Consider the following 71776-nt stretch of genomic DNA (forward strand, 5'->3'; position numbering starts at 1 on the left):
GACACCAGCAGTATGATCTCAGAACAGCTCCCCTCCTAAAGGACACCAGCAGTATGATCTCAGAACAGCTCCCCTCCTAAAGGACACCAGCAGTATGGTCTCAGAACAGCTCCCCTCCTTTGTAAAGGACACCAGCAGTATGGTCTCAGAACAGCTCCCCTCCTAAAGGACACCAGCAGTATGATCTCAGAACAGCTCCCCTCCTTTGTAAAGGACACCAGCAGTATGGTCTCAGAACAGCTCCCCTCCTAAAGGACACCAGCAGTATGGTCTCAGAACAGCTCCCCTCCTAAAGGACACCAGCAGTATGATCTCAGAACAGCTACCCTCCTAAAGGACACCAGCAGTATGATCTCAGAACAGCTCCCCTCCTAAAGGACACCAGCAGTATGGTCTCAGAACAGCTCCCCTCCTAAAGGACACCAGCAGTATGGTCTCAGAACAGCTCCCCTCCTAAAGGACACCAGCAGTATGGTCTCAGAACAGCTCCCCTCCTAAAGGACACCAGCAGTATGATCTCAGAACAGCTCCCCTCCTAAAGGACACCAGCAGTATGGTCTCAGAACAGCTCCCCTCCTAAAGGACACCAGCAGTATGATCTCAGAACAGCTCCCCTCCTTTGTAAAGGACACCAGCAGTATGATCTCAGAACAGCTCCCCTCCTTTGTAAAGGACACCAGCAGTATGATCTCAGAACAGCTCCCCTCCTAAAGGACACCAGCAGTATGATCTCAGAACAGCTCCCCTCCTAAAGGACACCAGCAGTATGATCTCAGAACAGCTCCCCTCCTTTGTAAAGGACACCAGCAGTATGGTCTCAGAACAGCTCCCCTCCTTTGTAAAGGACACCAGCAGTATGGTCTCAGAACAGCTCCCCTCCTAAAGGACACCAGCAGTATGGTCTCAGAACAGCTCCCCTCCTAAAGGACACCAGCAGTATGATCTCAGAACAGCTCCCCTCCTAAAGGACACCAGCAGTATGATCTCAGAACAGCTCCCCTCCTAAAGGACACCAGCAGTATGATCTCAGAACAGCTCCCCTCCTAAAGGACACCAGCAGTATGATCTCAGAACAGCTCCCCTCCTAAAGGACACCAGCAGTATGGTCTCAGAACAGCTCCCCTCCTTTGTAAAGGACACCAGCAGTATGATCTCAGAACAGCTCCTTTCCTAAAGGACACCAGCAGTATGATCTCAGAACAGCTCCCCTCCTAAAGGACACCAGCAGTATGATCTCAGAACAGCTCCCCTCCTAAAGGACACCAGCAGTATGATCTCAGAACAGCTCCCCTCCTTTGTAAAGGACACCAGCAGTATGATCTCAGAACAGCTCCCCTCCTAAAGGACACCAGCAGTATGATCTCAGAACAGCTCCCCTCCTAAAGGACACCAGCATCATTCTGTTAGAATGATATAGCCCTTGCCCCGCTCCTATCCCAATTGTCCTTTGTATATTATTTATATATACTTGTGTTCCCCGATGTACTTCCTGTATGTCACGTTCTGACCTTTATTTCCTTTGTCTTGTCTTTATTTAGTATGGTCAGGGCGTGAGTTGGGGTGGGCAGTCTATGTTTGTATTTCTATGTTTTCCTATTTCTGTGTTTGGCCTGATATGGTTCTCAATCAGAGGCAGTTGTTTTGTGTTGTCTCTGATTGGGAACCATATTTAGGTAGCCTGTTTTGTGTTGGGTTTTGTGGGTGGTTGTCTTCAGTCTTTGTGTGTCTGCACCAGATAGAACTGTTTCGGTTTTCACGTTTGTTTGTTTTGTATTTTGGAAGTGTTCAGTTTATTGTCTTTGATTAAACATGATGAACACTAATCACGCTGCGCTTTGGTCCTCTCCTTCTTCCACAGAAGAAAACTGTTACACTGTATTGTTTTGTTGTTAATAAAATAAATACAAAAATAACTAGGATTTTTAAAATGTGTTTCTTTTCTTGTCTCGGTGCCTCTCATTTTAAAGCGGCAATCAGCAGTTAAACAATAACAAAGCGCCCTCCCCGTGCCTCTTTCTGTAAAAACATGAGGGATGGGGCTGAAGAAATGTAACCACTCTCAAAATCATAGACAACGCTATGGATGCAAGGACAGACCATCCATGATATACACATTTTAGTTTTAACCATGTTTTGAGATAGTGTTTAAGTTTACTTTGTTTAGAAACATTGGAGTAAAACAAGCTTCTATTTTGGGTTCTGACAGTTGAACTCAGCTCATGAGGCATTTAGAAATCCAGAAATGGATGTAGGAACTGCATATTGCTCCTTTAAACAATTAAAGTTCACTCAAGTACATTTCCATTATAAAGTATTTCCATTGTAAAACCTGTGATAGATCATGTGAGTGGTTCGATCTAGCTTCTGTAGATGCTGCTAATGCTGAACACTTGAAAGAGGGCGTTCTACCGAAGATTCACACAAATCTATCTGTGGTTCTACTGCACGCATGTGATTATTCCTGGGTAGTGTAATAATTTCCTTCTACAGCAGTGATCATCAACTAGATTCAGCCACGGGCCGATTTTTTTTTCTTGAGCCGATGGTCGTGTGCCCGACTAAAACATAATTATTTCAAACCTTGCTGAAATTTGTATATGATCATGTCTCTCTCTCTCTATTATGCGTGGGAATACTTGGGGACAGATTTCTAAAATTAAAATCACTTGGAGATGATTTCCTGGTGTTTTTACAGTCAGTCTTATGTCCAACAATGAAAATTCCACCCCAAAATGTGAATTATTTTTTTATCCGAAAATAAAACCACCCGGTGGGCCACATTCGGCATGCGGGCCGCCAGTTGGGAAACCCTGTTCTACAGTATTTCATTTTGACGGTGTTTATGTTGCCATTCTCCTTCTATGGATAAGAGAGAGACCAGAGATGGTCAGGGCAATCCAGTAAGAAACTCAAACAGTTCTTGACTTTACTAGAGAGGAAACTATACTGAATACAAAAAGAAACGCAACATGCAACAATTAAAGATTTTACTGAGGTAAGGTTCAAATAAGGAAATCAGTCAATTAAAAGAAATTCATTAGGCCCTAATTTATGGATTTCACGTGACTGGGAATACAGATATGCAGCTGTTGGTCACAGATACCTTAAATAAAAAAAGCTGGGGCATGGATCAGAAATCCAGTCAGTATCTGGTGTGACCACCGTTTGCCTCGATCATAGCAGCACATCTCCTTCCCATAGAATGAAATCAAATTGTATTTGTCAGATACGTGGAATATTTTATTTATTAGTATTTTATTTAACTAGGCAATACAACAGGTGTAGACAGTGAAATGCTTAGTTACAAGCCCTTAACCAACAATGCAGTTCAAGAAATGGAGTTAAGAAAATATTTACTAAATAAACTAAAGTAAAGAAAAAATGTATATATATTATAACAAATAAAATATACAAAAATACAAAATGACACAATATAGTAATAACGGGGATATATACAGGGGGTAAAGTGACATAGATAATAAACAGCGAGTGGGGGGGACAATGTAAATAGTCCGGGTGGCCATTTGATCAGTCTGTCGATTGTTTCCTGTGGAATGTTGAATATTTGCGGGAACTAGAACACATTGTCGTACACGTCGATCCAGAGCATCCCAAACGGGCTCAATGGGTGACATGTCTGGTCAGTATGCAGGCCATGGAAGAACTGGGACATTTTCAGCTTCCAGGAATTGTGTACAGATCCTTGTGACATGGGGCTGTGCATTGTCATGCTGAAACATGAGGTGATGGTGGTGGATGAATGGCATGACAATGGGCCTCAGGATCTCATCACGGTATCTCTGTGCATTCAAAATGCCATCGACAAAATTTAATTATGTTTGTTGTCCATAGCTTATGACTGCCCATACCCCTCCGCCACCATGGGGCACTCTGTTCACAACGTTGACAGAGGAAAACCACTAGCCCACACGACGCCATACACGTGGTCTGCAGTTGTAAGGCGGGTTGGATGTACTGCCAAATTCTCTGAAACAACGTTGGAGGAGGCTTATGGTAGAGATATTAACATTCAATTCTCTAGCAACAACTCTGGTGGACATTCCTGCAGTCAGCATGCCAAATGCACACTCCTTCAAAATTTGAGACATCTGTGTTGTGACAAAATTTTAGAGTGGCCATTTGTTGGCCCCAGCACAAGGTGCACCTGTGTAATGATCATGCTGTTTAATCATATTCTTGATATGCCACACCTGTCAGGTGGATGGATTATATTGGCAACGGAGAATGGGGAATAGAGAGGAGTATGATTACTTGTTTAAGGTTAAACAAATTTGTGCACAACATTTGAGGGAAATAAGCCTTTTGTGCATATGTAAAATGTCTGGGATCTTTCTGCTGATGAAACATGTTGCCATTATATTGTTGTTCAATATATTTAATCTACAACTGCTTTGACTCGCAGCTAAGAACTTCAAAAGTTCAGGTCCTACCGAGATTTGAACTCGGATCGCAGGATTCAGAGTCCTGAGTGCTAACCATTACACCATAGAACCATACAATGCTAGCGCATACGTACGACACTAGTCTCATGTAACTCTGATTCTTTCGCCCATTCGTCTTCATTGCTAGCTGTTGACACAATGTGTGAATGAATCCAGTAAATAAATGTAATGTAGATACATTAAATAAATAATATGAGAAGTTTTATCAATGCAGATGGTTGATCCGGAAGTGGGCATTATATATAGCGGTTGGATGCTGAACTAGCTAGCTGGATTTCCTGCTGCTAAGGTTAAATGACAAGGCTCGAACTGCAGTGCATTGCGGTGACGGGCAGGAGAAGACCACTAAGGTATAATAACCGATAGGACCGGGGAAGAAAGGAAAGGTGCCACTTGGATTCAAAGACATCGAACCTCGCCTTCATTTGGATTCAGAATGGGGAATAGAGACGACGAGTATGATTACTTGTTTAAAGGTAAATGTATGCTAAATGTGACCTAAATGTACCTGTCCATAAAAAGTGATGTCATCATGGTTTTATTTACTCCCGGGCTAGCTAGGAGTGGTCGCCTCTTTGGCACTACAAGCTAAGCTAGTTAGCTAACAGCTAACGCTACGCATTTGAAGCCTGCTAACTTTAGCCTGATATCCTGCGAATTTAAAGGAGGTCGTTTGGATATAAATATAGCTATTGTTTTGTCTTGATATTCTCAATAATGCTAACTAACAGCAGTTGATCATTTGTCTTTAGCTTGTTGGCTAGATAGCGCAGGTCTCTGATGGACCGGTGCGGCAACGTTACCGTCAGGAAATATACAACTAACGTTAGTTAGGTTAACACCAGTAACAGCCAGTTAGTTAACCAGCTACTTTGTCAAAATGACCACATAGCTAACGTTAACTTAGTTAGCCACCTACTGAAACCACGGGTAGTTGCTCCAGCGACATAAAGTACGTTATAGCTAGCTAGCTAACGTTATGTGATGTCATTCATTTAAACACATTTCTTAGAGATTATTACAAATAATGTCTATATGTACCATATCCTGTTCGTGAAACGTAGTGGTTTCAGCAAAATGCTCAGCATCATGCCATCTGATGAGATGGGTTATTCCGAGGGGCTTTTAGCAACGCGGGTGTATTTAAATACACTAGCGTTGCTTTCAATTGTATTGGGTTGCACAACATCTGTCAGTGGAAGGCCAGAAATGAAATATAATTCCATTTCAATATGCTGTGCCGGTGGGCAGGACGGTTGATCATTATAAACAGGGGGGATTTTTGGACAAAATAACTAAACGATGGTATTATTAAAGCCGTTCCAAACGAGGCTCAGACCCACTTGCTCTCTGCTCAGGGTAGCAGGAAGCCTTGAGGTTTAAAGCTTTGGGACAGTGATGGAATAGCAGCGCTGACAAGGTGAAACATCTGTTGCTCCCGGATGCTGCACAATGGTAACCCCACTTTCTGCTGGTGTCTCGGGAGTTGAGATATCAAGAAAAAAACATTTTCATTACACACTTGTAATATAAGCACCCCCCATATGATTTGTATTACCTCGTATTTAACCTTAATTTAACTAGGCAAGTCATTTAACAACTAATTCGTATTTACAATCACGGCCTACCCCGGCCAAACCCTCCCTTAACCCGGGCGACGCTGGGCCAATTGTGCGCCGCCCTGTGGCAGAGGAAGTGGGTCTACAACAGACCCATTGATTGGTAATACGCTTCTTTTTGAGATATTTTGTCTCAACCCCCGCACCCATCGACAGCTTCCTATTCTACATCATAATGAATGGGCTCCTGCTTGTTAGCTGTTAGCATGTGATGGTAATCCGGTCAAAGCACATTTCACATTCAGATAGACTCTTTCTTTATTGTACAATAAGGGGGTGTATTGTATTGATGTATATGATGTCTATTGTTTTATATTCCTACTGTAATATCTACAGGGTGTGTATATTCCTACTGTAATATCTACAGGGTGTGTATATTCCTACTGTAATATCTACAGGGTGTGTATATTCCTACTGTAATATCTACGGGGTGTGTATATTCCTACTGTAATATCTACAGGATGTGTATATTCCTACTGTAATATCTACAGGATGTTGTAAATTTGACTGCCTTCTTCAATGTGAGGGGAATCAGGAGCTGCATGAAGTTGTTTTGAATTGACTCTGACCTGTCTCTTTCTCTCTCTGGCCCGGTGGTGTTGATAGGAGACACTAACCTGTCTCTTTCTCTCTGGCCCAGTAGTGATGATAGGAGACTCTCTAACCTGTCTCTTTCTCTCTCTGGCCCGGTGGTGTTGATAGGAGACACTAACCTGTCTCTCTCTCTCTCTCTGGCCCGGTGGTGTTGATAGGAGACACTAACCTGTCTCTCTCTCTCTGGCCCAGTGGTGTTGATAGGAGACACTAACCTGTCTCTTTCTCTCTCTGGCCCAGCGGTGTTGATAGGAGACTCTAACCTGTCTCTTTCTCTCTGGCCCAGTGGTGTTGATAAGAGACTCTCTAACCTGTCTCTTTCTCTCTGGCCCAGTGGTGTTGATAGGAGACTCTCTAACCTGTCTCTCTCTCTCTGGCCCAGTGGTGTTGATAGGAGACTCTCTAACCTGTCTCTTTCTCTCTGGCCCAGTGGTGTTGATAGGAGACTCTCTAACCTGTCTCTTTCTCTCTGGCCCAGCGGTGTTGATAGGAGACTCTCTAACCTGTCTCTTTCTCTCTGGCCCAGTGGTGTTGATAGGAGACTCTCTAACCTGTCTCTTTCTCTCTGGCCCAGTGGTGTTGATAGGAGACTCTCTAACCTGTCTCTTTCTCTCTGGCCCAGCAGTGTTGATAGGAGACTCTCTAACCTGTCTCTTTCTCTCTGGCCCAGTGGTGTTGATAGGAGACTCTCTAACCTGTCTCTTTCTCTCTGGCCCAGTGGTGTTGATAGGAGACTCTCTAACCTGTCTCTCTCTCTCTGGCCCAGTGGTGTTGATAGCAGACTCTCTAACCTGTCTCTCTCTCTCTGGCCCAGTGGTGTTGATAGGACTCTAACCTGTCTCTCTCTCTGGCCCAGTGGTGTTGATAGGAGACACTAACCTGTCTCTCTCTCTCTGGCCCAGGGGTGATGATAGGAGACTCTCTAACCTGTCTCTTTCTCTCTCTGGCCCGGTGGTGTTGATAGGAGACACTAACCTGTCTCTCTCTCTCTCTCTGGCCCGGTGGTGTTGATAGGAGACACTAACCTGTCTCTCTCTCTCTGGCCCAGTGGTGTTGATAGGAGACACTAACCTGTCTCTTTCTCTCTCTGGCCCAGTGGTGTTGATAGGAGACTCTCTAACCTGTCTCTTTCTCTCTGGCCCAGTGGTGTTGATAGGAGACTCTCTAACCTGTCTCTTTCTCTCTCTGGCCCAGTGGTGTTGATAGGAGACTCTAACCTGTCTCTTTCTCTCTGGCCCAGCAGTGTTGATAGGAGACTCTAACCTGTCTCTCTCTCTCTGGCCCAGTGGTGTTGATAGGAGACTCTAACCTGTCTCTCTCTCTCTGGCCCAGTGGTGTTGATAGGAGACTCTAACCTGTCTCTTTCTCTCTTGCCCAGTGGTGTTGATAAGAGACTCTCTAACCTGTCTCTTTCTCTCTGGCCCAGTGGTGTTGATAGGAGACTCTAACCTGTCTCTCTCTCTCTCTGGCCCAGTGGTGTTGATAGGAGACTCTAACCTGTCTCTTTCTCTCTGGCCCAGTGGTGTTGATAGGAGACTCTAACCTGTCTCTTTCTCTCTGGCCCAGTGGTGTTGATAGGAGACTCTCTAACCTGTCTCTCTCTCTCTGGCCCAGTGGTGTTGATAGGAGACTCTAACCTGTCTCTTTCTCTCTGGCCCAGTGGTGTTGACAGGAGACTCTAACCTGTCTCTCTCTCTCTGGCCCAGTGGTGTTGATAGGAGACTCTGGTGTGGGGAAGAGTAACCTGTTGTCTCGTTTCACCCGGAATGAGTTTAACCTGGAGAGTAAGAGTACCATCGGGGTGGAGTTTGCCACCCGCAGTATCCAGGTGGATGGGAAGACCGTGAAGGCTCAGATCTGGGACACCGCTGGCCAGGAGAGATACCGGGCTATTACATCAGCGTGAGTACAAACACACACACACTGTTTAGGAAACACTTCTGACACGACTGGACAGGAGCGATTACGAGCCATCACCTCAGCATGAGCACTCGGGATTGCGGACATTTTGAAAACACTTTGAAACACCATCTTTTTCATGGAAATACTGCCTTCTGAAATGTTGCTTATTAAATGTATGTATCAAATATCATATGAAAGTGTCATGTGTAGACCTAATGCATTTAGTTGGGGAGTCAGTTCAACACAGACCTAATGCATTTAGATGGGGAGTCAGTTCAACACATAGACCTAATGCATTTAGATGGGGAGTCAGTTCAACACATAGACCTAATGCATTTAGATGGGGAGTCAGTTCAACACATAGACCTAATGCATTTAGTTGGGGAGTCAGTTCAACACATAGACCTAATGCATTTAGTTGGGGAGTCAGTTCAACACATAGACCTAATGCATTTAGATGGGGAGTCAGTTCAACACATAGACCTAATGCATTTAGATGGGGAGTCAGTTCAACACATAGACCTAATGCATTTAGTTGGGGAGTCAGTTCAACACATAGACCTAATGCATTTAGTTGGGGAGTCAGTTCAACACATAGACCTAATGCATTTAGATGGGGAGTCAGTTCAACACATACACCTAATGCATTTAGTTGGGGAGTCAGTTCAACACATAGACCTAATGCATTTAGTTGGGGAGTCAGTTCAACACATAGACCTAATGCATTTAGATGGGGAGTCAGTTCAACACATAGACCTAATGCATTTAGATGGGGAGTCAGTTCAACACATAGACCTAATGCATTTAGATGGGGAGTCAGTTCAACACAGACTTAATGCATTTAGATGGGGAGTCAGTTCAACACAGACCTAATGCATTTAGATGGGGAGTCAGTTCAACACAGACCTAATGCATTTAGATGGGGAGTCAGTTCAACACATAGACCTAATACATTTAGATGGGGAGTCAGTTCAACACATAGACCTAATGCATTTAGTTGGGGAGTCAGTTCAACACAGACCTAATGCATTTAGATGGGGAGTCAGTTCAACACATAGACCTAATGCATTTAGATGGGGAGTCAGTTCAACACATAGACCTAATGCATTTAGATGGGGAGTCAGTTCAACACATAGACCTAATGCATTTAGATGGGGAGTCAGTCCAAAGCATGGACCAATGTATTTAGCTGGGGAGTCAGTCCAAAGCATGGACCAATGTATTTAGATGGGGAGTCAGTCCAAAGCATGGACCAATGTATTTAGATGGGGAGTCAGTCCAAAGCATGGACCAATGTATTTAGATGGGGAGTCAGTCCAAAGCATGGACCAATGTATTTAGATGGGGAGTCAGTCCAAAGCATGGACCAATGTATTTAGATGGGGAGTCAGTCCAAAGCATGGACCAATGTATTTAGATGGGGAGTCAGTCCAAAGCATGGACCAATGTATTTAGATGGGGAGTCAGTCCAAAGCATGGACCAATGTATTTAGGCAATTTCAAAGCCTGTTACAAGGTTTACTTTGAAGTTTCTAACACCACTATAAAGACCGTCTCTGTTTGTCACCTGGTCCACAGGTATTTAAGTTTCTAACACCACTATAAAGACCGTCTCTGTTTGTCACCTGGTCCACAGGTATTTAAGTTTCTAACGCCACTATAAAGGCCGTCTCTGTCACCTGGTCCACAGGTATTTAAGTTTCTAACACCACTATAAAGACCGTCTCTGTCACCTGGTCCACAGGTATTTAAGTTTCTAACACCACTATAAAGACCGTCTCTGTCACCTGGTCCACAGGTATTTAAGTTTCTAACGCCACTATAAAGACCGTCTCTGTTTGTCACCTGGTCCACAGGTATTTAAGTTTCTAACACCACTATAAAGACCGTCTCTGTTTGTCACCTGGTCCACAGGTATTTAAGTTTCTAACACCACTATAAAGACCGTCTCTGTCACCTGGTCCACAGGTATTTAAGTTTCTAACACCACTATAAAGACCGTCTCTGTCACCTGGTCCACAGGTATTTAAGTTTCTAACGCCACTATAAAGACCGTCTCTGTTTGTCACCTGGTCCACAGGTATTTAAGTTTCTAACACCACTATAAAGACCGTCTCTGTTTGTCACCTGGTCCACAGGTATTTAAGTTTCTAACACCACTATAAAGACCGTCTCTGTCACCTGGTCCACAGGTATTTAAGTTTCTAACACCACTATAAAGACCGTCTCTGTCACCTGGTCCACAGGTATTTAAGTTTCTAACACCACTATAAAGGCCGTCTCTGTCACCTGGTCCACAGGTATTTAAGTTTCTAACACCACTATAAAGACCGTCTCTGTCACCTGGTCCACAGGTATTTAAGTTTCTAACACCACTATAAAGACCGTCTCTGTTTGTCACCTGGTCCACAGGTATTTAAGTTTCTAACACCACTATAAAGACCGTCTCTGTCACCTGGTCCACAGGTATTTAAGTTTCTAACACCACTATAAAGACCGTCTCTGTCACCTGGTCCACAGGTATTTAAGTTTCTAACACCACTATAAAGACCGTCTCTGTCACCTGGTCCACAGGTATTTAAGTTTCTAACACCACTATAAAGACCGTCTCTGTCACCTGGTCCACAGGTATTTAAGTTTCTAACACCACTATAAAGACCGTCTCTGTTTGTCACCTGGTCCACAGGTATTTAAGTTTCTAACACCACTATAAAGACCGTCTCTGTTTGTCACCTGGTCCACAGGTAGTTCAGTTTCTAACACCACTATAAAGACCGTCTCTGTTTGTCACCTGGTCCACAGGTATTTAAGTTTCTAACACCACTATAAAGACCGTCTCTGTTTGTCACCTGGTCCACAGGTATTTAAGTTTCTAACACCACTATAAAGACCGTCTCTGTTTGTCACCTGGTCCACAGGTATTACCGTGGTGCCGTGGGGGCCTTGCTGGTCTATGACATCGCCAAGCACCTGACCTATGAAAACGTTGAGCGTTGGCTGAAGGAGCTGAGAGACCATGCAGACAGCAACATCGTCATCATGCTGGTCGGCAACAAGAGTGACCTGCGTCACCTCCGGGCTGTGCCCACCGACGAGGCACGGACATTCGCAGGTCAGTGTGTGTTTTTTACGTTCATTTTATGTCACCTTTATTTAACCAGGTGGGTCAGTTGAGAACAACTTCTCATTCACAACTGTGACCTGGTCAAGATAAAGCAAAGCAGTGCAACACAAACAACAACACAGAGTTACACAGGGAATAAACAAACGTACAGTCAATAATACAATAGAAAAATCCATATACAGTGTGTGGCATGGGGCAGGCGATACGAGTGCTCTACGCCCGCTCAGGGCTGTTCCCCCCGACGACGCAGGTCAGTGTGTGGCATGGGGCAGGCGATACGAGTGCTCTACGCCCGCTCAGGGCTGTTCCCACCGACGACGCAGGTCAGTGTGTGGCATGGGGCAGGCGATACGAGTGCTCTACGCCCGCTCAGGGCTGTTCCCACCGACGACGCAGGTCAGTGTGTGGCATGGGGCAGGCGATACGAGTGCTCTACGCCCGCTCAGGGCTGTTCCCACCGACGACGCAGGTCAGTGTGGCATGGGGCAGGCGATACGAGTGCTCTACGCCCGCTCAGGGCTGTTCCCACCGACGACGCAGGTCAGTGTGGCATGGGGCAGGCGATACGAGTGCTCTACGCCCGCTCAGGGCTGTTCCCACCGACGACGCAGGACAGTGTGGCATGGGGCAGGCGATACGAGTGCTCTACGCCCGCTCAGGGCTGTTCCCCCCGACGACGCAGGTCAGTGTGTGGCATGGGGCAGGCGATACGAGTGCTCTACGCCCGCTCAGGGCTGTTCCCACCGACGACGCAGGTCAGTGTGTGGCATGGGGCAGGCGATACGAGTGCTCTACGCCCGCTCAGGGCTGTTCCCACCGACGACGCAGGTCAGTGTGTGGCATGGGGCAGGCGATACGAGTGCTCTACGCCCGCTCAGGGCTGTTCCCACCGACGACGCAGGTCAGTGTGTGGCATGGGGCAGGCGATACGAGTGCTCTACGCCCGCTCAGGGCTGTTCCCACCGACGACGCAGGTCAGTGTGTGGCATGGGGCAGGCGATACGAGTGCTCTACGCCCGCTCAGGGCTGTTCCCACCGACGACGCAGGTCAGTGTGTGGCATGGGGCAGGCGATACGAGTGCTCTACGCCCGCTCAGGGCTGTTCCCACCGACGACGCAGGTCAGTGTGGCATGGGGCAGGCGATACGAGTGCTCTACGCCCGCTCAGGGCTGTTCCCACCGACGACGCAGGTCAGTGTGGCATGGGGCAGGCGATACGAGTGCTCTACGCCCGCTCAGGGCTGTTCCCACCGACGACGCAGGACAGTGTGGCATGGGGCAGGCGATACGAGTGCTCTACGCCCGCTCAGGGCTGTTCCCCCCGACGACGCAGGTCAGTGTGTGGCATGGGGCAGGCGATACGAGTGCTCTACGCCCGCTCAGGGCTGTTCCCACCGACGACGCAGGTCAGTGTGTGGCATGGGGCAGACGATACGAGTGCTCTATGCCCGCTCAGGGCTGTTCCCACCGACGACGCAGGTCAGTGTGTGGCATGGGGCAGGCGATACGAGTGCTCTACGCCCGCTCAGGGCTGTTCCCACCGACGACGCAGGTCAGTGTGTGGCATGGGGCAGGCGATACGAGTGCTCTACGCCCGCTCAGGGCTGTTCCCACCGACGACGCAGGTCAGTGTGGCATGGGGCAGGCGATACGAGTGCTCTACGCCCGCTCAGGGCTGTTCCCACCGACGACGCAGGTCAGTGTGGCATGGGGCAGGCGATACGAGTGCTCTACGCCCGCTCAGGGCTGTTCCCACCGACGACGCAGGACAGTGTGGCATGGGGCAGGCGATACGAGTGCTCTACGCCCGCTCAGGGCTGTTCCCCCCGACGACGCAGGTCAGTGTGTGGCATGGGGCAGGCGATACGAGTGCTCTACGCCCGCTCAGGGCTGTTCCCACCGACGACGCAGGTCAGTGTGTGGCATGGGGCAGGCGATACGAGTGCTCTACGCCCGCTCAGGGCTGTTCCCACCGACGACGCAGGTCAGTGTGTGGCATGGGGCAGGCGATACGAGTGCTCTACGCCCGCTCAGGGCTGTTCCCACCGACGACGCAGGTCAGTGTGTGGCATGGGGCAGGCGATACGAGTGCTCTACGCCCGCTCAGGGCTGTTCCCCCCGACGACGCAGGTCAGTGTGTGGCATGGGGCAGGCGATACGAGTGCTCTACGCCCGCTCAGGGCTGTTCCCACCGACGACGCAGGTCAGTGTGTGGCATGGGGCAGGCGATACGCCCGCTCAGGGCTGTTCCCACCGACGCCGCAGGTCAGTGTGTGGCATGGGGCAGGCGATACGAGTGCTCTACGCCCGCTCAGGGCTCCTCCCCCTGACGACGCAGGTCAGTGTGTGGCATGGGGCAGGCGATACGAGTGCTCTACGCCCGCTCAGGGCTGTTCCCCCCGACGACGCAGGTCAGTGTGTGGCATGGGGCAGGCGATACGAGTGCTCTACGCCCGCTCAGGGCTGTTCCCACCGACGACGCAGGACAGTGTGTGGCATGGGGCAGTCGATACGAGTGCTCTACGCCCGCTCAGGGCTGTTCCCCCCGACGACGCAGGTCAGTGTGTGGCATGGGGCAGGCGATACGAGTGCTCTACGCCCGCTCAGGGCTGTTCCCACCGACGACGCAGGTCAGTGTGTGGCATGGGGCAGGCGATACGAGTGCTCTACGCCCGCTCAGGGCTGTTCCCACCGACGACGCAGGACAGTGTGTGGCATGGGGCAGGCGATACGAGTGCTCTACGCCCGCTCAGGGCTGTTCCCACCGACGACGCAGGTCAGTGTGTGGCATGGGGCAGGCGATACGAGTGCTCTACGCCCGCTCAGGGCTGTTCCCACTGACGACGCAGGTCAGTGTGTGGCATGGGGCAGGCGATACGAGTGCTCTACGCCCGCTCAGGGCTGTTCCCACCGACGACGCAGGACAGTGCCGTACCAACTCACACAGGAAGAGGTCTAGGAGTAGTGGGGTGAACCGTTTCATTATTTTCCTTACCCATGAGTGGCTGTTAGTTTTCAGGGTTTTACTTATTGAAATAGGAAGACGTCTCTGTACTGTCATAGAGATTTACATAATGGTAGAGACCTTAACACAGTAGTGATTGACATGGTTAACTGTTTCCCTCTGTTCCTCAGAGAAGAACGGCTTGTCTTTCCTGGAGACTTCAGCCCTGGATTCTACTAACGTGGAGACATCCTTCCAGACCATTCTGACTGGTGAGTGGCTGTCTACAGCATTGATCTGTATCTGAAGAGAACTCAGACTGACTTGTATGTATCGTAGACTGGAACGTTTGATACGGTGTCATGATATAGACGTGTGTGTGTGTGTGTGTGTGTGTGTGTGTGTGTGTGTGTGTGTGTGTGTGTGTGTGTGCACACACGAGACGAGACCAGTGATTGTGTGTTGGAGTGATCAAATCCACTGGGCCGAGAGCCAGATCTGCCTGAAGACCTAATCACAGCTGAGACATGACTAGCCTTGATGAGGACTAATGTGTGGATTCTCCTCAAGTCCAGTTCTTCTAACAGGATATGACCACCATAATGCTTTGCAGCTGTGTCCTAATTCTGCTCTAGCCTGGTCCCAGATCTGTTTATAATGCTGGGTGTAGTCATTATGCACCAAACTGAAGAAGACAACTGACAAACAGGAAGGGACTAGGCTACCTGAACTTGACCAATAACAAATGCTTGTTTTCCATTGTGTGCCCTAATGAATATGACCCTGATGCTCTGTCCTGCTGTCTACCAGCTCCTTCCTCTGACCCTGTCCTGCTGTCTACCAGCCCCTACTCTGGCCCTGTCCTGCTGTCTACCAGCCCCTACTCTGGCCCTGTCCTGCTGTCTACCAGCTCCTTCCTCTGACCCTGTCCTGCTGTCTACCAGCTCCTTCCTCTGACCCTGTCCTGCTGTCTACCAGCCCCTACTCTGGCCCTGTCCTGCTGTCTACCAGCCCCTACTCTGGCCCTGTCCTGCTGTCTACCAGCTCCTTCCTCTGACCCTGTCCTGCTGTCTACCAGCTCCTTCCTCTGACCCTGTCCTGCTGTCTACCAGCTCCTTCCTCTGACCCTGTCCTGCTGTCTACCAGCTCCTTCCTCTGGCCCTGTCCTGCTGTCTACCAGCTCCTTCCTCTGGCCCTGTCCTGTTGTCTACCAGCTCCTTCCTCTGACCCTGTCCTGCTGTCTACCAGCTCCTTCCTCTGGCCCTGTCCTGCTGTCTACCAGCTCCTTCTCTGACCCTGTCCTGTTGTCTACCAGCTCCTTCCTCTGACCCTGTCCTGCTGTCTACCAGCTCCTTCCTCTGACCCTGTCCTGCTGTCTACCAGCTCCTTCCTCTGGCCCTGTCCTGCTGTCTACCAGCTCCTTCCTCTGGCCCTGTCCTGCTGTCTACCAGCTCCTTCCTCTGGCCCTGTCCTGCTGTCTACCAGCTCCTTCCTCTGACCCTGTCCTGCTGTCTACCAGCTCCTTCCTCTGACCCTGTCCTGCTGTCTACCAGCTCCTTCCTCTGACCCTGTCCTGCTGTCTACCAGCTCCTTCCTCTGACCCTGTCCTGCTGTCTACCAGCTCCTTCCTCTGACCCTGTCCTGCTGTCTACCAGCTCCTTCCTCTGACCCTGTCCTGCTGTCTACCAGCTCCTTCCTCTGACCCTGTCCTGCTGTCTACCAGCTCCTTCCTCTGGCCCTGTCCTGCTGTCTACCAGCTCCTTCCTCTGGCCCTGTCCTGCTGTCTACCAGCTCCTTCCTCTGACCCTGTCCTGCTGTCTACCAGCTCCTTCCTCTGACCCTGTCCTGCTGTCTACCAGCTCCTTCCTCTGACCCTGTCCTGCTGTCTACCAGCTCCTTCCTCTGACCCTGTCCTGCTGTCTACCAGCTCCTTCCTCTGACCCTGTCCTGCTGTCTACCAGCTCCTTCCTCTGGCCCTGTCCTGCTGTCTACCAGCTCCTTCCTCTGACCCTGTCCTGCTGTCTACCAGCTCCTTCCTCTGACCCTGTCCTGCTGTCTACCAGCTCCTTCCTCTGACCCTGTCCTGCTGTCTACCAGCTCCTTCCTCTGGCCCTGTCCTGTCCTGCCCTGTTCTGCACTAACACGCACACAATGTAGTCAAACCAACGTTTTAAAGGGAGTGCTATGTGGTGATTGTGTTAGATAGCTTCCTGTTTAAGCTGTGAGTAAAGTCCTGCAGCAACATGCTACTTAAAGACCATTAGAAACTGGGTGGTTCCAGCCCTGAATGCTGATTGGCTGACAGCCGTGGTATATCAGACCGTATACCACAGGTATGACAGAACATGTCATTTTACTGCTCCAGTTTAAAATAGCAATAAGGCACCTCAGGGGTTTGTGATATATGGCCAATATACTCGGATGTGTCGTGACTAAGAACAGCCCTTAGCCGTGGTATATTGGCCATATACCATACCTCCTTGGTCCTTATTGATAAAGCCTAACACTCACCTACACAGAGGGTACTTAACACGAGCTGTGAACTACTTTAGGTACTAGGCTTGTCCTCAACTATATATCCCCATCTCCTCACCACCTCCTCAAAAGGCAGAGGGGAGTGATCTCCTCCAGTGGGTTGTGGGAAAGCGGTGTGGAGATGGGACGGGAGGAATTGAGACAGAGCTCTAGTGTTCTGTCTTTCTGTGTGAGTGATGTTAATGCCCTGTCTCTCTCTTCTCTTCCCCACCTCCCCTCCCTATCCCCCCCTGCAGAAATCTATCGCATCGTGTCTCAGAAACAGATGTCGGACCGGCGAGACAACGACATGTCGCCTAGCAACAACGTGGTCAACATCCAGGTGCAGCCGACGGAGAATAAACCAAAGATGCAGTGTTGTCAGAGCATCTAACAGCATCACCAGTACCACCTGCTACCCCCTGACCCCCGACCCCAAACCCCCTTCTAAAAGACTGCTTTGGTCCTGTTTGTCTGAGACACAGCTGCGTGGCCAGGCTCTAGACTGAGACACAGCTGCGTGGCCAGGCTCTAGACTGAGACACAGCTGCGTGGCCAGGCTCTAGACTGAGACACAGCTGCGTGGCCAGGCTCTAGTCTGAGACACAGCTGCGTGGCCAGGCTCTAGACTGAGACACAGCTGCGTGGCCAGGCTCTAGTCTGAGACACAGCTGCGTGGCCAGGCTCTAGACTGAGACACAGCTGCGTGGCCAGGCTCTAGTCTGAGACACAGCTGCGTGGCCAGGCTCTAGACTGAGACACAGCTGCGTGGCCAGGCTCTAGACTGAGACACAGCTGCGTGGCCAGGCTCTAGACTGAGACACAGCTGCGTGGCCAGGCTCTAGACTGAGACACAGCTGCGTGGCCAGGCTCTAGACTGAGACACAGCTGCGTGGCCAGGCTCTAGACTGAGACACAGCTGCGTGGCCAGGCTCTAGTCTGAGACACAGCTGCGTGGCCAGGCTCTAGACTGAGACACAGCTGCGTGGCCAGGCTCTAGACTGAGACACAGCTGCGTGGCCAGGCTCTAGTCTGAGACACAGCTGCGTGGCCAGGCTCTAGACTGAGACACAGCTGCGTGGCCAGGCTCTAGACTGAGACACAGCTGCGTGGCCAGGCTCTAGACTGAGACACAGCTGCGTGGCCAGGCTCTAGACTGAGACACAGCTGCGTGGCCAGGCTCTAGACTGAGACACAGCTGCGTGGCCAGGCTCTAGACTGAGACACAGCTGCGTGGCCAGGCTCTAGACTCTATGCTCCCATGTTGAGGCTGTGTCCAGATTCTCCACCCTTCCTACCAAAGTGTGGCACACTCCATGTCATGGATTTAAAGGCATTGGATTGTAATCATTGGCTGAAGGGAGTTTCTTTACACCATTGTTAAATCCATGATGGGAAGTGTGCAAGTGAACACTTTGATAAAAGGGTGTATAATTAGGGTGCAGCTGTGTCTGAGCCCGTTGGTTCCTTAAGGATCCCAGTCAGGACTATACAGCTGTGTCTGAGCTCGGTGGTTCCTTAAGGATCCCCAGTCAGGACTATACAGCTGTGTCTGAGCCCGTTGGTTCCTTAAGGATCCCCAGCTTTTTATTTTTGCCATCTTTTATATTACTATATAGCTATGTTTTAATAACCAGACAAACTCTGGAAGAATCTGCACAGAAATGTATTCTTGGATGTACTAGTTTTGTTAGTAATAATGCAGACCTGCCAACATGCATTGTACCATAGGCTTCTAGGCTTCTATTTGGCACATTGTGGTTTTTGACTCAACCGTCTGAAGTTGGAGCTGAGCCAATCAGAGGACTTGGCCGACGAGAAACCATCTCCAGCTCTCCGCCCCCCCCCCCCCCCCCCCCCCCTGTAGTCATGGTAATGTTCTCCTCACTGCAGCTCTCTGTTCATACCACTGATGTGTGAGGGGGAAATGGAGAACCAACTCTTTGGCAAATACATTTTCCATAATTCTATGTGTTAGTCAAGCACATAACCACTATTTAGCAGTTAGCTCCTTAGCTAAGGCGTCATTACGACTAAGGTAGTTAGCTACAGCGTTTAGTCAACTAAGCGAGAACAAATTTCTTGCCCGCACATTTTTTTGATCTCTGCAATGGTAGTAGGCACGAGCACATTGACCAGCAACATGTGCTGTGGTAGTTCAGTGCTCCTCACTGTGGATGGAAACAGACATGGCAGAGAGCTGTTCTGCTAATACCATCCTTCACTGAAAGTTATGTTAAACTGTTAAAGATTAGCAGGCCTATGTTAATGAATCATTTGTGTATCTGTCCTCTTCAAATACCTGGTGGATGAGGTCAGGGCGCTGGTGGATGAGGTCAGGGCGCTGGTGGATGAGGTCAGGGCGCTGGTGGATGAGGTCAGGGCGCTGGTGGATGAGGTCAGGGCGCTGGTGGATGAGGTCAGGGCGCTGGTGGATGAGGTCAGGGCGCTGGTGGATGAGGTCAGGGCGCTGGTGGATGAGGTCAGGGCTGGTGGATGAGTGGATGAGGTCAGGGATAGAGATCTGGAACCAGCTCCTATAGGCCTAGCTCAATTGTTTCATATTCCATCTATCCTACAGTAAACTAGGATTCATATTCCATCTATCCTACAGTAAACTAGGATTCATATTCCATCTATCCTACAGTAAACTAGGATTCATATTCCATCTATCCTACAGTAAACTAGGATTCATATTCCATCTATCCTACAGTAAACTAGGATTCATATTCCATCTATCCTACAGTAAACTAGGATTCATATTCCATCTATCCTACAGTAAACTAGGATTCATATTCCATCTATCCTACAGTAAACTAGGATTCATATTCCATCTATCCTACAGTAAACTAGGATTCATATTCCATCTATCCTACAGTAAACTAGGATTCATATTCCATCTATCCTACAGTAAACTAGGATTCATATTCCATCTATCCTACAGTAAACTAGGATTCATATTCCATCTATCCTACAGTAAACTAGGATTCATATTCCATCTATCCTACAGTAAACTAGGATTCATATTCCATCTATCCTACAGTAAACTAGGATTCATATTCCATCTATCCTACAGTAAACTAGACTACTACATTGCATCCATTAATTGAATTATTTAGAAATTTCTCCTCAAACAAATTTAAGAAGAAGCCCGTTTGCATTTTCACTAGACTATCCACCTCAACTATTGATTTAATCATTACCCCTCAATTTAACCTCGGAAAAAAACAGCTCAATTTCATTTAGCATCAAACACAATACTTCTGTGTTTACTACAATGTTGGATTTAATTTATAGCTCTAGGTTTAAGGAAATGTCTGTCAAATGCACCAATTTCCTGAGGGGAAAGTTGGCTGACCCAATCTGGGCCTTCCCCTACCAAACCTTAGTCCTACATCAGTACCACCTTGGCTGAAAACCAAGTACCCATAGCAGTCTATAGTTAGCTACTGAAGACCAGCCAATTACCGAGTACCCATAGCAGTCTATAGTTAGCTACTGAAGACCAGCCAATTACCGAGTACCCATAGCAGTCTATAGTTAGCTACTGAAGACCAGCCAATTCCCGAGTACCCATAGCAGTCTATAGTTAGCTACTGAAGACCAGCCAATTCCCGAGTACCCATAGCAGTCTATAGTTAGCTACTGAAGACCAGCCAATTACCGAGTACCCATAGCAGTCTATAGTTAGCTACTGAAGACCAGCCAATTACCGAGTACCCATAGCAGTCTATAGTTAGCTACTGAAGACCAGCCAATTACCGAGTACCCATAGCAGTCTATAGTTAGCTACTGAAGACCAGCCAATTACCGAGTACCCATAGCAGTCTATAGTTAGCTACTGAAGACCAGCCAATTACCGAGTACCCATAGCACTCTATAGGCTACCATGGCTACTGAGGCAGTCTTCTACCAACATCATTAGACTAAAAAAGGTGCCTATGACTTGAGCAGTGTGGGTGTCGTTGAGCTGAATTGGTGATGATAGGCCAGGGCACAGTGGTAGTAATGCTAATGATGATGATGATAGGCCAGGGCACAGTGGTAGTAATGCTAATGATGATGATGATAGGCCAGGGCACAGTGGTAGTAATGCTAATGATGATGATGATAGGCCAGGGCACAGTGGTAGTAATGCTAATGATGATGATGATAGGCCAGGGCACAGTGGTAGTAATGCTAATGATGATGATGATAGGCCAGGGCACAGTGGTAGTAATGCTAATGATGATGATGATAGGCCAGGGCACAGTGGTAGTAATGCTAATGATGGTGATGATAGGCCAGGGCACAGTAGTAGTAATGCTAATGATGATGATGATAGGCCAGGGATCAGTGGTAGTAATGCTAATGATGATGATGATAGGCTAGGGATCAGTGGTAGTAATGCTAATGGTGATGATGATAGGCCAGGGCACAGTGGTAGTAATGCTAATGATGATGATGATAGGCCAGGGCACAGTGGTAGTAATGATGATGATGATAGGCTAGGGATCAGTGGTAGTAATGCTAATGGTGATGGTGATAGGCCAGGGATCAGTGGTAGTAATGCTAATGGTGATGATGATAGGCCAGGGATCAGTGGTAGTAATGCTAATGGTGATGATGATAGGCTAGGGATCAGTGGTAGTAATGCTAATGGTGATGATGATAGGCCAGGGATCAGTGGTAGTAATGCTAATGATGATGATGATAGGCCAGGGATCAGTGGTAGTAATGCTAATGATGATGATGATAGGCTAGGGATCAGTGGTAGTAATGCTAATGATGATGATGATAGGCCCGGGATCAGTGGTAGTAATGCTAATGATGATGATGATAGGCCAGGGATCAGTGGTAGTAATGCTAATGATGATGATGATAGGCCAGGGATCAGTGGTAGTAATGATGATGATGATGATGATAGGCCAGGGATCAGTGGTAGTAATGATGATGATGATGATGATGATGATAGGCCAGGGATCAGTGGTAGTAATGCTAATGATGATGATGATAGGCCAGGGATCAGTGGTAGTAATGCTAATGGTGATGATGATAGGCTAGGGATCAGTGGTAGTAATGCTAATGATGATAGGCCAGGGATCAGTGGTAGTAATGCTAATGATGATGATGATAGGCCAGGGATCAGTGGTAGTAATGCTAATGGTGATGATGATAGGCCAGGGATCAGTGGTAGTAATGCTAATGATGATGATGATAGGCCAGGGATCAGTGGTAGTAATGCTAATGATGATGATGATAGGCTAGGGATCAGTGGTAGTAATGCTAATGATGATGATGATAGGCCCGGGATCAGTGGTAGTAATGCTAATGATGATGATGATAGGCCAGGGATCAGTGGTAGTAATGCTAATGATGATGATGATAGGCCAGTGATCAGTGGTAGTAATGCTAATGATGATGATGATAGGCTAGGGATCAGTGGTAGTAATGATGATGATGATAGGCCAGGGATCAGTGGTAGTAATGATGATGATGATAGGCTAGGGATCAGTGGTAGTAATGGTAATGATGATAGGCTAGGGATCAGTGGTAGTAATGCTAATGATGATAGGCTAGGGATCAGTGGTAGTAATGCTAATGGTGATAGGTTAGGGATCAGTGGTAGTAATGCTAATAGTGATAGGCTAGGGATCAGTGGTAGTAATGATGATGATGATAGGCTAGGGATCAGTGGTAGTAATGCTGATGATGATGATAGGCTAGGGATCAGTGGTAGTAATGCTAATGATGATGATGATAGGCTAGGGATCAGTGGTAGTAATGCTAATGATGATAGGCTAGGGATCAGTGGTAGTAATGCTAATGGTGATAGGCCAGGGATCAGTGGTAGTAATGCTGATGATAATAGGCCAGGGATCAGTGGTAGTAATGATGATGATGATGATGATAGGCCAGGGATCAGTGGTAGTAATGCTAATGATGATAGGCTAGGGATTAGTGGTAGTAATGATGATGATGATAGGCTAGGGATCAGTGGTAGTAATGATGATGATGATAGGCCAGGGATCAGTGGTAGTAATGATGATGATGATGATAGGCCAGGGATCAGTGGTAGTAATGCTAATGGTGATAGGCTAGGGATCAGTTGTAGTAATGCTAATGGTGATAGGCCAGGGATCAGTGGTAGTAATGCTGATAATAATAGGCTAGGGATCAGTGGTAGTAATGCTAATGATGATAGGCTAGGGATCAGTGGTAGTAATGCTAATGGTGATAGGCTAGGGATCAGTGGTAGTAATGCTAATGGTGATAGGCTAGGGATCAGTGGTAGTAATGATGATGATGATAGGCCAGGGATCAGTGGTAGTAATGATGATGATGATGATAGGCTAGGGATCAGTGGTAGTAATGCTAATGGTGATAGGCTAGGGATCAGTGGTAGTAATGCTAATGGTGATAGGCTAGGGATCAGTGGTAGTAATGCTAATGGTGATAGGCTAGGGATCAGTGGTAGTAATGCTAATGGTGATAGGCTAGGGATCAGTTGTAGTAATGCTAATGGTGATAGGCCAGGGATCAGTGGTAGTAATGCTGATGATAATAGGCTAGGGATCAGTGGTAGTAATGCTAATGATGATAGGCTAGGGATCAGTGGTAGTAATGCTAATGGTGATAGGCTAGGGATCAGTGGTAGTAATGCTAATGATGATAGGCCAGGGATCAGTGGTAGTAATGGTGATAGGCTAGGGATCAGTGGTAGTAATGCTAATGGTGATAGGCCAGGGATCAGTGGTAGTAATGCTAATGATGATAGGCTAGGGATCAGTGGTAGTAATGCTAATGATGATAGGCTAGGGATCAGTGGTAGTAATGATGATGATGATGATAGGCTAGGGATCAGTGGTAGTAATGCTAATGGTGATAGGCCAGGGATCAGTGGTAGTAATGCTAATGCTAATGGTGATAGGCCAGGGATCAGTGGTAGTAATGCTAATGGTGATAGGCCAGGGATCAGTGGTAGTAATGCTAATGGTGATAGGCTAGGGATCAGTGGTAGTAATGCTAATGCTAATGGTGATAGGCCAGTGATCAGTGGTAGTAATGCTAATGGTGATAGGCTAGGGATCAGTGCTCCTTCTGAGCTTCCTGCCTCCAAGTAGTCTATTTATTCACAATTGAACGGGTTGCAAAATGTCCCTACATTTTCCAGGTTTTTCAGAAATCCCTGTTTAAGGATTTATCCAGCAGGGAGCCAGGTGGAGCTTGTTGTCATGGTGAAGGATGGTAGCATAAAGTCTAGTGATGCCACTGCTCAGGAGTCCCAGCTCTGTTTGTGAGGTCTTGCCAACTCTGTCATTATCAAAGACGTATTACCCTACGAGGTCCGGACTACTGCTGCTTTTCTGTTCTACCTGTTTGGCAGAATGAATGTACCCTTGGTGTCCCAGGTCTAAATGAGTCCCTAATTAGAGGGGAAGAATGATACAAAGCAGTTCAACTGGCTTTGAGGTCCAGATTTGAATTTGAGGGACATAGGCAAGACGGCACAAACAGATCTGGGATTCAGGCTAACCATGGTTTACCTTGGTGTCAATGGGTACAAGTCAAGTAATGGCACATACATAACCACCATCTGGAGAGACCAGCCTACAGCTAGACCGCCTTAGAAGACTGATTCATTCATACTTTTGTTTTGTTTTTCAACACGCTCTATGCCAGGATTGGGATCAATTACAGGCAATTCAGGAAGTACACGGAAATTCCAATTATCTTCAATGAGGAACATTTGGAATTGGAAATGGAATTTGGTTTACTTAGTGAATTTACTGGAATGGAAATGGCCCAACGCTGATGGTAACCCTGAGACATGGCTGTAGGGTCCTTTATGTTGTGAGTGTTTCAGTGCCTTTATGGTCCAATGTCATGTTGGTTGTGAGTTTTCAGACCTTCTCTTCAAGCCTGGCCGGCTCACCAAGCTCTCTGGATTAGTGGACCCAAGGAGCTAAACAGGATCCTTGGGACGTCCAACTCTGCCACCCCTTTGAAGGTGACATTTTAAACAGTTACGGGTAGGATAACGGTTAACTGTTAGGGTAGGGACGTGCCAAGGATCGGATAGCACTAACTGTTAGGGTAGGGACGTGCCAAGGATCGGATAGCACTAACTGTTAGTGGACAGGACTGGTTCTTGGCCTTAGAAGTTGATCAGGCTGGTTGGCAGGTTCCCTCCAAGTGACTCGTCAAGGAGATCACTCCCACAACACACCACGGTCTGTAGACTTGGATCAGCTACAGGTGTGGATAAGTGGGAGCCACTGTCTGAAGTTAGCCTAAATATACTTAATAAGCCTAGTAGTCCACTTCACATAAAGTGTGTCTCATTGAACTTAAAACATGCCCCCTATCAAACTGAGAGCACTACAAATAAGTCTCTCTGCTACTTCCATGTATTAAAAGGAATTGTTCTGGATGTTGGAAACGAGGCCCTTTATCTACTGACCCAGAGTCAGATGAGGCCCTTTATCTACTGACCCAGAGTCAGATGAGGCCCTTTATCTACTGACCCAGAGTCAGATGAGGCCCTTTATCTACTGACCCAGAGTCAGATGAGGCCCTTTATCTACTGACCCAGAGTCAGGTGAAGCCCTTTATCTACTGACCCAGAGTCAGGTGAAGCCCTTTATCTACTGACCCAGAGTCAGGTGAAGCCCTTTATCTACTGACCCAGAGTCAGATGAGGCCCTTTATCTACTGACCCAGAGATGAACTTGTGGATAAACATTTTATGTCTCTGCGTCCAGCATGACGGAAGTTAGCCAATGCGAAGTCGTGCAATGACTGGAAGTCCACAGGAACAACTAGCATGCTAGCCCTACTGAACACAGCCCTGCCTTAGGCTGTAGTCCCTGGGTACATCCCAACTGGCACCCCATTCCTTATTTGGAGCACTACTTTGGACCTGGGCCCGTAGGGGGATAGAGTGACCCTGGGCCCGTAGGGGGATAGAGTGACCCTGGGCCCGTAGGGGGATAGAGTGACCCTGGGCCCGTAGGGGGATAGAGTGACCCTGGGCCCGTAGGGGGATAGAGTGACCCTGGGCCCGTAGGGGGATAGAGTGACCCTGGGCCCGTAGGGGGATAGAGTGACCCTGGGCCCGTAGGGGGATAGAGTGACCCTGGGCCCGTAGGGGGGTAGAGTGACCCTGGGCCCGTAGGGGGGTAGAGTGACCCTGGGCCCGTAGGGGGGTAGAGTGACCCTGGGCCCGTAGGGGGGTAGAGTGACCCTGGGCCCGTAGGGGGGTAGAGTGACCCTGGGCCCGTAGGGGGGTAGAGTGACCCTGGGCCCGTAGGGGGGTAGAGTGACCCTGGGCCCGTAGGGGGGTAGAGTGACCCTGGGCCCGTAGGGGGGTAGAGTGACCCTGGGCCCGTAGGGGGGTAGAGTGACCCTGGGCCCGTAGGGGGGTAGAGTGACCCTGGGCCCGTAGGGGGGTAGAGTGACCCTGGGCCCGTAGGGGGGTAGAGTGACCCTGGGCCCGTAGGGGGGTAGAGTGACCCTGGGCCCGTAGGGGGGTAGAGTGACCCTGGGCCCGTAGGGGGGTAGAGTGACCCTGGGCCCGTAGGGGGGTAGAGTGACCCTGGGCCCGTAGGGGGGTAGAGTGACCCTGGGCCCGTAGGGGGGTAGAGTGACCCTGGGCCCGTAGGGGGGTAGAGTGACCCTGGGCCCGTAGGGGGGTAGAGTGACCCTGGGCCCGTAGGGGGGTAGAGTGACCCTGGGCCCGTAGGGGGGTAGAGTGACCCTGGGCCCGTAGGGGGGTAGTGTGACCCTGGGCCCGTAGGGGGATAGAGTGACCCTGGGCCCGTAGGGGGATAGAGTGACCCTGGGCCCGTAGGGGGATAGAGTGACCCTGGGCCCGTAGGGGGATAGAGTGACCCTGGGCCCGTAGGGGGATAGAGTGACCCTGGGCACGTAGTAGTGCACTATATAGAGAAAGGCTGCCATTTGGTATGCAGACCCAGTCTGTGTCAAGCTGGCAGTGCCAATGATGAGGTTACAGAAGTCATGTCCAATTAGCCGTGCTCTGCTCTGTCTGTATCCCCTTACTATTACTGTTATGTAATTATGTCAACCATCTTTTACTTTATGCCTCGGCTCCACTGTTTTATTTTTCATTCGCGCTGTACTGTGATTTTTATTTTTTTATAATTAAACTGTTATCTCTGTCCACTAATTACAATTGAAAAGTGCAAATAAATACAATTAACTATTACAACTGAGGTAATGTGTGTATGTGGGGGGGAGAACTCTGTCTAAGCATGTCTTGTATGGTTTCAGGAACTCTGTCCTCCCTCTCTGAAACATAGCTGTAAACTACTGATGTGAGAAGAGTGATTCAGAAGATGGAGAGAGAGATTTTTAACTAGAGAAGAATGGATTAACTTTTTCAAGGCTAGTTAGGGATACTATTATCACATTTCACATTTGATTTATTCCTGCTGATCAATACACCGGCTGGAGACAATGATATACTGTCCATAATGTAGTCCTATTTAATATACAGTATCCCATAGTGCACTAGGATGTAGTCCTATATTATATACAGTATCCCATAGTGCACTAGGATGTAGTCCTATATTATATACAGTATCCCATAGTGCACTAGGATGTAGTCCTATATAATATACAGTATCCCATAGTGCACTAGGATGTAGTCCTATATTATATACAGTATTCCATAGTGCACTAGGATGTAGTCCTATATAATATACAGTATCCCATAGTGCACTAGGATGTAGTCCTACATAATATACAGTATCCCATAGTGCACTAGGATGTAGTCCTATATAATATACAGTATCCCATAGTTCACTAGGATGTAGTCCTATATAATATACAGTATCCCATAGTGCACTAGGATGTAGTCCTATATAATATACAGTATCCCATAGTGCACTAGGATGTAGTCCTATATTATATACAGTATCCCATAGTGCACTAGGATGTAGTCCTATATAATATACAGTATCCCATAGTGCACTAGGATGTAGTCCTATATAATATACAGTATCCCATAGTGCACTAGGATGTAGTCCTATATTATATACAGTATCCCATAGTGCACTAGGATGTAGTCCTATATAATATACAGTATCCCATAGTGCACTAGGATGTAGTCCTATATTATATACAGTATCCCATAGTGCACTAGGATGTAGTCCTATATAATATACAGTATTCCATAGTGCACTAGGATGTAGTCCTATATAATATACAGTATCCCATAGTGCACTAAGATGTAGTCCTATATTATATACAGTATCCCATAGTGCACTAGGATGTAGTCCTATTTAATATACAGTATCCCATAGTGCACTAGGATGTAGTCCTATATTATATACAGTATCCCATAGTGCACTAGGATGTAGTCCTATATAATATACAGTATTCCATAGTGCACTAGGATGTAGTCCTATATAATATACAGTATCCCATAGTGCACTAAGATGTAGTCCTATATTATATACAGTATCCCATAGTGCACTAGGATGTAGTCCTATATTATATACAGTATCCCATAGTGCACTAGGATGTAGTCCTACATAATATACAGTATCCCATAGTGCACTAAGATGTAGTCCTATATAATATACAGTATCCCATACAGTATCCCATAGTGCACTAAGATGTAGTCCTATATTATATACAGTATTCCATAGTGCACTAGGATGTAGTCCTATATAATATACAGTATCCCATAGTGCACTAAGATGTAGTCCTATATTATATACAGTATTCCATAGTGCACTAGGATGTAGTCCTATATAATATACAGTATCCCATAGTGCACTAGGATGTAGTCCTATATAATATACAGTATCCCATAGTGCACTAGGATGTAGTCCTATATAATATACAGTATCCCATAGTGCACTAGGATGTAGTCCTATATAATATACAGTATCCCATAGTGCACTAGGATGTAGTCCTATATAATATACAGTATCCCATAGTGCACTAGGATGAAGCCCTATATAATATACAGTATCCCATAGTGCACTAGGATGTAGTCCTATATAATATACAGTATCCCATAGTGCACTAGGATGTAGTCCTATATAATATACAGTATCCCATAGTGCACTAGGGTGAAGCCCTATGGGCCCTTGTCAAGATTGTGCACCACCAGGTCGTCTGGATTCCACTGGATGAAAAGCAGAGATGTAGAATCTAGATTTTATTTATATGAGTGTACCCATGATTTTACCAGTCAGATTGACAGGGTTAGATTTTCTAAACCCCTTCTATAGATTAAAATGTCTGGGGACATAATTTCCTCCTCCAGTTGCTCCTTAGCTCGTCCACGTACAGGATCTCTGGGCTCACATCCACAAAGCCTCTCTGAGTAGGAGCTGATCTGGGATCATCAGTGGTGTAAAGTACTTCAGTAAAAATACTTTAAAGTAGAACTTAAATAATTATTTGGGGTATCTTTACTCTACTATTTATACTTACTATTTATAACTTTCACTTCACTACATTCCTAAAGAAAATAATGTACTTTTTCCTGACACCCAAAAGTACTCGTTACATTTTGAATGCTTAACAGGACAGGAAAATGGTCCAATTCACTCCCTTATCAAGAGAACATCCCTGGTCATCTCTACTGCCTCTGATCTGGAGGACTCACTAAACAGAGAACATCCCTACTGCCTCTAATCTGGAGGACTCACTAAACAGAGAACATCCCTGGTCATCCCTACTGCCTCTGATCTGGAGGTCTCACTAAACAGAGAACATCCCTGGTCATCCCTACTGCCTCTGATCTGGAGGACTCACTAAACAGAGAACATCCCTGGTCATCCCTACTGACTTTGATCTGGCGGACTCACTAAACAGAGAACATCCCTGGTCATCTCTACTACCTCTAATCTGGAGGACTCACTAAACAGAGAACATCCCTGGTCATCCCTACTGCCTCTGATCTGGAGGACTCACTAAACAGAGAACATCCCTGGTCATCCCTTACTGCCTCTGATCTGGAGGACTCACTAAACAGAGAACATCCCTGGTCATCTCTACTGCCTCTGATCTGGAGGACTCACTAAACACAAATGCTTCGTTTGTAAATTATGTCTGAGTGTTGGAGTGTGCCCCTGGCTATCCGTAAATTTAAAAAACTATAATATGGAGCCATCTGGTTTTGCTTAAAATAAGCTATTTGTTATTTTACTTTTACAATTACAGTGAACAAAAACATAAACGCAACAGGTAAAGGTTGGTCCCATCAGCTGAAATTAAAGATTTGCATAAAAAACGTATTTCTCTCAAATTTTGTGCACAAATTTGTTTACATCCCTGTTAGTAATCATTTCTCCTTGACAAGATAATCCATCCACCTGACAGGTGTGGCATATCAAGGAGCTGATTAAACAGCATGGTCATTACACAGGTGCACCTTGTGCTGGGGACAATAAAAGGTCACTAAAATGTGCCGTTTTGTCACAACACAATGCCACTAATGTCTCAAGTTGAGGGTGCGTGCAATTGGAATGTTGACTTCCGGAATGTCCACCAAATCAAAGTTTATTTGTCACGTGCGCCGAATACAACAGGTGTAGACCTTACAGTGAAATGCTTACTTACAGGCCCAATTCCATCTAGAGACCGTTGCCCTAGAGCGCACAAAAAAACGATACATACCTCGGCCTAAACATCAGCGCCACAGGTAACTTCCACAAAGCTGTGAACGATCTGAGAGACAAGGCAAGAAGGGCCTTCTATGCCATCAAAAGGAACATAAAATTCGACATCCCAATTAGGATCTGGCAACAAAATACTTTAATCAGTTATGGAACCATTGCCCTTTATGGTCGCGTAAAACACCAAATAATGCAGAGCAGAATTAGGCCGATATCCGCTAAGTATCAAGATCTGTAAAAGAGACGTTCAATTCTACAACCACCTAAAAGGAAGCGATTCCCAAACCTTCCATAACAAAGTCATCAACTACAGAGAGATGAACCTGGAGAAGAGTCCCCTAAGCCAGCTGCTCCTGGGGCTCTGTTCACAAACACAAACACACCCCACAGAGCCCCAGGACAACAACAACAATTAGACCCAACCAAGTCCTGAGAAAACAAAAAGATAATTACTTGACACATTGGAAAGAATCAACAAAAAAACAGCGAACTAGAAGGCTATTTTTGCCTCAATAGAACAGAATAGGGGACTGAGTCACTGGCTTACTGGTGCTCTTCCATGCCGTCCCTAGGAGGGGTGCGTCACTTGAGTGGGTTGAGTCACTGACGTGATCTTCCTGTCTGGGTTGGCGCCCCCCCTTGGGTTGTGCCGTGGCAGAGATCTTTGTGGGCTATACTCAGCCTTGTCTCAGGATGGTAAATTGTTGGTTGAAGATATCCCTCTAGTGGTGTGGGGGCTGTGCTTTGGCAAAGTGGGTGGGGTTATATCCTGCCTGTTTGGCCCTGTCTGGGGGGATCATCGTATGGGGCCACAGTGTCTCCTGACCCCTCCTGTCTCAGCCTCCATGAATTACGCTGCAATAGTTTGTGTCAGGGGGCTAGGGTCAGTCTGTTATATCTGGAGTATTTATCCTGTCTTATCCAGTGTCCTGTGTGAATTTAAGTATGCTCTCTAATTCTCTCTCTTCTCCATTTTCTCGGAGGACCTGAGCCCTAGGATCATGCCTCAGGACTACCTGGCCTGATGACTCCTTGCTGTCCCCAGTCCACCTGGTTATTCTGCTGCTCCAGTTTCAACTGTTCTGCCTGCGGCTATGGAACCCTGACCTGTTCACCTGTCCCAGACCTGCTGTTTTCAACTCTCTAGAGACAGCAGGAATGTAGTCCTACATAATATACAGTATCCCATAGTGCACAGAATTAGAACAGAAGTGTGAATAGAATTAGAACAGAAGTGTGAATAGAATTAGAACAGAAGTGTAAATAGAATTAGAACAGAAGTGTGAATAGAAGTGTGAATAGAATTAGAACAGAAGTGTAAATATAATTAGAACAGAAGTGTAAATATAATTAGATGGTCATAGAATGCCTCTTCAGATGCTATATTGTTAACCGTGTCAAGTTGACCAATTAAACCGTAATATGATAGGTTTGACAGAGAAGACCGATATAGTGTTTGGAGACCTGCGTGGTTGTTCTCAAAGTGGTTGTTCTTCCTTCATTAGATACTGTACATAAATATCACATATCAGCCGTATGGTTCAACGACTACATAGATAAGATGTCGCCTACACACATACTATACGTTCACATCTAACGATCAACTAAGAATAAATGTTTCAAGAATGGAAGTAAAGAAACGCCAAATGCTTCAACTTATATTTCTGACCCATTGTGTGTCTGTGTGAAAGAGATGCCATATTGCTGAGTGTACCACTGGAACCATGGCACAGGAGGCACTGGTGAACACCTGTATCACTGTCTGTGGTGTCATGGACAACAGTACACTGTTCAGTACACTGCAGATTACGCTGAACAACCACAATCTACAGAAGTCCTATGTAGGATTCCAACCAACAACCCCTTCGGCCCACAGTGCAGTGTCTTGACCACTGGTCCATCGAGCCACATTAGTGAGCCACATTAGTGAGCCATCTTAGTGAGCCACATTAGTGAGCCATCTTAGTGAGCCACATTAGTGAGCCATCTTAGTGAGCCATCTTAGTGAGCCACATTAGTGAGCCATCTTAGTGAGCCACATTAGTGAGCCATCTTAGTGAGCCACATTAGTGAGCCATCTTAGTGAGCCACATTAGTGAGCCATCTTAGTGAGCCACATTCGTGAGCCATCTTAGTTAACATTTCAAAGAAACACCTATTCCAGCAAGAAACAAACAGAAAAAAATAAATGCCTCCTACTATCAAGGATAAAGTCATTGCATGTCAAGGAGAGCTACAAGATCATAGGCTACTGGCTTAAAACAAGTCTGATTTGTTTTTAACCAATGAGCTCAGGATTTTCAACGAAAGGAAGACAGGCGTGGTGAAACAGAGGTTATTGGTTTGAATTGGCCTAATCGTCATGTACTGTATAACCTCAAAGTGACGGTAGAGTGAGTTTCTGTCATTGATGTGTATAATCCTATGTCTACTGGTCTCTGTATCCAACTCAACTCATAACGCACATTAGGGCAGTACCACTATAATCCACTAGGTGTCAGGCTTCTCCACACTAGACCATGCTGTCCCGGAAGACCGGTGTAAATAAATATTGCCGTAAGCGCCATCAACAAGAGGAACAGAAGAAAACATAATGTATTTCACTGTCCTCTAGTCTATACAGCGTTCATATATCTGATTAACTTGCGAAGTCAGAGCATATCGGTATGAATTAGCCTGTATTCAAACTGATTCAGCGTTGATTATTTAGTTAAATTGAGCTGGATTGAATTGTTCTTGACAGACAGAAAAGTAAACAGCGTTAGGAAACACCCTAGTTAATTAGGTTAACTAGGCAAGTAAGTTAAGAACAAATTGTTATTTACACTGATGGCCTACTGGGGAACAGTGGGTTAACTGCCTTGTTCAGGGGCAGAACGACAGATTTTTACCTTGTCAACTAAGGGATTCAATCCAGCAACCTTTTGGTGACTGGTCCAACACTACCTGCCGTCTCAGGTAGCCTAGTGGATTGATTAAACAAGTGGAAGACTGACCGACAGGACGCAGAACAGAAGGAAGCCCAAACTAATTGAACTCAACCCGGTCCCCGATGGAAACACGGTCAACAGTACCTTTGCCACAGAGTATCTAGAAACTTACCCAGCAGAATCATGGTTACATTGACAACATGGAGATCAGAAAATGTACCTTACCCAGCAGAATCATGGTTACATTGACAACATGGAGATCAGAAAATGTACCTCAATGCAGGGATGGGGTATGCTACTGTACTCCACATTTCTGCAGTATTTCAATCTTCTTGATATATCCGTGTGGATAAAGGTCAAGAGTACCTATCACATCCCTGCATCGAAGTACGTTTTCCGAACAATTTGTTGGGCCAGGATCCGAAAACTCTGTCATTCTGCCCGAGCAAGGCTGTTAACCCATTGTTCCCCGGGCGCTGAAGACGTGGATGTCATTAAGGCAGCCCTCCGCACCTCTCTGATTCAGGTTGGGTTAAATGAAGACACATTTCAGTGGACTATACAACTGACTTGCTATCCCCCTTTCCCAATACTTTGCTCCGGCTCCATGGTGTCTTAATGTAACCATGGTTGTGTTCAGACTCCAGTGCAGCTGAGCGTAAAGAAGTGTAATGGTGGGGTTAGAATCTGCTGGCTACTACAAACTAATCTACAGGTTTCTATGGATGTAGGAAATGTAAATACTGTTGGGATTGGCTAAACTTTGAACATTGAGATATTAAATGAATGATAGGAAATGAAAGAGACTGGGTTTTATGTCAGAAGTTAATGGTTCTCAGAAGAGACTGGGTTTTATGTTAGAAGTTACCGGTTCTCAGAAGAAAGACAAGGCTTTGGAATGTGTTTTCATGGAGAGGAGAGTGATGTGTTGATACAGGGGAGACAGATGGACATCTGGGTATTAGATGAAAGAGGGGTTGAGGTCAGGACAGATTCTCTTAAGAGAGTAATAAATGTTTGGTATCCTGTTATCCTCTTTATTAGCTTCCTGTAGAGCCATAAAATGGAAGGATTGGAGAGAGGAGTGTCTTAAGTAGAATGTATATAAACTGTGAAGTCTGAAATCTTTAGCCATCTGATTTCAGCTGTACAGAACCTTTGGGGACAATTAAACTTGGTTAAAGTTTCTCTAGTGTCCGTGAGTTATTTACTCTGAAAAATAAGAACCTAAGGAACCCTGAACTACAATATAAACAACAAGTGAAGTGTTGGTCCCACGTTCATGAGCTGAAATAAAAGATCCCAGACATGCTCCTTAAGGACAAATAGCTTATTTCTCTAAAATGTTGAGTCAAATTCATTTACATTGCTTTTATTGAGCATTTCTTCTTTGCCAAGATAATCCATCCACCTAGACTATTTAGGCTAAAAACAACCTGAGGATTGAATATAAACATTGTTTGACATGTTTCTATGAACTTTACAGATACAATTTGGATTTTTTGTCTGTCTGGTTTGAGCCTGTGGATTACTGAAGAAAACAAACAAAACTGAGGTTTTTGGGTATAAAGAGACTTTATCGAACAAAAGGAACATTTATTGAGTAAATGAATGTCTGCTGAGTGCAACCATATGAAGATCATCAAAGGTAAGGGATTAATTGTATCTATTTCTGACTTGTGTAACTGTTCTACTTGGCTGGTTACTGTTTGTAATGATTTGTCTGCTGGGCTATGTTCTCAAATAATCAAAAGGTATGTTTTCACCGTGGTCGAAGCATTTTTTTTATTTTATTTTTTAAACCTGACACCGTGGTTGGATTCACAAGACATTAATCTTTAAACCTATGTAAAATATGTTTTGTTTTCTGAATTTTTATAATGAGTATTTCTGTATTTGAATTTGGCGCCCAGCAGTTTCACTGGCTGTTGAAGAGGGGTTTTAAAGACTGCAGAAAGACCAGGAAAGAAATAAAAGGCCAAATGGATTAATGTTTTTCTATATATTTTATTTGAAACCATCCCTGAACCCCACAGTCTGTTAGAGACACGCTGCTTTATGCCTTGGCCGGGGCCGCCTTGGTTAGGGCCTTTTTTGACAGCTTCTTCTTAGGCTTCAGCATCTTGGCCTTGATCTGGGAAGAGAGGGGGAGAAAGAGTAATGTTCATATTTAGATTGTTGATTATCTACTTCACTTGCTTTGGCAACGTTAACATGTTTCCCCATGCCAATAAAGATCTTAAAATGGTGTCTAATACTTGTATGTTTGAGAAATTTGAATCATGAGATTTGTTGATTGAATTTGGCACCCTGCAATTTCATTGGCTGTTGGCGAGGGGTTCCTAGACAGGTTAAATTGAATTGAGAGTACGGGGGCCGCGGGAGAGAAACCTGTCATTAGGACAAGATAGGATATTCATGTGGGGGTGATAGAAGTGTATTTATTTAACGAGGGATTTCTGATACGGAAGGTTCTACTAGTACGTCACGTTGTTTAGGTGCAGTGGGGAGGGAGTCACAGGCTTTAAATCACAACTTCTGCTAGAAATCAGGATTCACAAACACAGACAAAAGTGGAAGCTCCGTGTAGAATTAAACAGCTCAATCTGTTATTCACCACTCCCTCACTACAAAACATTGATCATTTGGGGTAAAGCCCAGACAGATTAAGCCCAGCACCGGTTAACCAGTTTCCCTATTATACAGGCCTTCATATGCAACTGAGAGCCCTAGTCGGCCATTTTGGCTGTCTACTCACCGCCGGGTCATGCAGCAGGATGGCCTGACGTCTGGCTGTCTTGGCGTAGGGGTTCAGCTTCATCATTATTCTCAGGTTCTTCAGAGGGTTCTTCTTCAGGACTCTGCGCCTGATCTTCTTGCTGTGAGGAGACCAGACAGGTTCAGGAGGGGGGTCAAATCTAGCAGCATCGTGTGAACCTTCACGTTGTTGATGGTAGCATCCCAAATGGAACACGTCGCTACATAGTGCACTACTTTAGACCTGAGCACAATTGGCCCTGATCAACAGTAGTGCATTATGGGGACTAGGGCCATTCGGGATGCAGCCTATTGGAATGGCTCAGGACTTCCATTCTAATCAGGATTCAGAAACACGGACCTGAAGTGGAACCTCATCATGGCTTCATGTTACAGTGGAGGACAATGCAGCACGTCATACTACAGTACCCACAATGCTCTGTACAATACAAAGTGAGCAGGGCTTACTTTGGTGCACGAAGTGCTTTCTGGATCTCCTCACTCTTCAGAATCCTGCTCAGATCTGTGTTGGTCATCTTGTGCATGGGCAGACTGGAGGAGGGAGACAGGTCAGACAGGACAGAGGTCAGACAGGACCTCTAAGGTTGTTAGGGGGCAGCATGTGGTTTAGCAACAGACCATTAGAGCATTTCATTCAAACTCAGAACTTCTGGTAGATATCAGGAATCAGAAACACGGACCGAAGTGGAAGCTCATCACGGTAGAAATTAAATAGCTCTCAATCTGTTACTAACCAACACACTAAAAGCCCATCCTTGAGAACCAAGACAAGCACACCTGATTCAGCTGGTCAAGTAACCAACCCCTCAGAGTTGAATCAGGCCAGTTTGTTCAGGGCTACAACAAAAGTGCTTGGTTGGGGGTTCTGGAGGACTGAGTTGGGTTAACACTACAACATGACACCCAACTGGTTAACATCACTAACTAGTTGAAATGACAAACTTCAATTTCAACCAGTTTTAACCAACTGGTAAGATAAGGCCCAATATTAAGTACACTCTATACACTGGTGGAGATCTGAGGACACGTCCCAAGTGAGAACCGCCCATGTGCCAACTTCTGTAGCCCACACCGTTCGGAAGCTACCAAATAGGACCCCACTGAGGAAAGGGGATGTTCTACGAACCCCACGAGACTCGTCTGAAGGTAACCGGTACTGGATTTAAAAAAACTAAAGTATGAAGGTAGTTTACCTTCCCCAAAAAAGCATTGTGCAAAAAAACAAGAACAGTCATTCCACTATCCCAACAAACAGTATTATATTACTTGGGAGAGTATTCTTTTGAGAAAGTACGGTAGGCCTATTTTAACAAAGACAATTACATTCAACGTTTTTATAAAAACTGTTTTCTGAGTGAGTCTCATTAAAAGACACCCATAGTCTACACACGTACAGCAGCTGGTTATTGTCAGTCAAAGCTGCGTTAGTCAGAGGCTCCATGTGTATCAGGGTCAAAGCTGCGTTAGTCAGAGGCTCCATGTGTATCAGGGTCAAAGCTGCGTTAGTCAGAGGCTCCATGTGTATCAGGGTCAAAGCTGCGTTAGTCAGAGGCTCCATGTGTATCAGGGTCAAAGCTGCGTTAGTCAGAGGCTCCATGTGTATCAGGGTCAAAGCTGCGTTAGTCAGAGGCTCCATGTGTATCAGGGTCAAAGCTGCGTTAGTCAGAGGCTCCATGTGTATCAGGGTCAAAGCTGCGTTAGTCAGAGGCTCCATGTGTATCAGGGTCAAAGCTGCGTTAGTCAGAGGCTCCATGTGTATCAGGGTCAAAGCTGCGTTAGTCAGAGGCTCCATGTGTATCAGGGTCAAAGCTGCGTTAGTCAGAGGCTCCATGTGTATCAGGGTCAAAGCTGCGTTAGTCAGAGGCTCCATGTGTATCAGGGTCAAAGCTGCGTTAGTCAGAGGCTCCATGTGTATCAGGTGAAGTGGGAGATTTCTAACAAACACAAAATGTAATTAAAATGCCTGAATTAGGTTGGCTAAATGAGGAGTAGGCTAAATGAGGAGTAGGCTACAATGAGGAGTAGGCTACAATGAGGAGTAGGCTACAATGAGGAGTAGGCTACATGAGGAGTAGGCTAAATGAGGAGTAGGCTAAATGAGGAGTAGGCTACAATGAGGAGTAGGCTACAATGAGGAGTAGGCTACATGAGGAGTAGGCTAAATGAGGAGTAGGCTAAATGAGGAGTAGGCTAAATGAGGAGTAGGCTAAATGAGGAGTAGGCTAAATGAGGAGTAGGCTAAATGAGGAGTAGGCTAAATGAGGAGTAGGCTAAATGAGGAGTAGGCTAAATGAGGAGTAGGCTAAATGAGGAGTAGGCTACAATGATACAACCAACAGGTAGGCTGCTGTTTCACATGTAGTTGTTGTAGACGGAGTGTCCAGTAAAATAGCCTCAACTAGCCTTGACACTGTAGCTAGTTTTAGAACGATTTGATGCAGTCAAGACAGCCACACCCCCCTACCTAAACAGAGCGCCGGCCAGCCACACCCCCCTACCTAAACAGAGCGCCGGCCAGCCACACCCCCCTACCTAAACAGAGCGCCGGCCAGCCACACCCCCCTACCTAAACAGAGCGCCGGCCAGCCACACCCCCCTACCTAAACAGAGCGCCGGCCAGCCACACCCCCCTACCTAAACAGAGCGCCGGCCAGCCACACCCCCCTACCTAAACAGAGCGCCGGCCAGCCACACCCCCCTACCTAAACAGAGCGCCGGCCAGCCACACCCCCCTACCTAAACAGAGCGCCGGCCAGCCACACCCCCCTACCTAAACAGAGCGCCGGCCAGCCACACCCCCCTACCTAAACAGAGCGCCGGCCAGCCACACCCCCCTACCTAAACAGAGCGCCGGCCAGCCACACCCCCCTACCTAAACAGAGCGCCGGCCAGCCACACCCCCCTACCTAAACAGAGCGCCGGCCAGCCACACCCCCCTACCTAAACAGAGCGCCGGCCAGCCACACCCCCTACCTAAACAGAGCGCCGGCCAGCCACACCCCCCTACCTAAACAGAGCGCCGGCCAGCCACACCCCCCTACCTAAACAGAGCGCCGGCCAGCCACACCCCCCTACCTAAACAGAGCGCCGGCCAGCCACACCCCCCTACCTAAACAGAGCGCCGGCCAGCCACACCCCCTACCTAAACAGAGCGCCGGCCAGCCACACCCCCCTACCTAAACAGAGCGCCGGCCAGCCACACCCCCCTACCTAAACAGAGCGCCGGCCAGCCACACCCCCCTACCTAAACAGAGCGCCGGCCAGCCACACCCCCCTACCTAAACAGAGCGCCGGCCAGCCACACCCCCTACCTAAACAGAGCGCCGGCCAGCCACACCCCCCTACCTAAACAGAGCGCCGGCCAGCCACACCCCCCTACCTAAACAGAGCGCCGGCCAGCCACACCCCCCTACCTAAACAGAGCCGACCGACACGGTTCACAGCCACATTGATGTTTTCTAAATATTGATCTATTTTGAAGATCATATTGACATTCAGTAAAACGTTTGTTTGGTTTGTTCCTGTAGAATTCTGGCCTAGTGGGTTAGGGTTACCCTAACCCTAGTGGACACTAGTAGTAACTCCACCTCGATATGCTGGATTGGTTTTAAGTAACATGGTTACATTCCTATCAAATCATCAGAACTCCACAAGAGCATAAAGTCCATTTAGGATTAGGCCCATGTAACCCTCGGTTTACTGACTTGTAGTCCACCTTCAGAGAGGCAGATCTGCGCCAGGTTCCATAGAGCTGGTCCAGCTTACGGAAGGCGGATTCGGTCCATATACAGAAGCGGCCGACGTGACCGCCGGGGGCGAGCCTCAGCAGGTTCAGCTTGTTCACGTTCTGTAGGGTGATGCCTGGTAGAGGGAAGGGAGGACAGTTACATTTTAGTATTGAGAAGAGGCACGTACTCAGAGCATCTACATTGGTCATTCAGAGGCAGATGGTCTTTAGTACAGAAGGACATTCACCATTATCCCTTTACACAAAACACCTATCCATTATTCATGTTTGTATTGTTTTGTTTCAATGCAAAAAATATATATATATTTTATTTTTTATATACAAATCTTGGCAAAAAAAGGACAACTGATAACGAGGGTTCAGAACTTCCACTGAAATCATTGTGTTCAGAATCACAGCTACAAATCAAATGTATTTATAAAGCCCTTCGTACATCAGCAGATATCACAAAGTGCTGTACAGAAACCCAGCCTAAAACCCAAACAGCTAGTAATGCAGGAGTAGAAGCACCTGCATTGCTACACCGAGGGAAGTAGTGGCCCACACAGGGAACAGGGTGACAAAGTAGGAGAGAATGGGAGATCCCTACATGTTCTCACCAGGGTAGACTAACCAGTACATACCTGGGATGTTCCTGAAGGCCTTGGTGACACCTTGGTCTTGGTTGTAGATGATGCACGGCCCTTTGCGCTGGATACGCCTGCGATTCCTCATCTTACCTTTACCAGCTCGCATGCGCTGTGACGCGTACACCTGCACACACCCAGAGGACACGTTTATCTCACACACTGATCCCAAGGACACTCAAATTCACGATCACACAATGGCTCAGGACTTCCATTCAAAATCAGGATTCAGAAACACGGACCTGAAGTGGAACCTCATCATTGCCTCATGTCACTCATAAGACGAGGAAAAGTGAACATTGACCAGTGAGACAGTATTAACTCTAACTATATTAACCTTTTTGATGTCGTTCCAGGCTTTGAGTTTCTTCAGCAGTAGCACGGCCTCTTTAGTCTTCTTGTAACCCTCCACTTTATCATCAACTACCAGTGGAACCTCTGGGATCTCCTCAATACGGTGTCCTGAAGGAGGGGAGGCCCTCTAGTTAGAGATTTACAGCCATCTAGTTCTACAGGTTGTGCAGAGAAACATACACCGAAGGTGTGGATCACAAGCGCCAGCGTCGTCACGTCACCCTCCACCTTCGTCACGTCACCCTCCACCTTCGCCACGTCACCCTCCACCACGTCACCCTCCACCACGTCACCCTCCACCACGTCACCCTACACCTCCAGCGTCAGATTAATTATATTGCAATGTCCAATTTCTCTAGCAATATCTACATTAATATACAATATTGTGTCAGAATTGTTTTGTCAACCCACTGTCAGTAAATCGTCACTGGACAGTAATACTCAAGTTACACCGTCATAGCAAGTCATCTTTAATGAATCAACATTTTGAAGGGATAGTTCTGTATTTTGGCAATGAGGCCCTTTACGTCCCCAGAGTCAGATACCATATATGTCTGTGTCCAGTATAAAGGAAATAATTTGTTTTACGAGCTAATGCTACCTAGCGTTAGCACAATGAAATCCACAGGAAGAGATGGCATGCTAGCTGTTCCAATAGACTTCCAGTCATCCAACGCTAGACAGCACCTTCCTTCAAACTGCACTCAGACAAAATGGTATCACCGGACTCTGGGGACACCAAAAGAGGGATTCACCGGACTCTTGGGAAGCTGAAAAGGGGCCCCTTGACAAAATCATAAACTTTAAGAGCCTGTCATTTCTTAAATACATAACAGGTGTCTAGCGACAAGAGTCTTAACTAAAAATGAGAACTTGTATAAAAGGTTAAATAAATACATATTTACACTGGTAAGAAGACTAAGCTATGCAGTGAGTACAACAGAGCATGGTGGGCGGCATACCTTTCGACATGACAAGTGCGGGCAGGGCGGAGGCGGCCAGGGCTGAGCATATGGCGTACCGCTTCTGGGTAGTGTTGATCCTGCGGTGCCAGCGGCGCCACGTCTTGGTGGGGGCGAACATGCGGCCTCCACGACACATCTAGTCACAGGGGTCAAGGAACGGCTAAACGCATTTTAAGAACTTTATCTTTTTGGCCAGTTTCCCAAACATTAAGTGGTCTTTAGTCTAGGACTAACAATCTGTGTCTGGGAAGCCGTCCCTAAATGCCTTGCTCAGACGCTAGGTTCGTCAGCCACTTGTGCCAGCATACGACATCAGGCATAACGCCACTGTTCAATGTAGGACGCAAATTACACATCACTGCAAGCCCCTTGAATGTCTAGTCCACCTCAGCATGCATTACCACCAGGGCTTCGTTCATTAGACAACAAAACGGATGAACACTAAAACAGAGAGGTGCTGTCCAATCAGAAACGAATTAACTCTGCAAAATGTTTAATTACAATGAGCCATAATGAACACAACCCCGGTAGCACATTTGTACCCGTTACAGACATGGCAAGATTAATAGGAAATGTTTAATTCTGTCTCTCAGAGAAGGATACATTTCCGAAGGCTCCCTGACCGGAGCGGTGGGTACCACCTCCCCTCACACGAGGAATACGAGCCACTGCTCGGCCTGTACCCCATGACTCCGCGCTCGTCTGATGACCTGGAACCCAGAGTGCATTAGAACCGGTCCTCTATACATATCAAAATAGGCTGCTATAGGTTTTATGGTACAGATGAAAGCCCTTCATAACTTCTAGTATAATCACTGCTTTCAGAAACACGGACCGAAGTGTAAACTAATCATTAAAGCTTGCAACCTGTCCAAAAAGCAATGTTTATTTGACTGAATACGTGATTTTAAAAAAAAAATCACTCACCGGCCAGTTTGCTGACAGCATAGGGCTGACGGCTGTTCTTGCGCATGTTGGTGTGTACAAAGTTGACAATGTCCGGGCGGATGGGGGCCTTGAACACCGCAGGCATGACGACATTTTTTCCTGAACTCTCTCCTTTCTCGGAGTAGATAGAGATTAAAGGCCGGGCACAAGCCTGAGGAAGTCATAAAGGTTACAATGTACCGCATGTTGATGTTAACCAACAGAGTCCCATCTGAAATGTTTCACTTTAGCCAACATAGTTATTAGTTTGCAATCTTGCTCAGACTCAGTTGTCGTCATTCACTTGCGCCAGCATATGACAGTAGGCATCTGTCGACTGATCGCAAAGTAGGACGCAAATTACACCATCATAGCAAGTCAATTTAGTTAAGTACTGCAATATATTAAAAGTAAAATCACGACCTAGTGGCAGTATCCCTTGGCTAGCTTATTAACCGCTATGTTAGTAGGTAGCATACTAACCAAATAATGTCAGCTTTGGATGCGTTATACGTGGGTAGCTAACTGGGCTATGGTTTACTAAGTAAATATTCAAAACAGTTGCATGATGAAAGGTATAGTGGTTTACGAATCTCACCTATAATTGAGCAAACCCGGCCTGTGGTTGCAAGGAAAGTACATGTGACTTGGCTAGAACCGTGCCCATCCAAAATGTCTCCTCGTGTCAACTTCGTTCAGATTCGACATGGAAGTTAAATGGTATTGCCTTGTAAAGATTTTAGCGAGACAATTGTTCGGTTTTGGACTATACCTTGCTCACTAACGTTGACGCCAAGTTGTATATGCAACTGAAACAAATTAGCCAGGATTCTCACCATTTTTATATTTGTGTTTCAGCTCCCCGAGAACCACGCTCCTCACTCAATGGAAGACACAGTAGAAAAGGAAGTTGGTAATGCAACTCACACGATATATGCTTCCGACGTCGTCACACTTCCAGCAACTTAAACGTTAAATAAATGCAATACTATAGAGGGAAATGTTTATATTATAAGTCAATATATATTCCTTCAATAAAATATTAATATTGAAATACTATACAACGGCGAAAACAACTTTCATAAATGGGACAATCTAGGTCTCTACTGCACAATACGGCGGAGGAAACAAGGGTGGTGACCGGACTACTTTCGTGATAATTATGTATTTTTCATAAATAAATATAGTTACCACATGTTCCAAAATACTTATTTTGTCTTACAAGTGAAATATCTATTGATAAAAATAAAAAATAAATTGTGTTCGTTGTGCTGATTAATATCATGACGTCAAGAATTCACAGGCTGTTTTCGCGCCAACGTCAAATGAAATCGTGAACTAACGTTACAATTTTCCGATTTGTATTTAGGATTTTCTGACTTAAAAACATATTTTTATTTATTTAACTATGTTAACTATCTACCCAATGAAATGTGCTCCAAGATAATCAACGATGCTTTACAGTTAAAAAAAAAAAAACTATTCTTCGGTGAGGTAATGTTTTAAAATGTTTGTCTAGTTTGTTAACATTAGTAATCTGTCTCTTTTCAATCTTTGCCTGTTATTGTTTTGTGCAGCTAATGTTAGCTTAGTTAGTTAACGTTTACTAATTACAGACAGATGTATCTAGTTAGCAAGCTAACTAAATAAGTAATGTTTTAATGCGTTTTTAATGAATTCAGAAATCTTCAAGATGAATGCAAATAATCCAGTATTTATGAAGAAGGTATCCAGTCCCTGCCGCTGAAAAACAACCCCACAGCATGATGCTGCCATCACCATGCTTCACCGTAGGGATGGTGCCAGGTTTCCTCCAGACGTGACGCTTGGCATTCAGGCCAAAGAGTTCAATCTTGGTTTCATCAGACCAGAGAATCTTATTATATCTTATCTTATTTTTTTTTATTACCCGAAGGGGTCCCCGTTTAGTTTTTTACCCTAGCACTACACAGCTGATAAAAAAATAATAAACTAATCATCAAGCTTTGATAATTTGAATCATCTGTGTAGCGTTTGGGGGAAAAAAACAGAAGGTGGGGTCAGGACCGAGTTTAGGAAATGCTGCCCTACATCCTAGTCTTGACTAGAAGATAACCTGTCAGTGGAGGTTCTCATCTGTTGAACCAGTAGATATAGAGGAGGAGTTAAGATGGAGCCTCGTCCAAAACGTTAACCCCACAGGGTCTTTCCATTTCCTCTGAAAACCAGAGGTAGTTGTTGGGGACTCAGCAGAGGCTAATGTATTCAGGAGGGATGAACTGTAGACAGGAGTCCTTTGGTAACCCACTGTTCCCCGGTAGGCCGTCATTGTAAATATGATGAACTGTAGACAGTAGACGTACCTTGAGTCTGTTGAGCTGGTCCTGCAGCATAACTTTAATCTTCAGGAGAGTCTCCTCCTCCTTCTTCAGTTCCTGTAGACGACTCAACATGGTGCCCTGGTGGGGTTAAACCATTATTAGAAACTGGTTGGTTCCAGCCCTGAATGCTGATTGGCTGACAGCCGTGGTATACTGTATACCACAGGTATGACAAAACATATTTTTACTGCTCTAATTACATTGGTAACCAGTTTATAATAGCAATAAGGCACCTCCGGGGTTTGTGTTATATGCAAATATACCACGGCTAAGGGCTGTATCCAGGGACTCCGCATTGTGTCGTGCTTAAGAAAAGCCCTTAGCCGTGATATATTGGCCATATACCACACCCCCTTGGGCCTTATTGTTTATCTATATACTGAGAGGGAGAGACTTTCATATCACATCAAAATTATTTCAGAAATGCTAAATACACCGGTTGAATATATATACACTGCTCAAAAAAATAAAGGGAACACTTAAACAACACAATGTAACTCCCAAGTCAATCACATTTCTGTGAAATCAAACTGTCCACTTAGGAAGCAACACTGATTGACAATAAATGTCACATGCTGTTGTGCAAATGGAATAGACAACAGGTGGAAATTATAGGCAATTAGCAAGACACCCCCAATAAAGGAGTGGTTCTGCAGGGGGTGACCAGACCACTCACTTCTCAGTTCCTATGCTTCCTGGCTGATGTTTTGGTCACTTTTGAATGCTGGCGGTGCTTTCACTCTAGTGGTAGCATGAGACGGAGTCTACAATCAATCAATCAAGTTTATTTTATATAGCCCTTCGTACATCAGCTAATATCTCGAAGTGCTGTACAGAAACCCAGCCTAAAACCCCAAACAGCTAGCAATGCAGGTGTAGAAGCAGGTGTACAACCCACACAAGTGGCTTAGGTAGTGCAGCTCATCCAGGATGGCACATCAATGCGAGCTGTGGCAAGAAGGTTTGCTGTGTCTGTAAGCGTAGTGTCCAGAGCATGGAGGCGCTACCAGGAGACAGGCCAGTACATCAGGAGACGTGGAGGAGGCCGTAGGAGGGCAACAACCCAGCAGCAGGACCGCTACCTCCGCCTTTGTGCAAGGAGGAGCACTGCCAGAGCCCTGCAAAATGACCTCCAGCAGGCCACAACTGTGCATGTGTCTGCTCAAACGGTCAGAAACAGACTCCATGAGGGTGGTATGAGGGCCCGACGTCCACAGGTGGGGGTTGTGCTTACAGCCCAACACCGTGCAGGACGTTTGGCATTTGCCAGAGAACACCAAGATTGGCAAATTCGCCACTGGTGCCCTGTGCTCTTCACAGATGAATGCAGGTTCACACTGAGCACGTGACAGAGTCTGGAGACGCCGTGGAGAACGTTCTGCTGCCTGCAACATCCTCCAGCATGACCGGTTTGGCGATGGGTCAGTCATGGTGTGGGGTGGCATTTCTTTGGGGGGCCGCACAGCCCTCCATGTGCTCGCTAGAGGTAGCCTGACTGCCATTAGGTAGCGAGATGAGATCCTCAGACCCCTTGTGAGACCATATGCTGGTGCGGTTGGCCCTGGGTTCCTCCTAATGCAAGACAATGCTAGACCTCATGTGGCTGGAGTGTGTCAGCAGTTCCTGCAAGAGGAAGGCATTGATGCTATGGACTGGCCCGCCCGTTCCCCAGACCTGAATCCAATTGGGCACATCTGGGACATCATATCTCGCTCCATCCACCAACACCACGTTGCACCACAGACTGTCCAGGAGTTGGCGGATGCTTTAGTCCAGGTCTGGGAGGAGATCCCTCAGGAGACCATCCGCCACCTCATCAGGAGCATGCCCAGGCGTTGTAGGGAGGTCATACAGGCACGTGGAGGCCACACACACTACTGAGCCTCATTTTGACTTGTTTTAAGGACATTACATCAAAGTTGGATCAGCCTGTAGTGTGGTTTTCCACTTTAATTTTGAGTGTGACTCCAAATCCAGACCTCCATGGGTTGATAAATTTGATTTCCATTGATAATTTTTGTGTGATTTTGTTGTCAGGACATTCAACTATGTAAAGAAAAAAGTATTTAATAAGAATATTTCATTCATTCAGATCTAGGATGTGTTATTTTAGTGTTCCCTTTTTTTTTGTGCAATATATATATATAGAGAGAGAGAGATTTTTTAAAACCTTTTATTGAACCTTTATTTAACTATGCAAGTCAGTTAAGAACAAATTCATATATACAATGACGGCCTACCAAAAGGCCTCCTCCTACAGTCAATAGTACAAAAGAAAAATCTATTTACATTGTGTGCAAATGTAGAATAGTAGGGAGGTAAGGCAATAAATAGGCCATGGAGTTGAAATAATTACAATTTAGAATTAACACTGGAGTGATAGATGTGCAGATGATGATGTGGAAGTAGAGATACTGGGGTGCAAACAGCAAGAGGGTAAGTAATATGGGGATGAGGTAGTTGGGTGTGCTATTTACAGATTGGCTGTGTACAGGTACAGTGATCTGTAAGCTGCTCTGACAGCTGGTGCTTAAAAATAGAGAGGGAGATATAAACCAGGTTCAGCGATTTAAAAAAAAAAAAAAAAAATTGCAATTCTTTCCAGTCATTGGCAGCAGAGAACTGGAAGGAAAGGCAGCCCAAGGAGGTGTTGGCTTTGGGGATGATCAGTGAGATATACCTGCTGGAGTGTGTGCTACGGGTGGGTGTTGCTATGGTGACCAGTGAGCTGAGGTAAGGTGGGGCTTTACCTAGCAGAGACTTATAGATGACCTGGAGCCAGTGGGTTTTGCGATGAGTATGAAGCGTTTCTCATTTGAGAAACCAAGGCTGTTGAGTCCGCCGATAAGAATGCAGTGATTGAACAGGCTAGTAATAGGGGTTGCAACAATTTCGGCTGATCATTTTAGAAAGAAAGGGTCCAGATTGTCTAGCCCGGCTGATTTGTAGGGGTCCAAATTTTGCAGCTCTTTCAGAACATCAACTGTCTGGATTTGGGCAAAGGGGAGGGATTTGGGCAAGTTGCTGCAGGGGGTGCTGAGATGTTGGCCGGGGTTGGGGTAGCCAGGTGGAAAGCATGGCCAGCTGTGGAAAATTGCTTATTGAAATGATCGATTATCGTAGATTTATCGGTGGTGACAGTGTTTCCTAGCCTCAGTGCAGTGGGCAGCTGGGAGGAGGTGCTCTTATTCTCCATGGACTTTAGTGTCCCAGAATTTTGGGGAATTAGTGCTACAGGATGCAAATTTCTGTTTGAAAAAGCTGGGCTTTGCTTTCCTAACTGACTGAGTATATTGGTTCCTGACCTTGTCTGAGAGAGATTAAGTTAAGCCTACAGGAAACACAGCTCTTATTTTAAGTGTTTCTAAAATCCCCTCTGGGAAAATGAATGGTGGGAAAACTATTGGAACCATTTCCCTGTTTGACCGCTAGGTTTTATGGGACGCCTCCACGTTGGGGCTCTAATGTAATGGAACTGGGAGTTATGATCAAGGGACTAGTTGAGTACAGTTTAATAAAATAAACAGTAGATAACAAGCTTGTATTGATGAGGGATGTGCTGAAGGAGTCTAATTTAAGATAAAATTCCGCCAAAATATAATTCAAAATCCCTCTGTAGAGAGGGACAAACAAAGCCTAGTTTTATCCTAAACTAGAACCAAACATTACGAGTAGCAGTTTATAACCAACAGTATGGTTATAACGTTATAACGTAACATGAGTTAGTTTAGCTTATGTTAGCTGGCTGGCTAGCCATCACCATTCAACCAAAGCCTGCACCAACTTGGAATGTGCACGTAGCTAACCTGCAAGTAGCCTTGATTTGTTTCTGCTACAAATAGGAGATACACAAACGGGCGTTTTTGTGACGGTAAAGCATTTGTTGTGAACTATTTAGAGTACCATTGTGCATGATTTTACAAACCCGATGTTGTTGGTAGCATATTAGCTAGCTAGCTTCAGAAACGTTATTTTTCCTGATTGAATCAACTGCAGAGGAGATGGTTATTTTGAACATGTTCTAGAATGTTCCAAAACGTTGAAGAATGGAAACAAAGTTGCATGAGAACATTAACTGGCTACCATCCTCCAAGCTGGTTAGCAATATTATCTAATGTTGTTGTAGCCTCCGTTATTCATTCATTCACTTGGGTTGCTTCCAGACATTTCCGGTTCTAGTCGCCGTCCACAACAGCTTGACGTGATCCTTTGGTGACACCTTGTGGTCTCCGACTTCATTACATTTAGAACCTTGTGATTGAAAATACTGTGCATACAGTACCAGTCAAAAGTTTGCACATACCTACTCATTCCAGGCTTTTTCTTTATTTTTACCTAGTGAAGACATCAAAACTATGACGTAGCACATATGGAATCATGTAGTAACCAAAAAACGGTTAAACAAATCAACATTTTTTTTTAAATATTTAGATTCTTCAAAGTGGCCACCGTTTGCCTTGATGACAGCTTTGCACACTTGGCATTCTCTCAACCAGCTTCACCTGGAATGCTTTTCCAACAGTCTTGAAGGAGTTTCCACATATGCTGAGCACTTTTTTGTTGTTGTTGAGCTGCTTTTCCTTCACTCTGCGGCCAACTCATCCCAAACCATCTCAATTGGGTTGAGGTCAGGTGATTGTGGATCCTTCTTGGTCAAATAGCCCTTACACAGCCTGGAGGTGTGTTGGGTCATTGTCCTGTTGAAAAACAAATGATAGTCCCACTAAGCACAAACCAGATGGGATGGTGTATTGCTGCAGAATGCTGTGGTAGCCATGCTGGTTAAGTGTGCCTTGAATTCTAAATAAATCACTGACAGTGTCACCAGCAAAGCACCTTCACACCTCCTTCTCCATGCTTCACGGTGGGAACCACACATGCAGAGATCATCCGTTCACCTACTCTGTGTCTCACAAAGACACGGCGGTTGGAACCAAAAATCTCAAATTTGGACGCATCAGACCAAAGGACAGATTTCCACATGTCTAATGTCCATTACTCGTGTTCCTTGGCCCAAGCAAGTCTCTTCTTATTGGTGTCGTTTAGTAGGGGTTTCTTTGCAGCAATTTGACTATGAAGGCCTGATTCACACAGTCTCCTCTGAACAGTTGATGTTGAGATGTGTCTGTTACTTGAACTCTGTGAAGCATGTATTTGGGCTGCAATTTCTGAGGCTGGTAACTCTAATAAATGTATCCTCTGCAGCAGAGGTAACTCTGGGTCTTCCTTTGTTGTGGCGGTCCTTATGAAAGCCAGTTTCATCATAGCGCTTGATGGTTTTTCCGACTGCACTGAAGAAACTTTCAAAGTTATTGACTAACCTTCATGTCTTAAAGTAATGAGGGGGCGGCAGGTAGCCTAGTGGTTAGAGCATTGGACTAGTAACTGAAAGGTTGCAAGATCGAATCCCCGACCTGACAAGGTAAAAATCTGTCGTTCTACCCCTGAACAAGGCAGTAAACCCACTGTTCCCCGGTAGGCCGTCATTGAAAATAAGAATTTGTTCTTAACTGACTTGCCTAGTTAAATAAAGGTAAAAAAAAATTATAGACTAATTTTTCTTTGCTTATTTGAGCTGTTCTTGACATAATATGTATTTTACCAAATAGGGCTATCTTCTGTATACCACCCCTACCTTGTCACAACACAACTGATTGGCTCAAACGCATTAAGAAGGAAAGAAATTCCACAAATTAACTTTTAAAAAGGCATACCTGTTAATTGTAATGCATTCCAGGTGACTACCAAGAGTGTGCAAAGCTGTCATCAAGGCAAAGGGTGGCTACTTTGAAGAACCTCAAATATAAAATATATTTAGATTTGTTTAACACTTTCTTTTGGTTACTACATGATTCCATATATGTTATTTCATAGTTTTTATGTCTTCACTATTTTTCTACGATGTGGGAAATAGTAAAAATAAAGAAAAACCCTTGAATGAGCAGGTGTGTCCAAACTTTTGAATGGTACTGTATATTATATATATTTTTTTGTTTTTGTTTTCAGACCCCTTGACTTTTTCCACATTTTGGTACGTTACAGACTTATTCTAAAATGGATTAAGTAAATTCCTCAGCAATCTACACACAATAGCCCATAATGACAAAACGAAAACAGCTTGGTAGAAATTTTAGCAAATTTATAAAAAATAAAAAACAGAAATACCTTATTTACATAATGATAAGGGAATTGATATGTTTAAAGTAATGATAAGAGAATCTGAATGACATTAAGACTAAAGTATTTCACCTTAATAGTTACAGAAGCTTAGACAGTGTGTTTAGACATACTACTAGAGCATTGTGAGACAGTGGGAACATTGTGTTTGTGTGTAAAAAAGAGGAACTGACAACAGACATGTTTTGGTTCTGTGAGACCAAGGACAGGAGATAAAGTTCCTCCACCAGAGGAACAGATGCGGTTGTAGACTTGTAGGAGTTATATAAAAGGCTGTGTGCATTATATGGTTTTTAGAACGCTCTCGTGAATAAAGAACCAACATTTTGCAGAAGCTGAGTCTTTTCCTAATTATTATTAAACCCAGGGTCTTACAAACCTCGGGGATTGGTCAAAGCTTAAATAATTGTTAGTTATAATCATTGGGATTGAAAATTCTCGTGACACATAAGTATTCAGACCCGTTGCTATGAGACACGAAATTGAGCGCAGGTGCATCCTGTTTCCATTGATCATCCTTGAGATGTTTCTACAACTTGATTGGAGTCCACCTGTAGTAAATTTAATTGATTAGACATGATTTGGAAAGGTGGACACACCTGTCTATATAAGGTCCCACAGATGACAGTGCATGTCAGAGCAAAAACCAAGCCATGAAGTCGAAAGAATTGTCCGTAGAGTTCAGAGACAGTATTGTGTCAAGGCACAGATCTGGGGAAGGGTACCAAAACATTTCTGCAGCATTGAAGGTCCCCAAGAACACAGAGGCCTCCATCATTCTTAAATGGAGGAAGTTTGGAACCACCAACACTTTTCCTAGAGCTGGCCGTCCGGCCAAACTGAGAAATCTGGGGAGAAGGACCTTGATCAGGGAGGTGACCAAGAACCCGACGCTCACTCTGACAGAGCTCCAGAGTTCTTAAGTGGAGATGAGAGAAGCGTCCAGATGGACAACCATCTCTGCAGCTGTCCACCAATCAGGCCTTTATGGTAGAGTGGCCAGACCGAAGCCACTCCTCAGTAAAAGGCACATGACAGCCCACTTGGAGTTTGCCACAAGGCACCTAAAGAGTCCCAGACCATGACAAACAAGATTCTCTGGTCTGATGAAACCAAGATTGAATTCTGAAGGCCTGAATGCCAAGCATCTGGAGGAAACCTGGCACCATCCGTACGGTGAAGCACGGTGGAGGCAGCATCATGCTGTGGGGATGTTTTTCAGCAGCAGGTACAGGTACAAGGGAAAGATGAACGGAGCAAAGTACAGAGAGATCCTTGATGAAAACCTGCTCCAGAGCGCTCAGCACCTCAGACTGGGGTGAAGGTTCACCTTCCAACAGGACAACGACCCTAAGCACACAGCCTAGACAATGCAGGAGTGGCTTCCTGTCACGCCCTGACCTTAGTATTCTTTGTTTTCTTTATTATTTTGGTTAGGTCGGGGTGTGACGAGGGTGGTATGTGTGTTTTTGTCTTGTCTAGGGTTTTGGTATGTCTAGGTGTGTGTGTGTAGTCTAGGCATTATGTAGGTCTATGGTAGCCTAGATTGGTTCCCAATCAGAGGCAGCTGTTTATCGTTGTCTCTGATTGGGGATCCTATTTAGGTTGCCATTTTCCAGTTTGGTTTGTGGGTTATTGTCTATGTTGATGTTGCATGTCTGCACTCCGTGTTTATAGCGGTCACGTTCGTTTGTTATTTTGTATAGTTTGTTAGTGTTTTTCGTGTTCAGTCGTCGTATATTAAAAATATGTATTCACATCACGCTGCGCTTTGGTCTCCTCACTACGACGAACGTGACACTTCGGGACAAGTTTCTGAATGTCCTTGAGTGGCCCAGCCAGAGTCCGGACTTGAACCTGATCAAACATCTCTGAAGAGACCTGAAAATAGCTGTGCAGCAACGCTCCCCATCCGACCTGACAGAGCTCGAGAGGATCTGCAGAGAAGAATGGGAGAAACTCCCCAAATACAGGTGTGCCAAGTTTGTAGCGTCATACCCAAGAAGACTCCAGGCTGTAATCACTGCCAAAGGTGCGCTTCAACAAAGTACTGAGTAAAAGGTCTGAATACTTACGTATATTGTGATATTTCAGTTTCTATTTATTTTAAATTAGCAAAAAATTCCCCAAGTTAGTATTTTGCTGCATCGTTAGGGGGTAGTTATTGTTATTGAATACATTTTGGAATAAGGCCGTAACCTAACAATATGTGGAAAAAGTCAAGGGGTCAGACTGAGACTGTCATGGTGTAAGGTAACAGACTGGGACTGTCATGGTGTAAGGTAACAGACTGGGACTGTCATGGTGTAAGGTAACAGACTGGGACTGTCATGGTGTAAGGTAACAGACTGGGACTGTCATGGTGTAAGGTAACAGACTGGGACTGTCATGGTGTAAGGTAACAGACGGGGACTGTCATGGTGTAAGGTAACAGACGGGGACTGTCATGGTGTAAGGTAACAGACGGGGACTGTCATGGTGTAAGGTAACAGACTGGGACTGTCATGGTGCAAGGTAACAGACTGGGACTGTCATGGTGCAAGGTAACAGACTGGGACTGTCATGGTGCAAGGTAACAGACTGTTTAACTTCTTATGGCTGCAAGGTAACAGACTGGGACTGTCATGGTGTAAGGTAACAGACTGTTTAACTTCTTATGGCTGCAAGGTAACAGACTGGGACTGTCATGGTGTAAGGTAACAGACTGAGACTGTCATGGTGCAAGGTAACAGACTGTTTAACTTCTTATGGCTGCAAGGTAACAGACTGGGACTGTCATGGTGCAAGGTAACAGACTGTTTAACTTCTTATGGCTGCAAGGTAACAGACTGGGACTGTCATGGTGTAAGGTAACAGACTGAGACTGTCATGGTGTAAGGTAACACACTGGGACTGTCATGGTGTAAGGTAACACACTGGGACTGTCATGGTGTAAGGTAACACACTGGGACTGTCATGGTGTAAGGTAACAGACGGGGACTGTCATGGTGTAAGGTAACAGACTGGGACTGTCATGGTGTAAGGTAACAGACGGGGACTGTCATGGTGCAAGGTAACAGACTGGGACTGTCATGGTGTAAGGTAACAGACTGGGACTGTCATGGTGTAAGGTAACAGACTGGGACTGTCATGGTGTAAGGTAACAGTCGGGGACTGTCATGGTGTAAGGTAACAGACTGGGACTGTCATGGTGTAAGGTAACAGACTGGGACTGTCATGGTGTAAGGTAACAGACTGGGACTGTCATGGTGTAAGGTAACAGACTGGGACTGTCATGGTGTAAGGTAACAGACTGGGACTGTCATGGTGTAAGGTAACACACTGGGACTGTCATGGTGTAAGGTAACACACTGGGACTGTCATGGTGTAAGGTAACACACTGGGACTGTCATGGTGTAAGGTAACAGACGGGGACTGTCATGGTGTAAGGTAACAGACTGGGACAGTCATGGTGTAAGGTAACAGACTGGGACTGTCATGGTGTAAGGTAACAGACTGGGACTGTCATGGTGCAAGGTAACAGACTGGGACTGTCATGGTGTAAGGTAACAGACTGGGACTGTCATGGTGTAAGGTAACAGACTGGGACTGTCATGGTGCAAGGTAACAGACTGGGACTGTCATGGTGCAAGGTAACAGACTGGGACTGTCATGGTGTAAGGTAACAGACTGGGACTGTCATGGTGTAAGGTAACAGACTGGGACTGTCATGGTGCAAGGTAACAAACTGGGACTGTCATGGTGCAAGGTAACAGACTGTTTAACTTCTTATGGCTGCAAGGTAACAGACTGGGACTGTCATGGTGTAAGGTAACAGACTGGGACTGTCATGGTGTAAGGTAACAGACTGGGACTGTCATGGTGTAAGGTAACAGACTGGGACTGTCATGGTGCAAGGTAACAGACTGTTTAACTTCTTATGGCTGCAAGGTAACAGACTGGGACTGTCATGGTGTAAGGTAACAGACTGGGACTGTCATGGTGCAAGGTAACAGACTGTTTAACTTCTTATGGCTGCAAGGTAACAGACTGGGACTGTCATGGTGCAAGGTAACAGACTGTTTAACTTCTTATGGCTGCAAGGTAACAGACTGGGACTGTCATGGTGTAAGGTAACAGACTGGGACTGTCATGGTGTAAGGTAACAGACTGGGACTGTCATGGTGCAAGGTAACAGACTGGGACTGTCATGGTGTAAGGTAACAGACTGGGACTGTCATGGTGTAAGGTAACAGACTGGGACTGTCATGGTGTAAGGTAACAGACTGGGACTGTCATGGTGCAAGGTAACAGACTGGGACTGTCATGGTGTAAGGTAACAGACTGGGACTGTCATGGTGTAAGGTAACAGACTGGGACTGTCATGGTGTAAGGTAACAGACTGGGACTGTCATGGTGTAAGGTAACAGACTGGGACTGTCATGGTGCAAGGTAACAGACTGTTTAACTTCTTATGGCTGCAAGGTAACAGACTGGGACTGTCATGGTGTAAGGTAACAGACTGGGACTGTCATGGTGCAAGGTAACAGACTGTTTAACTTCTTATGGCTGCAAGGTAACAGACTGGGACTGTCATGGTGCAAGGTAACAGACTGTTTAACTTCTTATGGCTGCAAGGTAACAGACTGGGACTGTCATGGTGCAAGGTAACAGACTGTTTAACTTCTTATGGCTGCAAGGTAACAGACTGGGACTGTCATGGTGCAAGGTAACAGACTGGGACTGTCATGGTGCAAGGTAACAGACTGGGACTGTCATGGTGCAAGGTAACAGACTGGGACTGTCATGGTGCAAGGTAACAGACTGGGACTGTCATGGTGCAAGGTAACAGACTGTTTAACTTCTTATGGCTGCAAGGTAACAGACTGGGACTGTCATGGTGTAAGGTAACAGACTGGGACTGTCATGGTGCAAGGTAACAGACTGTTTAACTTCTTATGGCTGCAAGGTAACAGACTGGGACTGTCATGGTGCAAGGTAACAGACTGGGACTGTCATGGTGCAAGGTAACAGACTGGGACTGTCATGGTGTAAGGTAACAGACTGGGACTGTCATGGTGTAAGGTAACAGACTGGGACTGTCATGGTGCAAGGTAACAGACTGGGACTGTCATGGTGCAAGGTAACAGACTGGGACTGTCATGGTGCAAGGTAACAGACTGTTTAACTTCTTATGGCTGCAAGGTAACAGACTGGGACTGTCATGGTGTAAGGTAACAGACTGGGACTGTCATGGTGTAAGGTAACAGACTGGGACTGTCATGGTGTAAGGTAACAGACTGGGACTGTCATGGTGCAAGGTAACAGACTGTTTAACTTCTTATGGCTGCAAGGTAACAGACTGGGACTGTCATGGTGTAAGGTAACAGACTGGGACTGTCATGGTGCAAGGTAACAGACTGTTTAACTTCTTATGGCTGCAAGGTAACAGACTGGGACTGTCATGGTGCAAGGTAACAGACTGTTTAACTTCTTATGGCTGCAAGGTAACAGACTGGGACTGTCATGGTGTAAGGTAACAGACTGGGACTGTCATGGTGCAAGGTAACAGACTGGGACTGTCATGGTGTAAGGTAACAGACTGGGACTGTCATGGTGTAAGGTAACAGACTGGGACTGTCATGGTGCAAGGTAACAGACTGGGACTGTCATGGTGCAAGGTAACAGACTGGGACTGTCATGGTGCAAGGTAACAGACTGTTTAACTTCTTATGGCTGCAAGGTAACAGACTGGGACTGTCATGGTGCAAGGTAACAGACTGTTTAACTTCTTATGGCTGCAAGGTAACAGACTGGGACTGTCATGGTGCAAGGTAACAGACTGGGACTGTCATGGTGCAAGGTAACAGACTGGGACTGTCATGGTGTAAGGTAACAGACTGGGACTGTCATGGTGTAAGGTAACAGACTGGGACTGTCATGGTGCAAGGTAACAGACTGGGACTGTCATGGTGTAAGGTAACAGACTGGGACTGTCATGGTGTAAGGTAACAGACTGGGACTGTCATGGTGCAAGGTAACAGACTGGGACTGTCATGGTGCAAGGTAACAGACTGGGACTGTCATGGTGTAAGGTAACAGACTGGGACTGTCATGGTGTAAGGTAACAGACTGGGACTGTCATGGTGCAAGGTAACAAACTGGGACTGTCATGGTGCAAGGTAACAGACTGTTTAACTTCTTATGGCTGCAAGGTAACAGACTGGGACTGTCATGGTGTAAGGTAACAGACTGGGACTGTCATGGTGTAAGGTAACAGACTGGGACTGTCATGGTGTAAGGTAACAGACTGGGACTGTCATGGTGCAAGGTAACAGACTGTTTAACTTCTTATGGCTGCAAGGTAACAGACTGGGACTGTCATGGTGTAAGGTAACAGACTGGGACTGTCATGGTGCAAGGTAACAGACTGTTTAACTTCTTATGGCTGCAAGGTAACAGACTGGGACTGTCATGGTGCAAGGTAACAGACTGTTTAACTTCTTATGGCTGCAAGGTAACAGACTGGGACTGTCATGGTGTAAGGTAACAGACTGGGACTGTCATGGTGTAAGGTAACAGACTGGGACTGTCATGGTGCAAGGTAACAGACTGGGACTGTCATGGTGTAAGGTAACAGACTGGGACTGTCATGGTGTAAGGTAACAGACTGGGACTGTCATGGTGTAAGGTAACAGACTGGGACTGTCATGGTGTAAGGTAACAGACTGGGACTGTCATGGTGCAAGGTAACAGACTGGGACTGTCATGGTGTAAGGTAACAGACTGGGACTGTCATGGTGTAAGGTAACAGACTGGGACTGTCATGGTGCAAGGTAACAGACTGTTTAACTTCTTATGGCTGCAAGGTAACAGACTGGGACTGTCATGGTGTAAGGTAACAGACTGGGACTGTCATGGTGCAAGGTAACAGACTGTTTAACTTCTTATGGCTGCAAGGTAACAGACTGGGACTGTCATGGTGCAAGGTAACAGACTGTTTAACTTCTTATGGCTGCAAGGTAACAGACTGGGACTGTCATGGTGCAAGGTAACAGACTGTTTAACTTCTTATGGCTGCAAGGTAACAGACTGGGACTGTCATGGTGCAAGGTAACAGACTGGGACTGTCATGGTGCAAGGTAACAGACTGGGACTGTCATGGTGCAAGGTAACAGACTGGGACTGTCATGGTGCAAGGTAACAGACTGTTTAACTTCTTATGGCTGCAAGGTAACAGACTGGGACTGTCATGGTGTAAGGTAACAGACTGGGACTGTCATGGTGCAAGGTAACAGACTGTTTAACTTCTTATGGCTGCAAGGTAACAGACTGGGACTGTCATGGTGCAAGGTAACAGACTGGGACTGTCATGGTGCAAGGTAACAGACTGGGACTGTCATGGTGTAAGGTAACAGACTGGGACTGTCATGGTGTAAGGTAACAGACTGGGACTGTCATGGTGCAAGGTAACAGACTGGGACTGTCATGGTGCAAGGTAACAGACTGGGACTGTCATGGTGCAAGGTAACAGACTGTTTAACTTCTTATGGCTGCAAGGTAACAGACTGGGACTGTCATGGTGTAAGGTAACAGACTGGGACTGTCATGGTGTAAGGTAACAGACTGGGACTGTCATGGTGTAAGGTAACAGACTGGGACTGTCATGGTGCAAGGTAACAGACTGTTTAACTTCTTATGGCTGCAAGGTAACAGACTGGGACTGTCATGGTGTAAGGTAACAGACTGGGACTGTCATGGTGCAAGGTAACAGACTGTTTAACTTCTTATGGCTGCAAGGTAACAGACTGGGACTGTCATGGTGCAAGGTAACAGACTGTTTAACTTCTTATGGCTGCAAGGTAACAGACTGGGACTGTCATGGTGTAAGGTAACAGACTGGGACTGTCATGGTGTAAGGTAACAGACTGGGACTGTCATGGTGCAAGGTAACAGACTGGGACTGTCATGGTGTAAGGTAACAGACTGGGACTGTCATGGTGTAAGGTAACAGACTGGGACTGTCATGGTGCAAGGTAACAGACTGGGACTGTCATGGTGCAAGGTAACAGACTGGGACTGTCATGGTGCAAGGTAACAGACTGTTTAACTTCTTATGGCTGCAAGGTAACAGACTGGGACTGTCATGGTGTAAGGTAACAGACTGGGACTGTCATGGTGCAAGGTAACAGACTGTTTAACTTCTTATGGCTGCAAGGTAACAGACTGGGACTGTCATGGTGCAAGGTAACAGACTGGGACTGTCATGGTGCAAGGTAACAGACTGGGACTGTCATGGTGTAAGGTAACAGACTGGGACTGTCATGGTGTAAGGTAACAGACTGGGACTGTCATGGTGCAAGGTAACAGACTGGGACTGTCATGGTGCAAGGTAACAGACTGGGACTGTCATGGTGCAAGGTAACAGACTGTTTAACTTCTTATGGCTGCAAGGTAACAGACTGGGACTGTCATGGTGTAAGGTAACAGACTGGGACTGTCATGGTGCAAGGTAACAGACTGGGACTGTCATGGTGCAAGGTAACAGACTGGGACTGTCATGGTGCAAGGTAACAGACTGTTTAACTTCTTATGGCTGCAAGGTAACAGACTGGGACTGTCATGGTGCAAGGTAACAGACTGGGACTGTCATGGTGCAAGGTAACAGACTGGGACTGTCATGGTGTAAGGTAACAGACTGGGACTGTCATGGTGTAAGGTAACAGACTGGGACTGTCATGGTGCAAGGTAACAGACTGGGACTGTCATGGTGCAAGGTAACAGACTGGGACTGTCATGGTGTAAGGTAACAGACTGGGACTGTCATGGTGCAAGGTAACAGACTGTTTAACTTCTTATGGCTGCAAGGTAACAGACTGGGACTGTCATGGTGCAAGGTAACAGACTGTTTAACTTCTTATGGCTGCAAGGTAACAGACTGGGACTGTCATGGTGTAAGGTAACAGACTGGGACTGTCATGGTGTAAGGTAACAGACTGGGACTGTCATGGTGCAAGGTAACAGACTGTTTAACTTCTTATGGCTGCAAGGTAACAGACTGTTTAACTTCTTATGGCTGCAAGGTAACAGACTGTTTAACTTCTTATGGCTGCAAGGTAACAGACTGTTTAACTTCTTATGGCTGCAAGGTAACAGACTGTTTAACTTCTTATGGCTGCAAGGTAACAGACTGTTTAACTTCTTATGGCTGCAAGGTAACAGACTGTTTAACTTCTTATGGCTGCAAGGTAACAGACTGGGACTGTCATGGTGCAAGGTAATAGACTGTTTAACTTCTTATGGCTGCAAGGTAACAGACTGTTTAACTTCTTATGGCTGCAAGGTAACAGACTGTTTAACTTCTTATGGCTGCAAGGTAACAGACTGTTTAACTTCTTATGGCTGCAAGGTAACAGACTGTTTAACTTCTTATGGCTGCAAGGTAACAGACTGTTTAACTTCTTATGGCTGCAAGGTAACAGACTGTTTAACTTCTTATGGCTGCAAGGTAACAGACTGTTTAACTTCTTATGGCTGCAAGGTAACAGACTGGGACTGTCATGGTGCAAGGTAACAGACTGTTTAACTTCTTATGGCTGCAAGGTAACAGACTGTTTAACTTCTTATGGCTGCAAGGTAACAGACTGTTTAACTTCTTATGGCTGCATATATGGCTGCATATTATTATTACTATTGGATAGAAAACACTCTCTAGTTTCTAAAACCGTTTGAATTATTTCTCTGAGTGAAACAGAACTCATTCTGCAGCACATTTCCTGACCAGGAAGTGGAATGTCAGAAATCGATGCTCTGTTCAACTTCCTGCCTATACATGGGCATGACACGTAAGAGTCTACGTACACTTCATACACCTTCCCCTGGTTGTCAAGAGGCGGTGAGAGAAGAAATTTCGTGTTTATCTTGGTCTGAGGTGGAATTAAAGCTCTTTGTATGACGTGACCGTCCATTTCCTGTTTCTGGAGCGCGCGAAAGGGGACATGGATTTGCCTTCTGTTTAGCTGTCGTTATGGACGACTAACATCTCCGGTTTAGATTTTATTTGATACATGTGACCATATCATCGTAAAGTATGTTTTTTCAATATAGTTTAATCAGATTATTGAAATTTTTTCGGGAGTTTTGCCGTGTTCCGTTCTCTGACTTTGTTGACGTTGGAGAGATCCGTGCCACTTGGCAAGTGCCCATGCTAAATCAAGAGGGAAATTTGCCGTTCCAGATCCAAACAACGACTGTTCTGGACAAAGGACACCTTGTCCAACATTCTGACGGAAGATCACCAAAAGTAAGAAACAATTTATGATGCTATTTCTAATATCTTTCGTGCATGTGAACTGGTCGTCGGCGCCCAAGTGTTTCTGGCTATTGTGGCTACGCTAATATAACGCTATATTGTGTTTTCGCTGTAAAACACTTGATAAATCGGAAATATTGTCTGGAATCACAAGATGCCTGTCTTGCAATTGCTGTACACTATGTATTTTTCAGAAATGTTTTATGATGAGTAATTAGGTATTTGACGTTGGTGTCTGTAAATATTATGGCTGCTTTCGGTGCAATTTCTGATTGTAGCTGAAATGTAAACTATGATTTATACCTGAAATATGCAAATTTTTCGAACAAAACATATGCTATACAATAAATATGTTATCAGACTGTCATCTGATGAAGTTGTTTCTTGGTTAGTGGCTATTTATATCTTTATTTGGTCGAATTTGTGATAGCTACTGATGGAGTAAAAAACTGATGGAGTAAGAAAAGTGGTGTCTTTAGCTAACGTGGTTAGCTAATAGATTTACATATTGTGTCTTCCCTGTAAAACATTTTAAAAATCGGACATGTTGGCTGGATTCACAAGATGTGTACCTTTCATATGCTGTATTGGACTTGTTAATGTGTGAAAGTTAAATATTTAAAAAATATATATTTTGAATTTCGCGCCCTGCACTTGAGCTGGATGTTGTCATAAGTGTACCGGTGTCGGGCTGCACCCCAAACACGTTAAAAGAGACTGGGACTGTCAGGGTTCCATAGCTGCAGGCAGAACAGTTGAAACTGGAGCAGCAGGACAACCAGGTGGAATGTGGACAGCCAGGAATCATCAGGTAGCCCTGAGGCATGGTCCTAGGGCTCATGTCCTCCGGGAGGGGAGAGAAAGAGATCGGAGAAATTGAAAGTTAGTGGTCTGTTGATATCCTTCTAGTGGTGTGGGGGCTCTGCTTTGGCAAAGCGGGTGGGGTTATCCTGTCCGGTTGGTCCTGTCCGGGGGTGTCGTTGGACGGGGCCACAACAGGTAGCCTAGTGGTTAGAGCGATAAAAGGTTACTGGATCGTATCCCCGAGCTGAGAAGGTACAAATCTGTCGTTCTGCCCCTGAGCAAAACTGCACAGCCCCCACACCACTAGAGGGATATCAACAGACCACCAATTTACTACCGTGAGACAAGGCTGAGTACACCATTAAGCCTCGTCCTGGAGTTTCTATTGAGCATGCTTTTTAGTCCAGGAGTAGGCTTAATCTGGTTCCGGGAAACTACTCTCACAATCACCAAACATTCTGGTGGGTTCGAGACCCTACTCTCACTTTCACCAAACAACCTGGTGGGTTCGAGACCCTACTCTCACATTCACCAAACAACCTGGTGGGGTCGAGACCCTACTCTAACATTCACCAAACATCCTGGTGGGTTCGAGACCCTACTCTCACTTTCACCAAACATCCTGGTGGGGTCGAGACCCTACTCTAACTTTCACCAAACAACCTGGTGGGTTCGAGACCCTACTCTAACTTTCACCAAACATCCTGGTGGAGTCGAGACCCTACTCTAACATTCACCAAACATCCTGATGGGGTCGAGACCCTACTCTAACATTCACCAAACAACCTGGTGGGGTCGAGACCCTACTCTAACTTTCACCAAACATCCTGGTGGGGTCGAGACCCTACTCTAACTTTCACCAAACATCCTGGTGGGGTCGAGACCCTACTCTAACTTTCACCAAACATCCTGGTGGGGTCGAGACCCTACTCTAACATTCACCAAACATCCTGATGGGGTCGAGATCCTACTCTCACATTCACCAAACATCCTGGTGGGGTCGAGACCCTACTCTAACATTCACCAAACATCCTGGTGGGGTCGAGACCCTACTCTAACATTCACCAAACATCCTGGTGGGTTCGAGACCCTACTCTAACATTCACCAAACATCCTGGTGGGTTCGAGACCCTACTCTAACTTTCACCAAACATCCTGGTGGGTTCGAGACCCTACTCTAACATTCACCAAACATCCTGGTGGGTTCGAGACCCTACTCTAACTTTCTTCTTGTTAATGTCATTATTTCTGTTTTGAACTGCATTTCAGACATTTCAATTGTTAATATGGACCTTTTGTTAGACTAATAATATTATGCATCTTTGTTGAATATTTATGCATCTTTGTTTATTATAGTGTGTATAGATTTCTCCTCTTTCACGCTCTGTGCACAAACACCAGATGCTTCTTCAGGTTTGATGTGGTTTCTGGACCAAGAGATCAATGCTGCCTTTGAAGAGTTTGGATTCGACAGAAACGTCGTTCTCTTTCTCCTCGAATAACTCAAAAATAATGGGAGCATTTCTAGGAGGAAAAGGTTTTTAAGCGGGGTAAAAACCCAGCTGCCATCTTTCTGGGCTTTACGATAGCCTACAGCATAAATCCCATTAGCACGAGAGACAAGGCTTTAAAAAAAATACACAACACGCCGGTAGAGATAAGCTTCTGAAAGTAATATACAGGCTATCAAAAAGAACGGAGGACCAAGGTACTCTCCTTGTTCATGTTCAATGGTGGTGTATCGAGCCTCCACATCCATGGCGACTAATAATGAAGATGTAGCTGTACAGGCTACATATATTACTCGCAGCACTGGTCCCAAGTTATTCTGTGAATTATTATTATTATTATTATTCTGTTGCCATTTGTCCATTTGTTCACATTAAAACTTGGAGATCTCTGTGTTGTCTGCTGTTTTGGTATAACTGGCATCATCATTGGTTAAATGACAAATGTAAGAAAGTACAGACATGCTACTGAAAATATACCCCTTTCTGATAATCTGAGACTGTGTTTCTATCAGAAGCAACACTGACATGTTTGATATTCTGAGACTGTGTTTCTATCAGAAGCAACACTGACATGTCTGATATTCTGAGACTGTGTTTCTATCAGAAGCAACACTGACATGTCTGATATTCTGAGACTGTGTTTCTATCAGAAGCAACACTGACATGTCTGATATTCTGAGACTGTTTCTATCAGAAACAACACTGACATGTCTGATATTCTGAGACTGTGTTTCTATCAGATGCATCATGGTTGTTCTACATGGATAAACCACCACAGAGTTCTCCTTCAGATGCTCAGCTAGAATTCTACCAATTCCCATCTTTCAATGAGAAACTCATTTTAATTAGATCACATAAGTGTAACTGTTGCCTAAAAATAAATATATTTTAACATATATGGCTTAGAATGTAAGAGAAGGGTGTCTTCCCTACCGGGTCTCAAACCCAGGCCACGAGCACCAATGACAAATGCCCGAACCACTGTCCCATTAAGGGATATCTATCTCTATGATATGTGCTTATTGGGCCAGTATAGTTAGGCCCTGTCCTGAATAACCCCTCCTCCCCAGTATAGTTAGGCCCTGTCCTGAATAACCCCTAACCCCTCCTCCCCAGTATAGGTAGGCCCTGTCCTGAATAACCCCTCCTCCTCAGTATAGTTAGGCCCTGTCCTGAATAACCCCTAACCCCTCCTCCCCAGTATAGTTAGGCCCTGTCCTGAATAACCCCTAACCCCTCCTCCCCAGTATAGTTAGGCCCTGTCCTGAATAACCCCTAACCCCTCCTCCCCAGTATAGTTAGGCCCTGTCCTGAATAACCCCTAACCCCTCCTCCCCAGTATAGTTAGGCCCTGTCCTGAATAACCCCTAACCCCTCCTTCCCAGTATAGTTAGGCCCTGTCCTGAATAACCCCTAACCCCTCCTCCCCAGTATAGTTAGGCCCTGTCCTGAATAACCCCTAACCCCTCCTCCCCAGTATAGTTAGGCCCTGTCCTGAATAACCCCTCCTCCCCAGTATAGTTAGGCCATGTCCTGAATAACCCCTAACCCCTCCTCCCCAGTATAGTTAGGCCCTGTCCTGAATAACCCCTCCCCAGTATAGTTAGGCCCTGTCCTGAATAACCCCTCCTCCCCAGTATAGTTAGGCCCTGTCCTGAATAACCCCTAACCGCTTCCTCCCCAGTATAGTTAGGCCCTGTCCTGAATAACCCCTAACCGCTTCCTCCCCAGTATAGTTAGGCCCTGTCCTGAATAACCCCTCCTCCCCAGTATAGTTAGGCCCTGTCCTGAATAACCCCTCCTCCCCAGTATAGTTAGGCCCTGTCCTGAATAACCCCTAACCGCTTCCTCCCCAGTATAGTTAGGCCCTGTCCTGAATAACCCCTCCTCCTCAGTATAGTTAGGCCCTGTCCTGAATAACCCCTAACCCCTCCTCCCCAGTATAGTTAGGCCCTGTCCTGAATAACCCCTAACCCCTCCTCCCCAGTATAGTTAGGCCCTGTCCTGAATAACCCCTAACCCCTCCTCCCCAGTATAGTTAGGCCCTGTCCTGAATAACCCCTAACCCCTCCTCCCCAGTATAGTTAGGCCCTGTCCTGAATAACCCCTAACCCCTCCTTCCCAGTATAGTTAGGCCCTGTCCTGAATAACCCCTAACCCCTCCTCCCCAGTATAGTTAGGCCCTGTCCTGAATAACCCCTAACCCCTCCTCCCCAGTATAGTTAGGCCCTGTCCTGAATAACCCCTCCTCCCCAGTATAGTTAGGCCCTGTCCTGAATAACCCCTCCTCCCCAGTATAGTTAGGCCATGTCCTGAATAACCCCTAACCCCTCCTCCCCAGTATAGTTAGGCCCTGTCCTGAATAACCCCTCCCCAGTATAGTTAGGCCCTGTCCTGAATAACCCCTCCTCCCCAGTATAGTTAGGCCCTGTCCTGAATAACCCCTAACCGCTTCCTCCCCAGTATAGTTAGGCCCTGTCCTGAATAACCCCTCCTCCCCAGTATAGTTAGGCCCTGTCCTGAATAACCCCTCCTCCCCAGTATAGTTAGGCCCTGTCCTGAATAACCCCTAACCGCTTCCTCCCCAGTATAGTTAGGCCCTGTCCTGAATAACCCCTCCTCCCCAGTATAGTTAGGCCCTGTCCTGAATAACCCCTCCTCCCCAGTATAGTTAGGCCATGTCCTGAATAACCCCTAACCCCTCCTCCCCAGTATAGTTAGGCCCTGTCCTGAATAACCCCTCCCCAGTATAGTTAGGCCCTGTCCTGAATAACCCCTCCTCCCCAGTATAGTTAGGCCCTGTCCTGAATAACCCCTAACCGCTTCCTCCCCAGTATAGTTAGGCCCTGTCCTGAATAACCCCTCCTCCCCAGTATAGTTAGGCCCTGTCCTGAATAACCCCTCCTCCCCAGTATAGTTAGGCCCTGTCCTGAATAACCCCTAACCGCTTCCTCCCCAGTATAGTTAGGCCCTGTCCTGAATAACCCCTAACCCCTCCTCCCCAGTATAGTTAGGCCCTGTCCTGAATAACCCCTCCTCCTCAGTATAGTTAGGCCCTGTCCTGAATAACCCCTAACCCCTCCTCCCCAGTATAGTTAGGCCCTGTCCTGAATAACCCCTAACCCCTCCTCCCCAGTATAGTTAGGCCCTGTCCTGAATAACCCCTAACCCCTCCTCCCCAGTATAGTTAGGCCCTGTCCTGAATAACCCCTAACCCCTCCTCCCCAGTATAGTTAGGCCCTGTCCTGAATAACCCCTAACCCCTCCTCCCCAGTATATTTAGGCTCTGAATAACCCCTAACCCCTCCTCCCTAGTCACTTGTATAGATGTGAAACAACTTGATAGGTGTAATCAATAGGGTGAATGCACTTTGAATTGAATCTCAAGCACCCCCACACCATCACACCTCCTCCTCCATGCTTCACGGTGGGAACCACACATGCAGAGATCATCCGTTCACCTACTCTGCGTCTCACAAAGACAAGTCGGTTGTAACCAAAAATCTCATCATACCAAAGGACAGATTTCCACCGGTCTAATGTCCATTGCTTGTGTTTCTTGTCCCAAGCAAGTCTCTTCTTCTTATTGGTGTCCTTTAGTGGTTTCTTTGCAGCAATTCGACCATGAAGGCCTGATTCATGCAGTCTCATCTGAACAGTTGATGTTGAGATGTGTCTGTTACTTGAAGGATTTATTTGGGCTGCAATCTGAGGCTGGTAACTCTAATGAACGTATCCTCTGCAGCAGCGGTAACTCTGGGTCTTCCTTTCCTGTGGCGGTCCTCATGAGAGCCAATTTCATCACAGCGTTTGATGGTTTTTGCGACTGAAGAAACTTTCAAAGTTGTTGATAAAGATTCATGTTAATAAAGATTCACCTAGGAACCAAGATGTGACAGAAGAGAGCATGTAATGTATTGGCCCAGAATTAACCAAGATGTGACAGAAGAGAGCACGTAAAGTAATGTATTGGCCCAGAATTAACCAAGATGTGACAGAAGAGAGCACGTAAAGTAATGTATTGGCCCAGAATTAACCAAGATGTGACAGAAGAGAGCACGTAAAGTAATGTATTGGCCCAGAATTAACCAAGATGTGACAGAAGAGAGCACGTAAAGTAATGTATTGGCCCAGAATTAACCAAGAAGTGACAGACAAAGTATCAAACTGTACTACATGTCTGAAATACCAAGCAAGCAATCCTACAGAGCCATCAACCTCTCTTGGGTAGGATTTTGAAGTTTGGATGACAAACGTGCCCAAAGTAAACTGCCTGTTACTCAGGCCCAGAAGTTAGGATATGCATATGCATGATAGTATTGGATAGAACACTCTAAGGTTTCCAAAACTGTTAAAATAATGTCTTTGAGTATAACAGAACTGATATGGCAGGCGAGAACCTGAGTAAAATCCATCCAGGAAGTGGGATTTTTTGATGTGGGTAGTTTTCAATTGAATGCCTATAGAGTATCTAAATGGTTAGGACCCAGATTGCAGTTCCTATGGCTTCCACTAGATGTCAACAGTCTTTAGACATTGTTTCAGGCTTGTTTTCTGAAAAATGAAGAAGAATGAGACCATTTTGTAAGTGGACTGTAGAATCAAGCAGAGCTGGTTTGCCCGCATGACCGATTGCGCGCCCTTCGTAGTTTTTCCTTTCTATTGAAGACGCTATTGTCCGGTTGAAATATTATCGATTATTTAGACAATTGACAACCTGAGGATTAATTATAAACATCGTTTGACATGTTTCGACGAACTTTACCGGTACTATTAGGATCTATTCCGTCTGCATGTTTTGACCGCCTTTGAGCCAGTGGATTACTGAACAAAACGCGCCAACAAAACTGAGTTCTTTGGATATAAAGAGGGACTTTATCGAACAAAACAAACATTTATTGTGTAGCTGGGACTCTTGTGACTGCAACCAGAAGAAGATCTTCAAAGGTAAGTGATTAATTTTATCGCTATTTCTGACTTCTGTAATTCCTTTACTTGGTTGTAAAATGTTTGTATGCTTTTGTAAGCGGGGCACTGTCCTCAGATAATTGCATGGTATGCTTTCGCCGTAAAGCCTTTTTGAAATCTGACAAAGTGGCTGGACTAACAAGAAGTTAATCTTTAAGCCGATGTATAACACCTGTATTTGTATGAAAGTTTATTATGACTATTTCTGTATTTTGAATTTGGCGCTCTGCAATTTCACCTGATGTTGGCCAGGTGGTACGCTAGCGTCCCCAGAGAGGTTAAAACCCCACCCTGCACCTGAGAGACCAAACCAAAAGGTAGGAGCTGACCTTTTCACATGTAATGAAATGGATGACCTTGTTGTCACAGACTCCGACTCCCTGTATCCAGAGGTTTGTAGGCTGAACACCACCACCTCAGACGTTGGGATAACCTGGATGAAATCCATGTGAGGGACAGGAAACGACTTGATCTCCAACCTGGGGACAACGTGAGGGACAACGTGAGGGACAAAGACAAAACAAACACATGGACACAGGAAAGGACCAGTGATCCCTGAAGTACAGTCAAGGTCATACAACATATAAACAGAAGATGCCGCTGTTCTACGGAGAAATCGTTGTGTTCTTCTTCTAAGCAACAAACCACCATGACAACAGACACTGTTGAAGAGGCTCTGGCAGCAGCCCAGCTTGAAGAACAAACCACCATGACAACAGACACTGTTGAAGAGGCTCTGGCAGCAGCCCAGCTTGAAGAACAAACCACCATGACAACAGACACTGTTGAAGAGGCTCTGACAGCAGCCCAGCTTGAAGAACAAACCACCATGACAACAGACACTGTTGAAGAGGCTCTGGCAGCAGCCCAGCTTGAAGAACAAACCACCATGACAACAGACACTGTTGAAGAGGCTCTGGCAGCAGCCCAGCTTGAAGAACAAACCACCATGACAACAGACACTGTTGAAGAGGCTCTGACAGCAGCCCAGCTTGAAGAACAAACCAGCATGACAACAGACACTGTTGAAGAGGCTCTGGCAGCAGCCCAGCTTGAAGAACAAACCACCATGACAACAGACACTGTTGAAGAGGCTCTGGCAGCAGCCCAGCTTGAAGAACAAACCACCATGACAACAGACACTGTTGAAGAGGCTCTGGCAGCAGCCCAGCTTGAAGAACAAACCACCATGACAACAGACACTGTTGAAGAGACTCTGGCAGCAGCCCAGCTTGAAGAACAAACCAGCATGACAACAGACACTGTTGAAGAGGCTCTGGCAGCAGCCCAGCTTGAAGAACAAACCACCATGACAACAGACACTGTTGAAGAGGCTCTGGCAGCAGCCCAGCTTGAAGAACAAACCACCATGACAACAGACACTGTTGAAGAGGCTCTGGCAGCAGCCCAGCTTGAAGAACAAACCACCATGACAACAGACACTGTTGAAGAGGCTCTGGCAGCAGCCCAGCTTGAAGAACAAACCACCATGACAACAGACACTGTTGAAGAGACTCTGGCAGCAGCCCAGCTTGAAGAACAAACCAGCATGACAACAGACACTGTTGAAGAGGCTCTGGCAGCAGCCCAGCTTGAAGAACAAACCACCATGACAACAGACACTGTTGAAGAGGCTCTGGCAGCAGCCCAGCTTGAAGAACAAACCACCATGACAACAGACACTGTTGAAGAGGCTCTGGCAGCAGCCCAGCTTGAAGAACAAACCACCATGACAACAGACACTGTTGAAGAGGCTCTGGCAGCAGCCCAGCTTGAAGAACAAACCACCATGACAACAGACACTGTTGAAGAGGCTCTGGCAGCAGCCCAGCTTGAAGAACAAACCACCATGACAACGGACACTGTTGAAGAGGCTCTGGCAGCAGCCCAGCTTGAAGAACAAACCACCATGACAACAGACACTGTTGAAGAGGCTCTGGCAGCAGCCCAGCTTGAAGAACAAACCAGCAGAAGATCCACACGGCAGTGAAATACTTATTAAGTGTTGTTAAGGACTCTAAGGACAATTCAAATCAAATTGTATTAGTCACATGTGCCGAATACAACAGTGAAATGCTTACGAGCCCCTAACCAACAATGCAGTTTCAAAAAAATACGGATAATAAGAGATTAAAGTAACAAGTACGGTAGTGGTAATGTTATGTACAAAATAAGTTAAAAAAAGAAGTTACAAACAACGCAAATAAATGAACAAAAACAATCGGCTGGGGGCACGTAAAACGTCTGCCTTCTTCTCCGGCGCCATATTACAACAGAGAGTAAATTACTAATGTAGTATTTTCGCTAGTGGTCCTACTAAGCATATAGTTAATAACATTTTGGTAACACTGTTGAAATGCTGTTTACAATTCATTTTGAGTACAGAAAGAGAGTTTATTTTGAAAAGTAAAATACTTTTATTTAAAGAAATGGAGATGTAATGATATAAGTATATAGTGTTTGCTAGATAGATTACTATGCCTGTAGAGGATAAATAGTGTTTGCTAGATTGATTACAAGGCCTGAGCAGGATAAAT

At 46.0% G+C, this 71776-nt stretch overlaps 2 protein-coding genes and 7 non-coding genes across 10 annotated transcripts; 1 reads left to right on the plus strand and 8 right to left on the minus strand.

Moving 5' to 3' along the window:
- Positions 1-4442: 4442 nt before the first annotated feature.
- Positions 4443-4514, minus strand: trnaq-cug. The gene has a single exon. It is a non-coding gene; the product is annotated as a tRNA-Gln (tRNA).
- A 323-nt stretch (positions 4515-4837) lies between these two features.
- On the plus strand, positions 4838-18937 carry LOC120066770 (ras-related protein Rab-11A). The gene is made up of 5 exons (XM_039018237.1): positions 4838-4939; positions 8383-8578; positions 11497-11690; positions 14838-14918; positions 17418-18937. Exons 1-5 carry the CDS (start codon positions 4900-4902, stop codon positions 17552-17554), a joined length of 648 nt encoding a protein of 215 aa, XP_038874165.1. The 5' UTR covers positions 4838-4899; the 3' UTR covers positions 17555-18937.
- A 16780-nt stretch (positions 18938-35717) lies between these two features.
- LOC120066449 (60S ribosomal protein L4-A) lies at positions 35718-44054 on the minus strand. 2 transcript variants are annotated; one of them, XM_039017820.1, is made up of 10 exons: positions 43965-44054; positions 43129-43300; positions 42805-42911; positions 42199-42337; positions 41220-41344; positions 40880-41009; positions 40213-40369; positions 36956-37039; positions 36489-36609; positions 35718-35864 (listed from the first exon to the last, which is right to left on the minus strand). In XM_039017820.1, the coding sequence occupies exons 1-10, from the start codon at positions 43965-43967 to the stop codon at positions 35787-35789; spliced, it is 1116 nt and encodes a 371-aa protein (XP_038873748.1). In that variant the 5' UTR covers positions 43968-44054; the 3' UTR covers positions 35718-35786. The 2 variants fall into 2 exon arrangements, with proteins under 2 accessions (XP_038873748.1, XP_038873749.1); XM_039017821.1 differs by lacking the exon at positions 43965-44054 and adding an exon at positions 43727-43940.
- On the minus strand, positions 36806-36873 carry LOC120066868. The gene has a single exon (XR_005478848.1). It is a non-coding gene; the product is annotated as a small nucleolar RNA SNORD18 (small nucleolar RNA).
- Positions 37145-37212, minus strand: LOC120066869. The gene has a single exon (XR_005478849.1). It is a non-coding gene; the product is annotated as a small nucleolar RNA SNORD18 (small nucleolar RNA).
- LOC120066866 lies at positions 41081-41149 on the minus strand. The gene has a single exon (XR_005478846.1). It is a non-coding gene; the product is annotated as a small nucleolar RNA SNORD18 (small nucleolar RNA).
- On the minus strand, positions 42469-42564 carry LOC120066872. Its single transcript, XR_005478852.1, has one exon. It is a non-coding gene; the product is annotated as a small nucleolar RNA SNORD16 (small nucleolar RNA).
- Positions 42992-43060, minus strand: LOC120066870. Its single transcript, XR_005478850.1, has one exon. It is a non-coding gene; the product is annotated as a small nucleolar RNA SNORD18 (small nucleolar RNA).
- Positions 43406-43504, minus strand: LOC120066871. Its single transcript, XR_005478851.1, has one exon. It is a non-coding gene; the product is annotated as a small nucleolar RNA SNORD16 (small nucleolar RNA).
- Positions 44055-71776: the final 27722 nt, after the last annotated feature.

The sequence above is a fragment of the Salvelinus namaycush genome, chromosome 21, assembly GCF_016432855.1.
Source record: "Salvelinus namaycush isolate Seneca chromosome 21, SaNama_1.0, whole genome shotgun sequence".
Classification (NCBI taxonomy): domain Eukaryota; kingdom Metazoa; phylum Chordata; class Actinopteri; order Salmoniformes; family Salmonidae; genus Salvelinus; species Salvelinus namaycush.

Bases quoted from the DNA above. Each gene is read 5' to 3' on its own strand.
- LOC120066449 (XM_039017820.1), bottom strand. The intron at 41,345-42,198 runs GTATGCCGCCCA...CCCCTCCTTCAG, and splicing joins CGCACTTGTCATGTCGAAAG to GACACCGTATTGAGGAGATC. The intron at 41,010-41,219 runs GTTAATATAGTT...GGGTGTGTGCAG, and splicing joins CCTGGAACGACATCAAAAAG to GTGTACGCGTCACAGCGCAT.
- LOC120066770 (XM_039018237.1), top strand. From the start codon at position 4,900: ATGGGGAATAGAGACGACGAGTATGATTACTTGTTTAAAG. The intron at 11,691-14,837 runs GTCAGTGTGTGT...TCTGTTCCTCAG, and splicing joins CGAGGCACGGACATTCGCAG to AGAAGAACGGCTTGTCTTTC. The intron at 14,919-17,417 runs GTGAGTGGCTGT...CCCCCCCTGCAG, and splicing joins CTTCCAGACCATTCTGACTG to AAATCTATCGCATCGTGTCT.